The sequence below is a fragment of the Candoia aspera genome, chromosome 1 (assembly GCF_035149785.1).
Source record: "Candoia aspera isolate rCanAsp1 chromosome 1, rCanAsp1.hap2, whole genome shotgun sequence".
NCBI lineage: Eukaryota > Metazoa > Chordata > Lepidosauria > Squamata > Boidae > Candoia > Candoia aspera.
In genome coordinates, this window is record NC_086153.1 from 134,161,104 (window position 1) to 134,233,192 (window position 72,089).

Sequence of the window (72,089 nt, forward strand, 5' to 3'; positions counted from 1 at the left end):
TCATCTCTGATATTTTGAATCTAGTCAGCCAATCAGAAATTATCTACTGACTAAACTCACATCCCTATGAACTTTGGTTGAGCGAGAAAGGCGCAGTCTCATTTTCACCAGTTCTGCAATCATATAAATGGGATTACACAAGGAGAGGGGATTTGGGGGGGAGAAAAATCTGAATTTCATTTATTCATACTTCTTTTGCCCGATGCTTTAGGTGATACTGCTGGATCATGCCAAAAATTTGCCATACGTCCTAACCAAAATGACACAAGGTCCTCGGAGAAACAAATTCGAAATTATATATAATACATACTTCATATCTAGGATTCTTAGCCAGCCTGAAATCTTTGCTCTTAAAAGAAATGATAGAAATCTAAAATGCATTGTATACAGAGACCTATTTCATTTCTATGTGCTTTTAGTTTTCCTTGGGGTGGGCTGTAGTGCTGATTGTTCATTTTCAATATTCTTAAGATAGTCTGCCTACGTGGCGACCTGCTTGTTTATCTTTCTGCCCTGTATTCATTCACACCTCCAGAGATACTTGGGAATGAAACGAAAGAGTTGTCTTTGGACTGGAGGGGCTGGGTGGTGTAAGACTTCAGACCTCCCAGTGAGAAACATCTCTTAGAATATAGTACACCTTCACTTAGCTTTGTTTTGTAAACATGTAGGCCTCGATAGGTATCATGAACAGGTTGGGGAAAAATGTGTTCCAGTGTGTACTAAACAGGAGGTTGATTGTTAAAGGGTGAATGTGGGGGAAGGAATGAGTAGAAAAATAGCATGGAGACAAAAACTTCCTCATTGGCCAAAACTAGGAAAGGATCCATTTCTGGACAGCGTCATCTTTCCCTTCACAAGCTTTAGACAGGAGGCACTACAGGGAAACATATTTTAGGGCTACAGTATTGGATATTTAAGCTACTCACCTGCAAAGCAAACTGGTTCTAAACCATTCTGATGATGAAAACAAGTAGGGTAGGAGAACAACCAGCCAACCAAACAAGTGCACATATATGCAAAGAAATGCAACACAGAAAGTCACAAACAGAAATTTCAGAACCAGAAATTTGCATCTATTATGGACTGCAGCCTACAAAGGAGAAAGAGAGAAAGAGGGAGAGAGAAAGCATGAAAGCGTGAAAGAGAGAGACCTTTAAAAAGGTCCCTAGGCCATCAGTCATATGATAGGTTGCAAGACAAACAAGGAAAAACAAAAACATTGGGTAATGAGGCAACCTGCAGTGGGCACAGGGTATTGAGGAAGAGTCCATTAAAGGTTGTTCAGATATAACTGTCAGTCATTCCTATTAGATTCTGGAGGGGGGGGAAAGCAATGCCTTCTTCATGGTGTGCATCAAGGATTATGCTTGAAAGGTGTCTTTTGAGTTGAAAAATAGGTCATTCCGGGCCATTTGTAGGTGAGGGACTCTTCTCCATCCCTGATTTATCATCCCAGGGTCCTTCACAGGAAAGCTAGCAAAGACACTCTTCTTCTCTTGCTTAGTGTTGCATTACTAATGATCTCTTTAAGTTGAGTAAAATCAAAGCACTTCTAGGAAAAGAAAGGCAAAACCATCTTTTTGCTCTCCTCCCACTTCACATAGTGGGGAATACATGGAGGGGGGAAAATATTACTAGTGAAATGTACAAAATAGGAAAGAACACTTCTAAAGCCGCATTCTATTAATGGCTTTTCTTTCAAACATGATTTTGTAAGTATCACTTATATAAATGGAATGTATTGTCTTCCTTCTGGCAGGTTCTATAGTATGTAATAAGTGTGTAAACTGCAAAATGCTGGATCCCAGTATATTCCTTTTATTATATGTCAGTTAAACAAGTGGCTTTAATAAAACCATGTTTTATTTTAAGAATAGCCATAGTGAGTCTTATAATAACAGGCTACAATCCCCATTGGGCTCTACATTTCTTTCCCATCAAATGGTAGGTTTGGATTATACTTTGAGTTTTTTGTGATTACTTCTGAGTAATTTGGACAGAGCATATAGCCTCTCTGAGCTTTCTCCTTAACGGGAGATGATTAACCTCTTTTCTTCTCTGCTGATGGAAGAGGATGAATTGGGTTCAATAAAACAATTTCCCCTCCATTTGGTTCATAAACTGATTATATAGAAAAGGCTAATCTTGGGATGTTTGGAGAAGAATGCATAAATGTTTCCTGTGGTAAAAAGTCAGGTGTTTAAATTTCAAAATAAAAAATGGACTCAGCCAAATCCTGCAGACGAATTACTCACAGGTCAAGAATATCAATGAATATTAGATGGGCTGCTGCACTGAACAATGAAGCCCTAAAAGCTCAGAGGTACAAGAAGAAAGTACAGCCGTGGAGAGGGAGGGAGGAAGAGACAGGTTATTTTTTTCCCGTATACAAGAATGGAAGGCATGATCATTTGTGGCAAACAGGTGTTTTGAAGGAATTCAAACTAGTGGCAATGAAGGGGTGATGCAGCTGGAGGAGAACTGAGTATATTCATCATGAATAGTTATGACCTAATCAAGGGGGGAAAAGTCTATCAATATTATACATGTGTAATCAGCAGTAAGTCTGAATTCCATGGGCCTTACACCAAAGGAAATGGAGATAGGATTCACCCTACAAGTACTTTTAGATGGATCTAAAAGCATATAGCTATGTTGGATCAAAGCTGTAGTAATCAAAGAGCAGTGGTCAGGATTTGGGATCTGCTCAGCTCCAGTTGGCTACTGTAGGCTGCTTCAGGCACGCCCCCTTCCCTCTGGTTCCTGGGCACTTTAGGTTGTTGGCAGAGTGCTAGAAAAGCATTTGGCCCAGGAGAGATCAGAAAAGTCACACACCAGGCATTTCTATAAAAATAATTTTATTTATAGAAAACAAACATATTTGCAGGCTCTCAGTGAGAGCTGCTTAACTCTCTACATGCCTACACAGAAGGGAAACTGAAACTAAAACAAGTTCAGGCAAGTTCCTCCCTTAGGCAATGCAACCAGTAACACGTGAAAAGGGGACAATTAAATTCAACCTCTTCACCCGGCCAAAATGATAAGTTACCATAGTAACCTTAATATGTAGTAGAAAACATATTAACATAGTTCACCATTGTTTTGCTTTTTGTTTTCTGCAGAGCATGGAAACTCCCCAACCAGCTCTGCAAGAGATGATGAGTGGGCTTGTGCAGGCAGAGAGAGGAACCACTTTAGCCATCCACACTGCTGCTGTTGTTAGTTAGGGGGTTTAGTCATCTTCAAAATTGGCTTCCAGCAGCTTTTGGCAGCTCTTGGGTGAGAGAAAAGGGAAAATATCAGCATGAAAGGGGTGAGATGGAGCAAAATCTGCATCTCCCAGATTACAGGCTGGTTTAAATCAAAGGAATGGGTTCTCCTTTGAGAAACAGGTTCTACAACTTTGCTTCCTTGGGATTTTGATCTCTTCATATTGATTAAACATCCCTGTTTTTATTCTCTCAACCCATTCTTGGACAGGGCTCCTCACTGAGCCCAGGTGCTAAGGAAGCAACCATTCCCCATCTGAACTACAACACAGCCTGAAGCAGGCAGAAGTATCGGGGTACGCACTCGCTTGCCCAGGACCTCAATCACTTGGGTGTCTGTTGGATTTTTAAACACAATGGGCTTTGTTGGGTTTTCAAGCCCAATGGGTTTTTAATGCACTATAGTTGTTAACTGATAAGGTACTTGTAATCTGTTTCACATGTAACCTGGACCTGTATAACCAACCTGTCCCTCTCTTCCCCACCTCATCCCAGATCCTACATCAGTCTAGCCATTCAGTGCATCTGATGAAGTGAGCTGCAGCTCACAAAAGCTCCTGCCTTTTAATAACATTTCTTAGTTTGAAAACTCGGACTAACTCCAATTCCTCCAGATCTTTTGCCACCATAGATTAACATGGCTCTCCTCCTACAATGTCCCCACTACCAAGATTTCCTATTAACTCCCCAGGAGTTCCAGAGCCCTGGAGGCTGAGAGGTTGCAAGCACAGAAGAGGGTGAAGCAGGAGGGAGCACCCCAATGTGCTGGGGGAGGTCCATCCTGCTTTTCCCCACACTCTTCCTCTGCACCTGCAACTTGTATTTTGGGATCTGAGTGTAGCATTAGACAGATGAATGGATCGCAGGCACAGGGTATCTCTGTCCTTATGACCTGTCATTTGGGCTAAACCCTGTGTCCCAGTCATCAGTCTATATTTGCCCAACCACATGTGAAGAAGCGTAATTGGTGACTGTTTTTCCTGCTAGCAGTTGACACTTGGTGGGAGGGGAATAAAACCTGGGGACTCCACCAGCTGCTTCCATTATCTTGTCCCGCATTAAAACTTTCAGGATAGCACCTCTCAGCAGCTTCATTTTCTGAAGCAGAAGAGGGCTGTTCCATGGCCAGCATACTTTTCTTCTGGATCAAGGACCAGGGAGTAGCAGATTAACGTGGTTATGAAGAAGAGTCCCTGGGAGTGAAAATAGTTTTAGGAAGGGCTAGCAGAGGAGTAGTTCTTTCCTCTCCATCCCATTTTTATTATTCCAGCAACGTGTCACGTATTGTAATAAAGGTGCCCATAAGAATCCACGTACAGTCAGAATGTTTTATGATTATCTGACCATATCTTCATCTCCCCCACCCTCCACACACATACCTTAACTGTTTCAGAACTCCCTGTAAATAATTTGATTTGGAAACAATTTGCATCTGTGATCTCTGGCCTCTCAGTAAGTGGGTTCATATGGCCCTAAATCACCACCCATCATTGACAAAGCATAATACCTGGGTTAACAGAGACAAAGACAAATGAACCACATTAGAAATTAGCCTGATCTGTGAATGCAGATACTGTTTTTTCACACAGGAACCCTGTAAAGAAGACATTCCTAGCCATATACCTTCCAGATGTGTTGCAACTGAACCACACTGTCTGGGAATATATCTCAATGGAGCACACCATGTTGGAAAAAGCTGCTGTGAAGCACGCCCGATTATACAAATTAATATATGCTTGGGATTTTTGTTATGTAGATGGTAACTAAGCAGCATGGAGTTTTATTTTCTTTAAAAGCAACGTTTCTTGTCTGAATCCTGATTTAGTTTTTAAATAAATAAATAAGCAAGCCTGACTTGGTGTAATCAACAGGGCTTGCCATGTTATTGGTAGTTCTCAACCAATCCATTACAGGCATACTGAATGATTGATTACTTCCTTCTCTTGCACATCTCTGTAAAGTTGGTTCCTTGCCCAGGAAAGACTTGATAATTTTATAGGAAAGTAGGAGCTGTCAATGTGGAAAATAACAGGCAAGGTGCAATTCAGCTGGTTTTCTGTGAGCCTTAAATGTTTTTGTATGTTCATTTATTTATTTATTATTCAAATTTAATTACCACCCATCTCCCCCAAGAGAGGGACTCTGGGCAGTTTACAATAAAATCAAACTCAGAACATAAACATTCAAATCTCATAAAACCAGACACATCACAATTGTTACAAAATGCAATGAATAAATATAAATATAATATTTATTATTTATGTCGTAACAATATCAATTTGTGAGGTTTTTTAGGTATCACAAATTCTTTTTTGGTTGTATCAGAAGGATGAAGCTCCTTCCTTTTCTCTGCTTGTTCCCGAGCCAGGAATTAAATAGAAATAACCAGATGGTAAGTGGAGAGTCAAAACATGTTTGTTCCCCCAAAGTTGTCAAATTTCTTTGAGTGGGCAATCATGCCAGGGATTAATTTTCTCCATCCTTTTATAAGTCTTCTGGCCAAAATTTAGCCAACCAGAATGTGTCAGCCCATTACAATAGCCTTTGCTCTATCAGCATGAATATCTGCCCCTTTCATATCCTGTTCCTCCTGTCATGGACATCTGTTTTTCACATCCTGTTCAGATGTTCTCTTATCTCAAAATTATGGCAAACTTCCTTATTTATGGTTAAGCAGAAATCTCTTTATCTACAGTGAAAACACAAATGGGCACTTTACCTTTCCTATACGTGTGTTTTCGTACAAGATATATGTCTTCCTTTTCTACATAACACACTCATTGGTCTAATCAGGAACCAGCTACTGACAGCAACCAGCATCACTGTATGGTAGATCCTTCCCTTGTTGTAATCCAACATTTGAATTAACAGCATTTACCATTTCAGCCCCCTATCCTAGGACAGTTTCCCAAGAGGTAGCCATGGTAAATATTGCAGGAAAAACAACAGAACATATTTTGGTGCTATAAACTAGGGGTAATATTACTTGGACAGAGCTGCACTATTCACTTTATCTGCACTGCAAAATCCGGAAGACCAATGGTTGGCATTTTTTGCAGCCAAGAGAATGGAACCCTACCATAAGTCGCAAAAGCTTATGAGAGAATAGATATGGTATGTAAGTTTTTAAGATGCCACAAGACTCTTGTTGTTTCTGCCCTGGAAGAGATATGACTTCTGCAATTGCTTAATCTGCTGAGCAATAGGAGCGTGCAAGTTCCAAAAATGATTTGGAACAGTCACATTCTCTTTAATAAGTGGAGTATTTAAAACAGTGGTATCTTTGTTTTAGACTTCTGTAGATAAAGGTTGGTCTGCTTTAACGAAGTGCAAAGTCCAAAGCACTTCTGAATCATTCGTCAAGCACACACAGCCCTACTGAGCAACGATATGACTAAAGGTAAAGTGCTAATCACCTAGCAGTTAAGCAACTGGTAATCCATAAAAATGAGTCTGAATTAAATGAACGAGGTAATGTTCTCTTGGGCCAGCTAAGTCACTCAGGCTGCTTATGTAACTCACAATTCAAGATATTTGCCACTCCCCAAAGTTTATGCCCAGATTAGCCATTCCAGGTAAGAATATAAAAACAAAGGTCCAGGCATAGATTAATGATTAGTCAAGTTTCCATCTGCACTAATAGTCAGAAGCTAATCTCACACCACAGCACTGACAGACCATTTGGTGCTCTTTCCTTCACAATGAGCATCTGTCTTTTCATTTCAAGGTGCAGTACTGTGGTCCTTTGACTTGATTTCGTGTGACACTCAGAGGCTGATCTTCAGGAAGCAGCAAGTGCAGTTGGAAAACATGGTGAACAATGGAGGGCACACCCAGATAGCCAATTAAACTGCTGTCAACCCATCCACTAGCCAGCAGAAAAGCACACTTGCATAAACTGCTGCCATTATTGCTAATCCCTATTCTGCCTCTGCAATGAAGCAAGTTTCTGTACCCAGGTAAATGGGTATAGGATTGAATCTTTATTAGGCAGAAGGTTTCGATGAAATCAGAGAAATTATTTAGAGCAGGTAGAGAAACCAGAATTTGGGATTTTCTCCTGGGACAGGGAATGCAAAGGCAAAACTACTCAAAATAACACATTTTGAGGAAATCCTGACTTTAGCACTCTGTTGGTCATCAGCATCCAAAATGGTTGTCTTGACTGTACCCATCTGAGCAGGTAATATATGATTATTTTGAAAGGTAATATATTTATTCATTTACCTAGCAGGTAAAAAGCCTTCTTCTTGGACCAAAGAGTGGGATATTAAATACTCAGAACCAACTAAAAATATGCTTCAAAAGTGAGGAGTCTATCCACTCTGTCCAAGAAAATCTCAAATATGGGCATGTGTTTTACAAATGTATACACAAATAAATAGCAGTTTAAAAGGCACAAAGGTTGTAAGAAACAGCACATTCATCACTGCATGTATATTTTAATTTTATGTACATATATACTTGTACCCATGCTGTGAAGTTTCAGCCTGCATCTGACTCTGAAAACAAAACTTCTCCAGAGTCAGAGGGGGAAACCGAAACTGCTCAGGAGAGTCTTGAAAAAAAAGAACCAGGAAGTGACTCAGCAGAGTGGGAGAAATGGCAAATGGGGATTGGACAAGCTCCGGTGGGGGATTTGAATTCTCCAATCAGCATGCAAGACAGAGCTGAGAAGCGCATGAACCAGAAAGCAGCCCAATTGGCTGCTGGAGAGAAAAGGCATGGAAGGGATCGGCATAAAAGGCAGACGTGTGAAGAGCAAGCTGCTGGAGACAACTGATTCTTCGAGCTCATAGCCCTTGCAGAAGAGTCCTTACCTGTGTCAGAAGCCTCATCTGCAGCCAGAGTGGAACCAGCACCACCATCTTCTACCTTTGCAGAATCACCTTCTGCACAAGCTGCTCCAGAGGATCCTCCTCTTGCCATCCCTGCCAAGCCCAGCCTCGCGTCTAGCTCTGGACCTCGTCGCCACATTCCAGTGTGATCTAGGTATGCTCCCAGCCTTGCTCCCAGCTCTCAGTCTTGCCTAGAATCTCCAGTCCAGTCCAGTCTTGCTTCCAAGCCTCAGCCTTGCCTAGGAACTCCAGTCCAGTCCAATTGTGCTCCGAGCCCACAGCTTCGCCTAGAATCTCCAGTCCAGCCCAGTCATGCTTCAAATCCTCAGCCTTGTCCAGGATCTCCAGTCCAGTCCATTCTTGCTCCAAGCTCCCAGCCTTGCCTAGGATCTTCAGTCCAGTCCAATCCAGTTGTGCTTCAAGCTCTCAGCCTTGCCTAGGAATTCCAGTCCAGTCCAGTCCAGTCCAGTCTTGCTTCAAGCCTGCAGCCTTGCCTTGAGACTCCAGTCCAGTCCAGCCTGGGTTCCAGCTATCAGTCTTGCCTGGGATCTCCAGTCCAGTCCAGCCTTGCTTCCAGTTCTCAGCCTTGCCTAGAATATCCTGCTAAGCCCAGCCTAGTCTCCAGAGTCAAGCCTTGTCCTCTGGTTCCAGTTCAATCTCTCCTAGCCTCCACGTGTCAGTCCAGCCCTATCCATGTGCCAGCTCACAGATCCTTGCCTCCAGCTTCTGCTTTGCCACACACTCTAGCTCCACCAAGTCTGACAGCTTCCATCAGAGAGTTAGCCGAATTCTGCCTGCAGCCATGCCTGTTCATCCGTCATTGCCTGGGTGGTCTTGATTAGAACTTCCTTGCCTTATTATTTCACCAGGATTCTATTACTGTAAACAGGTGTTTTAAATAAAGAGTTTTGATAATAATTCTGCCTGGCCATCTCATAGTCTAAACAGGACACACGCAAATTAAATATGCAGGTTTTTAAAAAATATATTAATAGACCCATGTCAACATATTTCTAACCAGGATATGATCCATCTTTCTTCCCAGAGAAATTTGTACAAAAAATCCCAGCTTAATAATTGCCCCTGCAATATAATTTATTCCTCTTTTTGGTGGTTGAATTTAGTCCAGAAAAAAAATGTAACAGTCTTCATGTAGGGCTTATAAATGCCATTTGTATAATTAATGTTTACATTATACTTTATAGGTCATCATCTGTACACTGTACCACTATTGCAAACATCCATGTCTAGAAAAGAACAGGGTTTGGTACCTACACTTGAATACAGTTTTACCAATGTACATTGCACTTTTTCACAGCAATGAAAATATCTCCATAGAACAATAGTTGATCTACTCTAATCACCTTCTATTCTGTTTAAACAAAATTTGGGATAAATTTGTGATCCTTTAACTTTTGAATTGCATAGCATTTATGAAGAATTATATCCTAAGGGTTGGGTTCAGAAGCCTAGGACTTATAGAAGAATTTGGATTCAAATCAAATGGAGAAGATGCAGATTTTATTTTGGAACTCTTTCCTTTTGTTCCATGCAGCTGCCAGGCTGGCCCTTATCTTGGCAAGCTAGGAAAAATCCTAAAGTGAACTAGCAATGTGTAACCCTAGGCCATGTTTAAATCCTAGCCTGAATCAAGAACTGGATCTGCAGCAAAAACTGCATTAAAGAAAACCTTGGTAAGCCCAGCCAAGAATTCTCTTTTTATATTTAAATGAGCACTTCCTGGTTCGTGCTTTTCTCATCTCTCTGAGCTGTTCCGTTTTTTTACAGGATGAATGAAAAATGATTTGTAAAAAGCCTGCACTGCAATTTGTCATCTCTGTATTACCTGACTAAAGAGGGATTACTTTTATTGCAGATGATAATGCCAGAGAAAGCAGATCAATGACAGTAGAAGCCTGCAATTAACGATAAATATCTTTGTGGAAGAACTATAAAAATCAGAGTACTGATTTAGCTCTACTCTTCCCTGAGTAGAACTAAATCAACATCCCCAGTGACTACATCTGAACATTTTGTCATCAGCATCCTCTGAACTCCTCCAGAATTTTCTGTCAAAATCACTATTGCTACCAGTTCCTTGGGTCTCCTTCTTAGATTTCTTTTTTTTCTGTTTTCTGTACATTGGGGGTTATCAAAGTTTAACTTTCAAAAAAGAGACCAGTCTGGAGAGGTTGTCATATTAGCCCATGTGCTGTAGGAAATTTATGTATGTATTTATTTTGCATTTTTATTCTGCCTTTTCTCTAAGAGTTCAAGAGAATTGCTACGTTGTTTCCTCCCTAACTTTTCTCATTAGGGAAGAGATGTCATGAATCCCATGGGGCTGGAGTTTTGAGATCAGAGTGGCTCTGCAATTAATATATTCCAAATATGCCAAAAGACACAGGAAACATTGAATTTGAATGTGCATACTATATGTTTAAAATCAGTTAGGTGCACCTCACTGAGGGCATGGTCAGCAGGCATAATCCTGACTGCCATTCCATGTGTTCACTCTACATATCATTTTATGTAAAGATGTTGGATCAGAGATGGGAAGCCTGTGGCTCTCCAGATGTTGCTGAACAACACCTTCCAGCAGCCCAAGTTAGTGTGACCAAAGTTGAAAGACATCGGGCTCCCCATTCTGGTGATGAATGTGATAAACCTGGTGATAAACCTTCACTGACATCATTTCTATTTGCATGTTTATACATATACCGACAACACCCCCCACCATATCTTTCCTACACAGGGAGATAAAATGAAATGGGAAGCTACCCTTATTTCGTAAAAGAGGGGTTCTTTAACTGTGGGTCATGTTCTCCAGCAGGCCATGAATAAACTAGAGGAAGATCACAAGAATTCTTAAAATTTTGCTCAGGCATGGTGGTCAAGCTTCAACTTTGGAATACTGCTAAGTTTACAAATTGAGTATTATTTGTCAAAAATGTCTATAAAGGTGTATAATTTGCTTTTAAGTGTAATATATTTTGTGCATTGGGGTTTTTAACAAATGGACAAACCTCTGAATTCTGCATAGTATAACCACTGACACCTGTTCATGTGACAAACTATTATTGCTTATCCAAATACATGTGTCAGAGTGCTGGAAAAAGACCCAACAAAATACACTTACCTGGTTCGTTGGCTCGAAGGAAGGAAGTTTATTTTCAACTTTGCAAAGCTGGGCTCCCAGGTTTTGGCTCTACTCGCAGGTAGACCAAAGTCCCGAGAGCACCAGGTTAAGCATTTCAAGCTCTTTTATTCCCTCTCTGCCGCCCCTCCCTTAGGAGGCTTGGCGTACAATCTTGCTTAAATTTTGTTCCTGATTATACAAGCCTTTTCTCGTAACCCACCTGCCCTATTGCTGCCCCCCCCCCTTAGGAGGCTTGGCTCACAATCTTCCTCTGATTATTTGACACATAAGCATTTTAGCATCAGCAGATGAAAGCCAGTTATGGCCAGCTTCTACCACTTCCCTATTTCCATGAGTTTGAGACACGTGTACACTTTTGAACTTTTTACCTTTCCCTTTTTGAACTTTCTAACTTCCCCTTTTTCTGCAAGCAAGTTAACCATATTCTTACGAGAGCGAGAAGCACCCACCCCAGTTGCAAAGCTTCCTCAGCTGCAAACCCACTTGCCGGAGCATATGCGGTTTCTTGTGAGCAAGCATAACAGGGCACCAGAAGGTCAGTTACCCACATCCGTGTCTTCAACTTTCGTTAGTCTCTTCCTGTTTACTACTCCCTTGAATTTGAAGTACAGTTATTAAATTCCCCTCTCACACATGGATCACCATTAGCTAGGTCTGGACTCTCCTATAAATATCTGTGTATCTCGGCGTTTCTGGCAGTGAAACATATTGTAGCATATCCATAGTTTTCAACTAGTATGATAATGAAGTTAGTGAATCCATTCAGTGCTAAATTACAGCTGATATACTCCATACTACTGAGGAGAAGCAATTCATTGATGTATCGTCTGATACTTCTTTGAAAAAAAAATCCTGATGTCTCTCCTTGACTTTTGGAATCAGTGCACAACATTAGCACAAAAAACTAAGCAAGAAGGCTATGAGCATTCTTGTTGTAGCATCTGATTTGATTTGGGATTTTCTATGGATGATGATGATGAGCCATCAAGTTGGTGTCTTTGTTGCAGAGTGCTGGAAAGCGTTTTGCCCGACAGATTAGAAATAAGACACCAGGCATTTCTACAAAAATAAGTGTATTGAAAGAAAGCATAAAACATAAACAGTTTCCATATCCAGAGCTGGATGGGCTCAACAGCTTCTTACATAAACATATTTACAAGCTCACCCACATGCACTGAGCTGGGGTGGAAGAGAGGCTGCAAAACTGAAATTGAAACCTTTTGGTAGCAAGTCCAGGCAAGTTCCCCCCAGGCAATCAGCAGCTTTTCCTTATATGGTCATCCTTTTCCACATCCCAACCTGAGGACAATTAAATCTGACCTTCTCACCCTGCCAAGTGATTTGTTACCATGGTAATCTTTGAGTCTTACTTCAGCCAGTAACAAAACAAATACCATCAGTCTTCACTTAGGAAATACATAAGATTTTCTCCAGGAGGATCTGTCCCCAGCTTGGCCCTTCAGGACTTGGAGTTGCTGATATAATTTTAATGAGCAAATATTGGTGAAAATAAATATGTAACAAGCAATAAGAGTTGTCTCAAAATGAATCCCAGATTTCAAGAATTATGTGAAAGTAAGCAAGCTCATTCTTTCCTTTAAAACATATGGTTTTTAATCTGATTTGGGTTTTTGTTTTCTTGTTTGTTTCCAATGAAACAGATTTATTTTCTAAAGTTAACAGTTATATCAATTTTATTTGATAAATTTTAATTCATAAAAGTAAGTGGTATATATGTTTCTTGACCAAGCCTAGCCTCAATGAAATCATTAGTTTTATTCATGGGGCCAAAACATTTTCACACAAATTAATTCATCGTTTTAGAGAACTAGGTATCACCTTGGCTGTGGAGTTTAAAGGGGAAATGCTTCTGTCCTTTGCTTTTCACAATAATTAAATAAATAACTTAACATACTCTGGAAAGTGCAAAAACTACAGTGGATTTCCTTTTGGATCAGCATCTTTGACACATTTTACATTATAGATAAAGATATAGATACACACACACACACACACACACACACACCAGTAATAAACTTTCTTCCATGTTAGCAGCATTTTGTTTCTAACAAATCTCATTACGGTAAAAAAAAAAACAGATTTCGCAAACACTTTTCAGCAGTAACCTTAAAATACAATTACATGACATATTCTGTAGATAAGAGCGGATCTGAGAGAACTGGACGTGATGGACATGTTATGTTCATGACACATCTATTATAGCGCGCACTCACCTCTTTTAATGAGGGTTTAATATTAACATCCAAAGCAAAAATAGGCTACATTTACTAAAGGCCAAATAGCCACTTATTGTTTACCAAGCATATTTTTCATACTAATATACTCTATTAATTAGCACTTAAAGTGCTGGCTTAACTTCCTAAGATGAGAATAAATTAAAATAAGAAATATTTCACTCCTGAACCCTGCATGCATATCTACATAAACAAAGCTCTCTTACACACTGGGATCAGCAATCATTCAGTGGTGGAGGCTGAACAATATGTTATCTAAAGGACACACATTAAGAACAAGCCAACAATTTGGGGCAATGGGTGGCAGAAGAAGGAGAAAGAGAAGGAGCAGGAGAAACAGCAATGGACTGCAGCAGATGGAATTTGTAGTAATTTTTAATATATTTAATCAATTTTAAAGATAACATCTGTAGGATCAGAACAAACTCCTGTCTAAGCTACCATCCAGTTTCCTGCAATGATCAACTAATCACTTCTGGAAACCTGCAGGCAGGACATGATGGCTGGATTTTCTCGCATACTAAGCTGTGATTTGTTTTAACCATAGTTTCTTGAATACTCCATAGTGCTTAATGTTAAAATTTGCCTTTATGGCACCTAGAGCTGCCCCTCACAGTGGAGGATTCTCTTACAGTTTGGGGGGTTTTAAGGAGAAAATGAGTGCCTAATCCTCGCAGATGCTCAACTCTCCCATTTCAGCTTAAAAAACCCTGAAACCCCACCCTCCCCAAGCCCTAATGCTCAACATGCTGCACAAAGCAGCCCTCAGATGGGTGGACATTGTGCAACTGTGCCATAAACTATGGTTTATAAAGCACATTGGCTGGATTCACAATTGCAGTAAGGCACATCCAAAGCAATAACAATATGGCTTAGCACAACCCATGGTCCTCCGCAGCTGGGGACCAGGGAGAGACTGTTTCCAATCCTGCAAAACTATTGCAACTAGGAGGTTTCAGGGAAAAGAAGAAGAAAAAAAGACATTATATTGTATTGAGCAGCAATGGGAACCATCTTTTAAGAGAGATCCTTTTTTGTATTTGACCTCTGCTAACCCAAAACAGCCTCAGGAATACTGCAGGAGAATGAGAAATCCAAGACCAAACCTTATCCCACCACAGTGGAAAGATGGGTTTGCATTAGCACAAGCTGGTTTCTGACTTCTAGTCTGTGCATGCCAGCCGTAGACAAAAGGACTGCTACCATTTAAGGAATGAGGAATGTTCAGACAAGCCTCTAGTATGATCATAAGAGCTGGCCCACATTTTCCAAGGCAGAAAAATCATTTTGATTTTGACTGTAGGAAGTTTGGTTATTCAGCATAAACTCTGCTATCTATCTATCTATCTATCTATCTATCTATCTATCTATCTATCTATCTATCTATCTATCTATCATCTATCTATCTAGATAAATAGACAGACAGACAGACAGCCATGGCCAGTTCTGCTATATATAAATGCCAACGCAGGGGAAAAAGAACCTTATTTTCTGTCTTTCTGAAATAGCAGAGAAAGACATGTTTGCACTTGCTTGCTATTATAGAAATGACAGCCAGCGATTCCCAGGTGGCAAAGGAACTGGGAAACCACAATCAGAAACCATCTTCTCATAGACACTGTAACTACCCCAGACAGCTCTATGCCTGCAGGCTTGTCTAAACCAGGCATTTGCCCACACAACCTAGCTGTACCACTAAAAAAAAAAAAGCAATGCCATTTTGTAATAATGAACATTATTCTATTATTTGGGAGCAACTGTTTAGTACCATGGCACATTAAAGCTGAGTCAACAACAACTACAAGAGAAAAGTCTTACTTTGCAAACGTGAGAACTGGGGTTGGATTGCCAGTTGGTTTATATGGATGCAGCTTTCAGGGGTGACTTTTTAGGACTATGAAGTAGTGGAAGGGAAGGAAGAGTTCCAGGTCAAGCAGTTGGGCTGTAGGCAGTGCCACGAAGTCTCTTCTCTGAAATCCTGGAGTGGGTGTAATTTGCTGAAGACAGTACTGGCAGGGCTCATTCTTCATGCTTAAATCATGGTTTCTTAAATAAGCCCTTGCAGTTCGTGCATTGCACTAAGCTCCATAAACCCAGAGGTCTGAGTTTGCACAACATATTCAACACAGACAAAACCATTCTATTATGGCTTCCTGTGATGTGTCACCTCAGTTACTTCTGAGATGATAGAGATAGATAGATAGATAGATAGATAGATAGATAGATAGATAGATAGATAGATAGATAGATAGATAGATAGATAGATAGATAGATAGATAGATAGATAGATAGATAGATGATGGAAGGCAGTTTTCTATATTTAGAGAAAACCCTATCTATTCCACTGTAAACATCAACTGAGCAATTTGGACCAGAATCTTGGAGAGAATTATTTCCAAACATTTAACTTGTCCCACACATCCATCAGATGTAGTATCCTATTATAAGTACAAACCACAAAGTAGACATGTACCTTTCTCACCCTTCACACTGTGCACACAGTTTTCTTTTGCAGAAATTATGCTTTTCTCAGGAATTGTTGCAAACAATGAAATTATCTCTCAGAGACAATTAACTATAGGTTTCTGCTTTGCTATTAAAATGTACGTCAGAGGAGGTCTGTGTGTGAATCAAGATAACTCTTGCTTTCGGCTTGACCATAACGACAGTAAGGAGCATCCATTTTGATTTTTTGAGTCTGAGCTTCAGCTTTCAATTCAGCCTTTAAAGAAGCAACAAGGATTCTTCTGTTTCTAAGGTGAAGAAGTGAGACAGAAATGGTTGCTGTAAATCCATTCTCTATTGAGTTCAGTCTTCATCAAATGCTTCTATTCTAAAAAAAGAGAAAGAAGTTTTATTGAAATGCCTGCATGCTTCACACCGCCATTGAGTTAGGGTGCTTTATTCAGATGAATGCTGAGAAACATTTTTATATTCATTTCCACATATTCATTGCATTTATCACAAACCAAGGTAATTCAGGGGTCTCATTAATTCAACTGCAAACCAGAACGAGCATGGAGAATGTTATTTTATATGTAAGCTTTTCCCCTTCAGCAAAGGATCGTTACCTTGTCATGGTGCTGGAGCTTGAGCACCTCAATGATGCCATGAGCTAAACCGTGAAGGGCCACCCAAAACAGGAAGGTCATGACAGAGAGGTCAGACTAAATGCGATCCCTGGGGAAGGTAATGGCAACCCACCCCAGTATTCTTGCTGTGAAAACTAAATGGATCAGTACAACCAGAGGTATGTCAGTATACCATCAGAAGATGAGACCCCCAGGTCGGAAGATGGTCAAAATGCTACTGGGGAGGAACAGAGGATGACTTCAACTAGCCCCAGATGTGATGACGCAGCTAGCTCAAAGCCGAAAGGACGGCTAGCGGCCAACGGTGCTGGGGGTGAACGGCGAATCCGATGTTCTAAGGATCAAAACACCATTGGAACCTGGAATGTAAGATCTATGAGCCAGGGCAGATTGGATGTGGTTATTGGTGAGATGTCAAGATTAAAGATAGACATTTTGGGCGTCAGTGAACTGAAATGGACTGGAATGGGCCACTTCACATCAAATGACCACCAGATCTACTACTGTGGACAAGAGGACCACAGAAGAAATGGAGTAGCCTTCATAATTAATAGTAAAGTGGCTAAAGTAGTGCTTGGATACAATCCAAAAAACGACAGAATGATCTCAATTCAAATTCAGGGCAAGCCATCTAACATCACAGTGATCCAAATATACGCCCCAACCACAGATGCTGAAGAAGCTGAAGTAGAGCAGTTCTATGAGGATCTGCAGCAGCTACTGGACAACACACCTAAAAGAGATGTTATTTTCATCACGGGAGACTGGAATGCTAAGGTGGGCAGTCAAATGACACCTGGAATTACAGGTAAGCATGGCCTGGGAGAACAAAATGAAGCAGGACATAGGCTGATAGAATTTTTCCAAGACAACTCACTCTGCATAACAAACACTCTCTTCCAACAACCTAAGAGACGGCTTTATACATGGACTTCCCCAGATGGACAACACCGAAATCAGATTGACTACATCCTTTGCAGCCAAAGGTGGTGGACATCTATACAGTCGGTAAAAACAAGACCTGGAGCTGACTGTAGTTCAGATCACAAACTTCTTCTTGCACAATTTAGGATCAGACTAAAGAGATTAGGGAAGACCCACAGATCAGCTAGATATGAGCTCACTAATATTCCTAAGGAATATGCAGTGGAGGTGAAGAATCGATTTAAGGGACTGGACTTAGTAGATAGGGTCCCGGAAGAACTCTGGACAGAAGTTCGCAACATTGTTCAGGAGGCAGCAACAACATACATCCCAAAGAAAGAGAAAACCAAGAAGGAAAAATGGCTGACTGCTGAGACACTAGAAGTAGCCCAAGAAAGAAGGAAAGCAAAAGGCAACAGTGATAGGGGGAGATATGCCCAATTAAATGCAAAATTCCAGAGGTTAGCCAGAAGAGATAAGGAATTATTTTTAAACAAGCAATGCACGGAAGTGAAAGAAGACAATAGAATAGGAAGGACAAGAGACCTCTTCCAGAAAATTAGAAACATTGGAGGTAAATTTCAGGCAAAAATGGGCATGATCAAAAACAAAGATGGCAAGGACCTAACAGAAGAAGAAGAGATCAAGAAAAGGTGGCAAGAATATACAGAAGACCTGTATAGGAAGGATAACAATATCGGGGATAGCTTTGATGGTGTGGTCAGTGAGCTAGAGCCAGACATCCTGAAGAGTGAGGTTGAACGGGCCTTAAGAAGCATTGCTAATAACAAGGCAGCAGGAGACGACGGCATCCCGGCTGAACTGTTCAAAATCTTGCGAGATGATGCTGTCAAGGTAATGCATGCTATATGCCAGCAAATTTGGGAAACACAAGAATGGCCATCAGACTGGAAAAAATCAACTTATATCCCCATACCAAAAAAGGGAAACACTAAAGAATGTTCAAACTATCGAACAGTGGCACTCATTTCACATGCCACTAAGGTAATGCTCAAGATCCTGCAAGGTAGACTTCAGCAATTCATGGAGCGAGAATTGCCAGATGTACAAGCTGGGTTTAGAAAAGGCAGAGGAACTAGGGACCAAATTGCCAATATCCGCTGGATAATGGAAAAAGCCAGGGAGTTTCAGAAAAACATCTATTTCTGTTTTATTGACTATTCTAAAGCCTTTGACTGTGTGGACCATAACAAATTGTGGCAAGTTCTTAGTGGTATGGGGATACCAAGTCATCTTGTATGCCTCCTGAAGAATCTGTACAACGACCAAGTAGCAATGGTAAGAACAGACCACAGAACAACGGACTGGTTTAAGATTGGGAAAGGAGTACGGCAGGGTTGTATCCTCTCACCCTACCTATTCAACTTGTATGCAGAACACATCATGCGACCTGTTGGGCTTGAGGAATCCAAGGCTGGAGTTAAAATCACTGGAAGAAACATTAACAATCTCAGATATGCAGATGATACCACTTTGGTGGCTGAAAGCGAAGAGGAACTGAGGAGCCTTATGATGAAGGTGAAAGAAGAAAGTGCAAAAGCTGGCTTGCAGCTAAACCTCAAAAAAACCAAGATTATGGCAACCAGCTTGATTGATAACTGGCAAATAGAGGGAGAAAATGTAGAAGCAGTAAAAGACTTTGTATTTCTAGGTGCAAAGATTACTGCAGATGCTGACTGCAGTCAGGAAATCAGAAGACGCTTAATCCTTGGGAGAAGAGCAATGACAAATCTCGATAAAATAGTCAAGAGCAGAGAGCTCACACTGACAACAAAGGTCTGCATAGTTAAAGCAATGGTGTTCCCCGTCGTAACATGTGGCTATGAGAGCTGGACCATAAGGAAGGCTGAGAGAAGGAAGATCGATGCTTTTGAACTGTGGTGTTGGAGGAAAATTCTGAGAGTGCCTTGGACTGCAAGAAGATCAAACCAGTCCATCCTCCAGGAAATAAAGCCAGACTGCTCACTTGAGGGAATGATATTAAAGGCAAAACTGAAATACTTTGGCCACATAATGAGAAGACAGGACACCCTGGAGAAGGTGCTGATGCTAGGAAGAGTGGAGGGGAAAAGGAAGAGGGGCCGACCAAGGGCAAGATGGATGGATGATATTCTAGAGGTGATGGACTCGTCCCTGGGGGAGCTGGGGGTGTTGATGGCCAACAGGAAGCTCTGGCGTGGGCTGGTCCATGAAGTCACGAAGAGTCGGAAGGGACTAAACGAATAAACAACAAAAAACAAGCTTTTTCCAGTTCATTAGTCCATGCTATGATGACATCTCAAGAGCCTTCAGATCCTATATAAACTGGCATTCTTCCCCTACTGCACATTACAACCAACTGCTTTCTTTAATCTGATTTTCACAACACCCTAAGCCACAGCTTGATGAGCATAACTGTCATGAGTAAAGATGGCGAGCAGGGGGCTCTCACCCAGACTGTCAAGCGCATGCGTAGCACTGAGGAACTGTTCAGCCATTCAAAGAGACACAGATCGGGACCGCCTTAACCCTTGGGGTTTATATGGCTGGGTTTTCCCACGCTTCCTCAGTTTGTTAGGATTCTTGTTAAGTACTACTAATAAATATTAGAGACCAAGTCATTGTCTCAGTGTGTTTCCTGGTAATCAGGACAATAACATTGGAAGAACTAGGACCATAAGTTAAACTATAGCTAAAGAGAAGTGTTTTAGTCAAAATTTGAATCCATGATGATGATTTTCTCGTTTCACCCATGTTCCATGTGTAATCAAATCTGAATAGAAGGGTTAGTCAATGTTAAACTTTTTCTTCTGGCCTTTGAACATAGCACCAGCCACAAAAATGCCACTCTGTTGTCTCCACTGCTCCTCATTACATTAGGCAAGGGGTACAAGATTATGCTTTTGAATGAGGACAGCGAGAAATCCACATCCAATTCCTCCCTCCACATGACCCTTTTTCCTACCTTTTGATACCTGCTATAAAATGGTAACAATTAGAATTGCAGTTTTTACTATATATTCACAGAGTTCTTACTTCGAACAGTTTACATTTGTCATACTGCTTGTACTTTCTGCCATAATAATAATCAGATCAATTCACTTTAAGTCAATGACATGATCAAATAAAGGATACATCACTGCAACTCCTATGTCATGCACATGCAGTGAATGCACTTTTACGAAAAGTCTATAAAATACTTTTGCCTTGAAAACTAATAAGTGGAACAAATGCACCCTACAAATGCATTGTACTTGGGCATTGTGCAAATCATGTTAGAAGAGCTGAAGATCCACCCATTTTGCTATGAGAATCAGATGTGCCAAGTACTATCAGGAAAGTCCATATTTTCATTACACTTTTATCACAGCAGCCAAATGGTCTCCACATTTTTGAGTTGCTGGAAAAATAACTGTTTCCCAGATTTGCCAAATGCCCCCCAATTGCTCTCTTTGTTAGCATAAGGCATGATCCAGTGTTAAGGTGGTGGATTGGCACTCAGTCCAGCCTACTTCAGAGAGCTGTAGTTCTGAGGAGGAAGGGGCGGAAGAAATGCTACTCAGGCTGCCTTAAGCTCCCAAAGGAGATAAACCTAACAACTAAATAAATACACAAACATATAAGATAATGCTATGGAAAGCAACAAAATAGGTAGAGAACGCCTTTATCTTACAGTCAACCTTTTCTTATAAAATGCAGCTTTCTTTGAAACTGAAACAAAACCTGAATGCTTAATTTATGTGGACCTCTTTAATTAACATTCCTTGAACTACGCAGATTTACAGTTTTGCCAGCATCTGTTTTGATTTATTCATGCTCCAAGTCATAAGAGAGCCCCATAAAGAAATTAAGTGGTAAATATAAAAGGTTCATGACTAAGCAAGTTCTGATCCATTAAAAGCACAACATTGGAGAAGCAGCTCTTCTGTCTGGGAACTTTCGCAAACAGGAGAATATCTGCCCAGATACACACCCTGCGGAAGAACTTCCCACTCTTCTTCTTCAAAGGGGGAGCACTCAACTTTGCTCATCTTCAAGCAGTGCTAGGGAACCACAGAAACCATTTCCTTCCACACAATAAACCTACAAACTTTTACATGTCAAAGCCAGAAGAATGTAAATAAGAGTTTGCCTTTTGTTCTCAGTCTGATTGTCTCCTTTATCCCTTCAGTTTTTGAAAGAAAATGTTTAGGCAACAACACAAGAACCAGCTGAAGTGGAGTGCTGAAAAAGCAGAATGAAGTCAGACCAGAGTGGGAGAGGCCAGCATCCATTAATTCTTTGCAGGTAATTGCTGCCAGACAGAATCTAGCAGGTATTGGCAAGAAAGCTGCTTTTAACTACTAGTTGATAGCTCCCTTGCAAATAGGAGCTTAGCATCCACTGGGTGAGATGTGTCTGAATTTCAGCATTTATAGATTCCATTTCCAGCAGGTGCAACAAGGGAACTTCTCCTGGTTTAAATCACCAGGATTCCACATGCTGTACCAGCTGAATACATAACATTGATTACAAACTTTAAACAGTGCTATGTTTATAGCTCCATGAATTATTCTAATTTCAGGAGCATTCATGCAAAATTATTGCAGCACTGATCCTTATTTGCCTTCCTGATAAGTTCCTTGTTCCTCTATGAGCCCAAATTCAACCAATGTCCACTTACTTGGCACTGGATGGACCTGGAAGGAAGAAAGAAAGGTTTATTCTACTAATCACTGGATACATATACTATCCTAAGAATTATTTTAGCATAGTTTGTTGAAGAACCCACAATAGCTTCCACATAACACTAAACCATATTGGATGTTATATGCTAAGTCATAATTTAATTTAGCAAAGTTTATTGAACAAGACATATAGTATAGGATGATACCACTTGGATGGCTGAAAGCGAAGAGAAACTGAGGAGCCTTATGATGAAGGTGAAAGAAGAAAGTGCAAAAGCTGGCTTGCAGCTAAACCTCAAAAAAACCAAGATTATGGCAACCAGCTTGATTGATAACTGGCAAATAGAGGGAGAAAATGTAGAAGCAGTAAAAGACTTTGTATTTCTAGGTGCAAAGATTACTGCAGATGCTGACTGCAGTCAGGAAATCAGAAGACGCTTAATCCTTGGGAGAAGAGCAATGACAAATCTTGATAAAATAGTCAAGAGCAGAGAGCTCACACTGACAAAAAAGGTCCGCATAGTTAAAGCAATGGTGTTCCCTGTAGTAATGTATGGCTGCGAGAGCTGGACCATAAGGAAGGCTGAGTGAAGGAAGATTGATGCTTTTGAACTGTGGTGTTGGAGGAAAATTCTGAGAGTGCCTTGGACTGCAAGAAGATCAAACCAGTCCATCCTCCAGGAAATAAAGCCAGACTGCTCACTTGAGGGAATGATATTAAAGGCAAAACTGAAATACTTTGGCCACATAATGACAAGACAGGACATCCTGGAGAAGATGCTGATGCTAGGGAGAGTGGAGGCCAAAAGGAAGAGGGGCCGACCAAGGGCAAGGTGGATGGATGATATTGTAGAGGTGACAGACTCATCCCTGGGGGAGCTGGGGGTGTTGACGACTGACAGGAAGCTCTGGCGTGGGCTGGTCCATGAAGTCACGAAGAGTCGGAAGCGACTAAATGAATAAGCAACAAAAAAATATAGTATAGACTTGTAAATAATATTAAGCCACAATTGGTGGGTGCATACTTTGATAAGGCTACAGATGTGGGCAATAGTCTTCTGTTGTCTGGATTTTTGCAGGCCAAATTTGGTAGCCCTATATATCAAACAAAGCCAAAAGCAAACAGAGCACATTATGGCTTAGTGCAGGATAAATGTAACCTGAGAAGCATTAGCCAGCATGCTTGAGATAAAGCTAGGCTTTGGTTGTGCTTATGGCATATTGGCCAAAATATGCCAAAACTGACCAGAACTGTCCTTACCATTAGTAGGGAACGTTGCATGTTCCTTGGGTATGACTAAAGCTGGTAACCTGTTCCTCTATCTCATTATATGAATGCCTCAGTCAACCCAAGCCAAGATTGGCAATGGAGGTTGATCTCTATGGGTCCATTTGGATGACAACCACAGTATATGGCAGATTTGCAACTGGAAACATACGTAAGAGAAGTAAATGGAAAAGGCATGAATTAACAGATGAAATGAAGAAAATGACGTTTTTATGTTGTGTGTCTATGAAATGGGAAAGATGTAATAGATCTGAATGAAGTGGTCTGATGTAATTGGAGTTGATAAATAAATACAGGGAAGTAAAGATAAAGATTTAATAATGAATAAAATGGACAAAAGGTATGTCAGAAAGTATGAATTGGTATCTTCTAGGGTGTTGTGAATGCTAATGAAAATAGGAATCCATAGGTTGGTGACAGTTGCATATTATACTGCAGAGAATGGGGACACTGGAAGAAACAGGGAGCAGTTCTGAGGAAACTGTGTAACATTCTGGATGAATGCTACTCAGAGGTGTCTGCAGGGGAAAGCCAAGGGGTGGATATGAGGAAAGCAACACTGTGCCAAGATGATGCAACTCTGTCCCTTCTGTATGTGGGTTGCAACATCACCTGTACATATGAAAGAAATGGAGCTTATGCTGTGATGGTTTGCACTGCTAGCTTCTGTGAATGAATGGGTGGAATGGAGAGAGGAGAGAGAAGAAAAAGCAACTGGTCCATTCAGAAACCCAGGAATGAATGGAAATTGTGATTTTTATCTGTCCAGGAAAAGACCTGTTTGTCTCAGATACTTGGTTTGAGCATAAGACTACTTAAGCATACATACAGAAAAAGCATGAAATTAAAAGCATGTTTGATTTGATGGTTTACAATGAAAGATTGAGAGAATTAATGATACAAGGATGTTGTGAGGTTCTCAGTGTGAAACAGACCATTTTGGGGCAGTATCAAGAGTGGATCTTGGGGAAAAAATAGACATGGAAAAAAAGGGGGGATTTATTTATTTATTTATTTATTATTGAAATTTAATTACTGCCCATCTCCCCCAAAAGAGGGGGAGCATATGAAATCCAATATGAGCATATAAATCCAACAGCTGCAGGAACAGAAAATGTGAGTGTTACATGAAAAGGTGTTACAACATTAATTAATTTCACGACAAAATTAATGGAAAAGCAAAAGGATGTGGAAGTTGTTTGCAAAGAATGAAAAGAATAACTAAGTGCCATAGACCTACATGGAGCTATACTAACAGGAAGGGTAGATAAGGATGCTTGGTGAAATGATAAGGTGGGGTGGATGTAAGAAAAAAAAACCCAGGGTGAAAAAGAAAATTACTGCTGCAAAAAATGAGGATGTATAGAGAAAAAAGATAGTTGTAAAGAATGTAATCAAAGAGAGTAAGAAACAATTGAGATTAAAATAGGCAGGGAAATTGCATTTGGATGGAAATAAAACATTTTACTTTGGAAGGGCTAAAGAAGAACTAAAATGGCTAAACAGGGAGCCTCCAGCAAAGGGAATGGAATTAAAAGTAAATGGGATGAAATGGTTTGGGATGAAACTAGAGTGAAGGAATAATTTAGAAATGTGTATGGGAATGATAGCATTACATCCAAGATTGGCATTTAAATAAACCCTATAAATGTTAGTATCTAATAGAAAAAAATAATGAAAAAAATTATAAATGTGGTAAGAAAGTTCAAAAAGTGGTACAGCTGCAGGTGTTCATGGTGATAGTGGAGAAATGTTAAAATATGAAAGTGATTTGCTTATGGAATGGTTGTTTGACATGAGTCTGAAGAATGCATCCATACCTAATGACTAGAAGAATGCAGTTATTATCTATCAAGAGTGAAGGTCAAAACTGCAAGGGGATTGATTGGTTTGCTAAGTGTTTCTGGGAAGATGTTTAACAGAATCTTGATTGAAAGGGAACAAGAAGTGACAGAAAAATCTGGTAAGTGTGATTTTTGCTGTTCAGCATGTCAATGAGAAATGTTTGAATGTGAGAATATTTTTATATAGTTTGTTGATTTAGAAAGAGCCTATGATGAAATGAATAGGCTTAAATTATGGAACATTTTGCTTGAATATGGAATTGAAGGTTGGATGCTGAATGCAGTAAGAACAGTTGAAAGTAAAGCGTGTGTAGGAATAAATAAAATGCTCAGCAGGGAATAAGGAAGGATGTGTGATATCTTCTAGATTGTTTAATGTATTTAAGTGTATCAGGGATATTTGTGGGGATGTGTTGGTTGGGGATGTGAATGCCCATGTATTTTTGTATATAGATGATTCCAAATCATTGGTTGAGAACCAAAATGATTTACAACAAATGTTAGATAGATCATATGATGCAACAAGGATTATGGATCTGAAAATTAATGTAGCAGAGACCAAGGTGGTTATATTTTGGAGAGAAAATAGAATGAATGATTGAATGACAAAAAAACTTAGACCAAATAAATGAATTTGTGTACCTTGGTAAAATGATTATTAAAGATGAGGAAATGGAGAAATTTCAAGATATACAAATGCAGCTAGAAGGCAAATAACCAGTGGTCTGTTGTGAGAAATATTTGTTCAAGAAGTAAAGATGGCTTTATATAAGGGGGCTGTGAGTTCTAGTCCTGCCTTAGGCACAAAAGCCGGCTGGGTGACCTTGGGCCAGTCACTCTCTCTCAGCCCAGCCCACCTCACAGGGCTCTTGTTGTAGGGAAAATGGGAGGAGGAAGGAGTACTAGGTAGGTTCGCCACCTTGAGTTATTTATAAAACTAATACAGGCGGGATAAAAATTAATTAAATAAATAAATAAATATAAATATGCTTTGCTACACAGGAATTGGGTATGTCAAGATAAATACAAAAGCAAGTTGAATTCAGTGGGCATGGGGTACATGTGTGTGTGGTTAATAAGAAGAGCTAGATACAGGAATGAATAGGTGTGAATGAATGTGAACTGAATACAAGTAAGTGATCAGTATGAAAGTAATACATTGAAATGTTTGGTCACATAGAGGCAGTGAAGGAGAATCAACTTATAAAGCAAAAATGTGAGTGAAAAAGGGCTGAAAGGAAGAGAAGGCCTAAGAAAGTCATGGTTAAATGGCATTGATGAGATCCTGAAAAAAGAAAGGTGAGAAGTTGAAAGAACAAAAGGCAACATATGAATGTGGTGAAAAGAAGAATGGTCTGCAAAATTAGGAAGGTATAAAGAAGTATAGTGAATGCTGTGCAGTGATTTAGCTATACAGCAGAAACTTGATTTAGCAGATTTTGGATTCAATGGATGGAATTCCTGTTATATTTATGTCATTACAGAATATCATCTGTGAATGATGTAGTCTCCAACTTAACGGACTATTGGGAATAATAGGCAACCCCTCCCTCCAATTGGTCTGTTAACTTAAAATTTTGGGGGTATTTTCTTTTTTCCCATCTCATGTCTTCAACCCCAAATCTCATGTTTTTACTCCAAAGGGAATAGTGTGATCGATATATATGTATTTACATATCAAACTTATCAGAGAACTTATCAAAAAACAAGGGAAACGGGGCAATGGTAGTATTTTCCTCGTTGCTTGGCAAATCAACAGAAACCAATGGCTTTCCAAATGTAACTCACCATTTGATAAATAGTATTTGTAGTGCAACTCAAAAGCCAGTTGGTTGATGGAAGTATAACACTGGTGTGACATTAAGTGTAACTGAGAGATTGGGACTGCGTAGTGGCTCACTATAGTCATGTGCTGGGCCTTTCCTCATTGCTGAGTTAAAGTGCTATCCTCCCATGCCTGAGCTGGCAGAAAACCATACTGGTATGAAATCTTCTGCTATTGCCAGTCCCTCTCCTTCTATGGTCTGTGTTCTGATGCTCTGATGGCTTTTAGGGAGCCATGGGGGTGACCATGAAGGCATCCAGAAGCCATCAGGCAGCAACAGGTACTAAAGCATGTGTTGAGCCCAGGGAGGCAGGAAAGTACTAGAAAAAAACTCAGACTGGCTCCCCTCTGACTCCCTGGGGTGTACAGCAAAAGGGAGGGACGGGAAGGCAGACTATACTTCTCAGTCAAGTACAGTTCTTCTCTTTCTGTGGAGTCACTTTCTTGATCTGGTCTACCTTGTACGGCTGATATGAACGTCCTGATTCTGGATGTGCAACACATTTGGGTTCTCCTCCCGGAGCTGACTTGTGGGCTGGAATGAGATGAACTTTCATTAGGGGACCAAGGCAGCAAAAAGATGCTAGCAGAACTTGGGGGGCAAAAGTTAGGGGCAAGTGGGCATACAAACTATCTGTATGAACCATGCTTTATCTGTGGGCGTGATAGGTTTAATTGCATTCTGACTCAGCATGACTATAGATTTTTTTTCTTATTACCATTATCTTGGGATGGTAACCTGTGATCCTCCAGATCCTGTTGGTTTCTTACCCCATCCCCTCCATCACACTTGACGATTTGCTGGGCCAAAGGGAAGATGGGGCTCTAACCATATTTAGAAGGAACTACATCTCCACCTTTGTTCTACATAAAAATTGCAAACATGACTTATCATAGCATTTAATAGCATGAAAAAGTACTTTGTTCTGTTAGTTTAAAAAATTACTGCTGAAAGTTTAAATTAATGATACAGTATTATACAAGCAGCACAGATAGGAATAAAATTTGCAAAACCTCACAGGGAATGAGCATGTCAAAACCTTAAGCATGTGCAGAAATCCTACTGGGATAACTCAAGCATGTGCATTCCCTCTGTCTAGAATGAAGCCACTTATGCGTAGGCCTTGCTAACTAGGCTAAAAGAAGTCTACTGCTCCAGGAAGTTGCTTTAATCTGCACTCATTCTCTAACCACAGTGATAATCTGGTCTGTGGTTATGTTTCTTTAAAAATGAAGTAACTGAGAAAACTGTTAACAGGTACAGGCAACTCTGTTTACTCTCTGGAAAAGAGCCAATATTTGCAGGAAATCAAGGTTGTATTGTTTCATAGCAGGAAGTTCCTAGCATTACAGAACTAGGCCTGGATTACAGAATTGCAAATGTACAATTCAGGGGCCTCCTTATGGCTCATCCTCTCACTAATGAATTGTGTATTTACCATAATGATGAATTATATTATAACTGGGCACTTTGTAACCAAGGATTTGTATCTGTACTGCATTGGAGTTCTTCAAAGATCGCATGCGTTACCTTAAGAAGAGCTGCTCTGAATTGACAGACGATCAGAAATATCTCTCACCATATTTTCAAGGACAAAGGGAAATTGGCTACCAACAACATTTTCAAGACATTGCTATTTTGAGCTGTCCTGTTGCTAGTCCTGGCTCTTAGAATTATTTATAGACTGGATCCACACATTATGCTAAGCCAAAATATGGTTGGTTTGGTTTTAGCACAGTGTGAGGTGTGACCTAACCAGTGTGGATTGTAAAACATGGTGAACATCTTAGTAAATTATGGGAGCATAACCAATTGTGGCTTAATTAACAAACCATGGTTAAGTCAACAATGGATTACTACAATGCATGAATCTTTTCATTGTGGTCTGCCTTCAGAGTCTTTCAAGTGCTTGCAAGCTAAGCAGAATTCTGTAACCTGCAGGAGGCTTCTGAGAACACTACAGAATAACATGTCTATTAGCAAAAATGATATTTCCAGCCTCAAGTCTTACTGCAACTTATACCAACTGTAGAAGACAGATTCTTAACCATTTCCTCCCATCACCACCATTTTTCCTCCTTTACATCCTTCCCAAGCTGCTACCCTCAACAATGAGAAGTCAAGGCACGGGTTGGTGAAGAGTGCTTTGCCATTTCAAATATCTCAGAAAAGCTCCAAATCAGATAGATGCAGAAGCCCCAACTTTTTTGGCCAAACCAAGCAAGGTTTTATTCAATTGCTTCAACCTGGCACCCTTCACAATGTGTTTATGCTGGCTGAAAATTCTGAGAGCTGCAGGGTCAATAGATGTGGAAGATTTCACATTGGAGAAGGCTGCTTTTGATGTACATATCTCTGCGAAGGGAGATGGAGACAAATAAAAAGTTCCCTGAGCAGAAAGGTCATGTGAATGATGCCTCAGTCTTCATCAATCCTTTCCCTAGAAGACTTTTTATGTTTTGGATTAAGCAGTAAACACCCCAAGCACCACAGCACCTGCCTTCCACTAAAGGGTTTAGCAAGGTTTCAAGGCCAAGCCTGTGAAACCAGCTCTCCTGCTAATCCTATTGTCCCAGTCCCATAGACTGAACTCCTTTATTGCTTTCTCTCTTGGGATCCATCTTTCTGCAGCTAAGCTTCCTTCAGTTTAAAGGAAGGGATGGAGGTTTCATTCTGAAACTATGATCTGAACAGGCCAACTTATCTTGTCATCCCTTCTCTCATCTGTTGGTGCTGTTTCCCCAGTGTAAAAGATCCAGGTTTGGGAAAGGTTGCTCAGCCTCCTAACTCATTTATATATTTCCAAACATAAGTTAAAAAAGCAGCCATCAGTCAGGCCTCTGTTATGGATTACTATCATTTATCTTTTGTCTTGTTTTTTACTAGTAAATTCTGAACGATGCCCTGCAGATTTCCAAGTAAGGAACACTCTTCTCTTCAGGGCCATTTGGAGGCACATTGTTGCTTAAACTGGAGCCCATGTTCATTTAAACAAGTCTAGCTACATCAACCCGATAAAAAAACTCACTTTAATTTATTGAAACCTTATTGTGACATCCAATAATTTCATCCTAGAGAAGCATATTAGTTTCTCCAATACCTCTTTCACTTTTTAAGTCCCACTTGGTATCTCCAGGTTGGTTGGATTACAACTCCAATGCTGGCTGTGAATTCTTGAGAGTCGCATTTAACACTTTCCAAAAAATCATGTTTGCCTAGGCTGTTTTAATTCTCTGGTTTGTCCATACATTGCATTAAATCATAAGATGGATTCCTCATTTTGTGTAAGCATGCTGTATAAACTCAGCCATGGACTACTGTTGTGCACTCTGCATGGGACCACTTCTGCCCTTGATTGAAGTTGGTTCACAATGTGTTGGATCTTGCAGGCCTCAAATTGGCTGCCAATAGGCTTCTGGGTACAATTGGAAGTGCTGGTTTTAACCTATAAAATTCTTTTTGGCTTGGAATCTAGGTACCCTCAGGCCTGCCATCTTCAACAACAATTGACCCATCCACAATTCCTATTATGAGAGAAACTGCTTGTAGTTCCCTGTGTTCAGGAAATGAGGGAGGCTGAGGCTGGGAAGCATTGTTTTTTAGTTATGGTGACAGCTTCTCTTTGGAAGCAAGGCTGGCTCCAACAGCATTAGTCTTCCAGAATTTAGTTAAAACAGATTATTCTGGAAGCTGAGATGTCACCAAATGTTGCTGTTATTATGATATTTTTTTCATGTGTACTGTGGATGTTTTAGTGGATGTAGTTATGTTTCTAATTTTGTAACATGTTGAAATGCAGCCGTCTGTACATTTAATAAATAAATGGTTATCTGTAAGCCAGGGTTTACAGGTAAAGTTACAATAATGCTGAATAAATGGTAGTAATGACAGATCCTTGTCGTTCCAGCCGTCACAGCATCCCTGCAGTCATGTGATTGCGATGTGGGTGCTTGGCACCTGGCTTGTGATTACGACATTGCAGCAAGCCATGGTCACATGTTTGCAACTTCTGACGTTCCATGCCGGCTTCCCATGAGCAAAGTCAATGGGGAAGGCGGGAAGTCAGAAGTCGTGGTCATGTGAAGTCGTCACTTAACGACCCATGTGATCCTCACTTAATGATGGCAACCAGGACTGCTGGAATTGCCATCCCTAAGCAGTGCAGTCATGTGACATTGTACTTTACAATCACGTCACTTAGTGACAGAAATTCCAGTCCCAATTGCCATTGTAATCCAAGGACTACCTGTAGTTGTTCATAAATATACTAGATGATTGTGGCTTCTTAAACAAACCACAGTTTAACATGAGGTCTGAACCTAGGTAAGGCAGGATAGAGTTTAAAAACTCATAACAAAAGGTTATGCCATTTTTGAAACATATAGGGCAGTCAAGAGTTCCCTGTTCAGGGATACATTGTATTTTCTCAAATTATATTAATTTTTAATATCCTGTTACTCAGTAGCACCATTCCTGAAACTGTGTTTGAGTGGAAAGATGAGTAAAAAGAACGTGGAAGCCAATCTTGTTGAGCTCAATGGTGTTTTCTCACAAATAAACACATTAGAGTTTATCTGTATTATTTCTTCTAGACCAGTGTTTTTCAAACTTGGCAACTTTAAGATGTGTGGACTTCAACTACATGTTGGCTGGGGAATTCTGGGAATTGAAGTCCACAGGTCTTAAAGTTGCCATGTTTGAAGAACACTGTTTGAGACTCTTTCCTCCCCATATGCCATATGCTCTTTCCAAAGTTGTTCCCCAAGAAACACTGAAGCTTCAAAAGAGTTTTCCAGTGTGTACAGTGTGTATGAGAAAGTGGGTGCATTTATATGAGAGATGTGGGATGAGCTCATTCTTTAAGTTTTGACTTTAGTTTTGACTTTAATTCCTGTTTGTGGTGGATACAACTGTTCTGGCAGACATCTCCAGAAGGCTAGCCACAGGCTAAAAACACTTCCTGTCCCTGTGCTAGAATTTTGGATTGACATGATCTCATTCCTCATCCTGGTTTGTTCTTTGTCAGTAAGAAGTGATTACATCAGATAGTTCTTACCAACTTTATCAGTGTTTTGCAATTAGCCAACTTATTTGAAGAATTTATTTAGTAGACTTAAACCCCACCTTTCCTGCTAGGAGTGTATGATGGTATAAACGGGTTTACTCCTTCCTCCTTCATAAATCCACAACAGCCTTGATAGATGGTACCTGGATACCAATGAACTTCATGGCTGAATGAGGATTTGAGCATGAGTCCTTCAAATCTTAGCCTAACATTCTTATTACTACTGCCTGAACACTTTCAAACGTTCATATCCTCTGTATCAGAAATGGGCCAAATTGTATATTATTTTAAAGGCATAGCTAGCAGCTACATCCTTGGTTGACTCAAAAGCAAGGGCTTAATCCAAATGGGGACCCTCATGTTGGAAGACATGTAAGGGAATCTTCCCCACTCCCACCTGCCATTCCAATGTGGACTGAGCACCCTTGGCCTTCAGCTTACATTGCCAAAGGGCCACATTTTGCCAGCATGAACTGCAGATATATGGATAATGTGGCTGAATTAGATGAGAACTTATAACATCCACAGTTTTCTACTTCACTGAAGCTAAACTCCCAGTCTATCTTGGATCCCCTTTCACTTTAATTAGAATTTTAAGATAGAAAAAAAAAGGGCACAGGGAAATAATCATCTTTGTGATATTAGAAATCAGAGGACATCAGACCTGTTTTGGACAACAGCAGGCAATGCATTAACTTCTTACGTTATTGGATTGAAGGAAATTCCATAATCTGTTAGCATTCATCATGCTGGTAAGAAAAAGGGGAAGGGGAATGAACATCAGAGGCTCTGCATTGCCTACAACCTGGTGTAGATGGTACTAGTGGGCAGTTTTGGCCTTTTTTTGGCTGAAGCATAGCCAGTCAAGAAGACTGGGCCCTTGAGATTGTCTCCTTGAGACAATCATCATATACATGTATGTTGAGTTAGTGTGGGCTTATTCTTTTCTGACAGAAAAGTAGAAACATAAGTGGTAATAACAATTGTGAGTCGTTATTTTCCTGTGATGAAAGATAAAGAAATTCATGTTGTCGTGCTTTAAAAAAATCAAACCAAATCAAACCTCAGTCATTTTCCTTCTACCAATCTAAGAAAAAAGTGCTGGTGAATGGTTAAGAGCATAGCTTTCTATTTAGACGTTATCAAATCTCTTTCTTTCTTTTTTTCTTTCTTTCTCTCTCTCTCTCTCTCTCTCTTTTTAAACAAAACCCCTCCAGGTGACACAGCCAGAACTCCTCTCGAGCTATGGAGTCATTTCCTCATGAACAAACACTCCCGTATCTTAGCCAAATGTAAATTCCTTAGTACTTGAATCTCAATCTAAGATGGCTCTCAACAATGCCTACCCTATCATTAAGCAGAATGAGGTAACCTCCTCCAACAGGGTAGCACATTATTCATTATTTATTTAGTTATTGCTGTGTTTTTTCTACCAGGCATTTCTGCCTCATGCCAACATCGCTTGGTCAGTTTTCAGTGGAAATGCCATCTGAGACTTGCTTCAGGTACAGGAGCATGATATCTTGCAATGATCTTGATAAAGACAGTTGCCCTTCCAAAGATTTATGTAGGATTTTGTTCCTTACAATGTACAGTACACTTATCTCACCTATTTTACATGAATCTCTTATTTTTGCTTCTATTGTATTTTATGATATGTCTGGCATCAGAACAGATTATTCTGGCTAGATTAGCTGTTGCTCAAAGGCGCATCAACTGGTTGGTCTCTCTCGGCCAAAAGATGCTTACTGATGTCTCTTGCTTTCCAAGTTTATTTGGTAAAGTGATTTATTTAATCTCAGTATGCTTAACCTGAAACATGGCTGCTGAAGTGTGGAGTATCGACATTTGGTGACTGCCACTTGGGACAGCCAGTCAGCAGTCTGTGTTTCCAGTAAATACCAGTTATGCAAGCAACAGCACATCCCTAGCTGTTGAAGAGTAGGGCAGTCACAGCCCATGCAAAATGGCTTATGTACAATTGCACACCAGAATTCCTCCATGGAGCCAAAGGGTGTAAACCTGTCACTATGAATTTTTAATTTCCATTTATTTCAACTGCACAATGGATTCTACCTGATACTTATGTGTGATCATTGACTTGTAGCAACTGATTAAAACAGCTTGATTCTTTGCCTTGATGTACCAATTGTTAAATTCTGGGTCAGTGCTTAGAGTTCAGTGAATGATGGGAAAACTGCCAAGTATGCATAAAGATGTCAAGCAATTTCTGTATTTCTCCATAATTTTCAAAATACTGTGATCATTGGAATCATGTATGTATATATGTATGTATGTATGTATGTATGTATGTAGTTTGGGTAACAGCAATGTTTCCCTATAGAAATTAGGGCTATGCACGCAGCTGAGAAACAAACAAACAAAACCCATAGTGCTCCATTGTAGAAGAGGATCGGGTGGTTTAACCCCCTTGGTCACAGATAGGCAACTTAGTATTTTCTACAAATTTTGAGTTCCAACTACCATAATCCCTAAGTGTTGACTTGTTGGTGAGGTTTATCTGGAAGAAACCAGCTTGCCTTAACTTATCTTACGTGATCAGTATAAGTAGAGGTCCAAGATGGTGAATGGACCTTCTAAATCCTACACAGCTTTTCAGAAAGGGTTCTTTTTAAAATGTCCAGTTACAAAGCCATTGCAAAGTCCTAATGCTAACTATATTTGCTTAGAAGTAAATACCATGAGGCAGTGTATCCTACTTCCCAGGAAAGTGTGCCCAGGACTGCATTCTATCATGCCATCCATTCCCTGTTTGATTGGGAACCAGTCCTTCTAGATTTATTGGGACACAAGCTGAAGCAACAGCCCTGAAGAATGTTTGTAGCCCTGCACAGGTGCAGTCATGTCATCCAACTTCAGCCAGTTGAGGTAAAAAGTGATAAACGCAATGAAGCAGCAAGAGATATCCCACTCCTCAACAGATTGGAAAATGAGAAATGCCAGGAAATGGCTGCACAGCCTGTTATGTTGTGAAGTGAGAGGAAGGCTTATCCCTCGTTATATTGAATGAAATGAAGTGGGGAAGGAAAAAGAGAGGCCCACAAATGTTTCCTTCACCACAGCTTAAAGGGGGATAGATTAGAAAAAGGAAAACAGTGGGATGATAAAGCTGGCAGCTCCCACGCTGCAAAGGAACAAAATTTGTGCCAGTTTATCTTAATTAGATAACATTAAGGCTTGAGCAAATGGCTAGGCTTTCTGTGAACATAGCCCAACCTGCTGTAAATAAGCTACTTGCCAATCAGAGGGCAGACATGATGTGTAAATATTGACTTTAACTTTCTTTGGTGGTTTTCCTTTCTCCTTAACAAAGTCCATGACTTTCTAAAGGTCAGCTCAAACAGTGGGATCCTTCATAACAAGAAACAATAACCAGATGTAACCTTCTGGAGACATTTATCATTATAAAATTATGGAACGCCCAAATGCAACCATTACCAAAACTGGCACTGTATGTTATGCCCACCATGCTCTAGATATTAAAGACAAATTGTATGTTTCCCCATCCCTTACTGGTGTGCTGTTGGAGAGATAAAGAGGACAGAACCTTACTCTATATAATCATAGCTATCTGTGGTAATATCAAATGTGCATGGTTACACTTTGCACATGCATTAGCGTTATACTGACCTGGGTGTCTGTGAAGTAAGCAGTCTTTATGGAAAGTCCTGCATCATCACATTTGCCTCTTTGGCTTTCTTGCACATGTACAGCCACTTGATTATCCGAGCATTGCGTTCAATCACAGAGGTTCCACTAGGCGCCTGTTCTGTGACCTCTTCTTCCAGGAGTCCATCTTCACCACTGTGCCTTGTGAAATTGCTTTCTGACGTCGCCCCGCTGATGCTGTGGATATGGAATGAGAAGTTGTCTGAAGCCACAGAAAAGTTCTCTTGGCCTAGATCTTCTATTACTTCAGGTGTGAGGCCACAGTTCTTAAAAAAAGTGTCAAATTCAGAGAAAGGTTTTGAATATCGGGAACTGATATCCGATTGAGATCTTTGAAGACCTTTCCGCCTCATTTCCTTTACGTCATAAGGTGCTGAAGTCACATTTAGGGCATTTTTGCATCTGCTGGCAAGAATGGGCACTGGGTTTGCCTTTGTGGGTGAATTCTGTCCTTCTAGATCATAGTTATGACTTGTGTCTTTGCCCAAGACAGTCCCTTCCATTTCAGGAATGGTTTCTTCCTTGAGTACAACTCTGGACACCTCAGAAACCCGCTGCTTTTCCTTGAAGGAGCCCTGGAACAACCTCCGGACCAAATTCCCACGAGTATTCTCCTGGCTTTGGCCTCTGACGAATTCACACTTCTGACGATAGATCACCAAGGAATCTGGCCTGATCTGCCTTTTAGCACTGTTGCGCCTCACAATGGGAGGACCACCCTGCAGGGCTGCTGGGCTCAGCTCTGCAGCCCTGGGAACCTTGGCTGTTGTGTCTTTCTCCTCACCCAAGTGCTCAATCTTCTTGCTTTCCACTGAGCAATTCTCGCTGCTGCTTTCAGAAGTTGAGCTGAGGGTGATGGCTGGCAGCTGCTTCCTGCCGATGACTTGCTGGCTTTTCACATATTTGGCCTTATCTGCTGCCAGCCTTTCCACAGCGCTCTTCCTACTAGGGTTGCCTGCCTCCATCTGCTTGCGAAGGTACTCTGGACCCTTGTGGAGAAGCCGTGCTGTCAGGGAGGAGGGCAGGTCAGAGATGGCATGCATTCTCACCAGGTGAGGGAGTTCAGTTGGCATAGCAGGTTCAGGTGTCCCAAGCTTATTTGCACTTCAGGGAAAAGAAAGCAAATTTCAAAGCCTCTTTTCCCCTCCTCCTCTTCCTCCCTTCCGCTCTGATTCTTCCGGGATAAGCAATCCGGGGGACTTCTCAGAAACAGCCAACCCGTTGCTGTCTCCTTTTCCCTGATTTCTGAACAAAGCAAAACACCACTGCTGTAGCCAAGCCCTACTGTCTGTGCCTGCTGCAGACACTCTAACTGCACACACATATGCACACACACCCCCTCCACAGCTGCTTCTTTGCACATTCACCTTTTCACTGAGCCAACCCCTATGAGCCGGGCACAGCCAATCCTTGTGAAGCACAGAGGCCTCTCTGACACCAGTTGGGAGGGAGATGACTCATTGACGTTAGAGGAGTGTCTCAAACCATCAACACTCCATTGCCTTCAGCAAGGACGAGCCCTCATGAAAAGGGCTTTTTTTAAAAACAAAACAAAACTTGGGCTTCCTTCTGCCTCCTCCTACCACAACAGTGAAAGCCTGGTGTGAAGGAAAGTGCTGGCGGAGCTTTCTTCGGCAGAGACTGAGGGAGAGCTGCAATGAAGAAAAAAAATTCCCCAAGATCCGGCTCTTTTCCCAGAGCAACTTGAAAGCCACATTGGTGGGACGGGGGAAGCCCACTGAACTTTGATTTGAGTACCGATGTGATATGGTGATGAATGAACTGAGCTATGAATCAGGAAGTCCCCAGTTCACAGTTTGCCTCGGCCAATAAACTCACTAGGCAGATAATAGGCTCAGCCCCACACCCCACAATGTGTTACTTGGGGAACAATAACAATTACTTGATTTACAGGTTTCTTGTAAGGAGAGTGCATCTAATGCACTTCGAACACATTTGCTATTCAAATGCTAAATATTATTTAGATAGCAGACAGTGACAGGGAATCTATCTCCATTTTACCACTTCCACGTTGTACTACGATATATAAGAGATTTTTTTTTTTAAAGAAGTACTAAATTCTCGTTCCATGACATGGTAGGAGGAGAGTCATGTTAGTCTACGGTGGTAAAAAAAATCAGAAGGGGTTTGGTGACACTTTTTCTGACTAATGATTTTATTAAAAGGCAAAAGCTTTTGTCTGATGATGAAGTGAGCTGCAGCTCACAAAATCTTACGCTTTTTAATAAAATGTGTTAGTCGGCAAAGGTGCTACCAGTCCTTAGTTATAGTCCTCAGGGAATTGTGTCTGTACAAGAGCCGATCTACAGGTTATTTAAAAACAAACTGCAGCACTCTAATCATTCAGCAACATACAGGCTCTGGCAGAGTGTTTGCTTTCCATTTTGAATCCTACTTAGGATACTCAAGTCACAGCCTGGCAAATTGGCCTGCCTCCAGCGTTCTAGTACTCATCCCTTTCCTCTGACAACTCATCCTCTCTTCCTGTTGCTCACTCTCCTCTCCCAGCAGCTAGCGCAAATAAAATGCTTACGCTCCATATTGCATGTAGGGCAGTACAGGATGGGTGGGTGGGTGGAATTCTAAGGTTGTTTAAAAGCCTATCTTCACACAACGCCACTGTTGAAACGTAGGAGGCCAGGCTTCAGATCTCCTTCCTTCAGTATCTGCAAGGTGCAAGGAAGTATAAAGACCTCTACCCAACCAGAAAACATGACTGCATGCCCTGAACAGGTGCTTGCGTGTTGGAATTCCTTAACAAAGATCATGTGCAATGCGGAGATGTCAGAAGAAGGGGATCTGACATTGGAGATAGAGCCCAGAGTGTAACACCACTTTTGCTTTTGCCTGGGAATGGCATTCCCCCAATTCATTCGTTGGATTTTTGTGGTCCAGCACAGTCTTTGGTTGTCATGTTATAATTTGACCCTTGGCTTTTATCTCATATCTGGTCTTGTATGGACATTGTATACGAGGTAGGCCAGACCAAGAAACAGACTCCATGTAGGCCTAAGACTATTTTTATTACGATTGGCTATAGCAACAGAATCTTGCAAGTCTAAATGGGCTTTCCCTCCTCCTCCTTTTATATTCATGTGAATTAGCGGGGTGCCTGTCTGAGATGTTTTCGTAACCCTCCCTCCTCCTTTGGGCTTAAGCAGTGTTTATCTTCTTGTTGCCTTGGTACGGGGTCAAGACCATCCTTTTCACTCTCCACATTAAGAGCACTTTATACAGAGAATAGCATAATATTGTATTGTGACCTTTCCCCTCCAAAAGGAAACCCACTAATCTCCTAAGAAAATAAATAATGTTCAGTTATCTCACACAGTAAACCTTACTGATTAACTAGGGAAACATTTAATTAAGGCAACGGGCTAGAAAGCAGGAGACTGAAAGCTGGCTGGGTGACTTTGGGCCAGTCACTCTCTCTTAGCCCAACTCACCTCACAGAGCGGTTGTTGTGGGGAAAAAGAGGAGGAGGAAGGAGTATTTGGAAGGAGTATTTCCCCACCTTATTTATAAAATGAATAAAGGCAAGATAGAAAATAAATAAATAAAAATAAAAGTAGTTCCTTTTTAAAAGACCTGCTCAGTTGGGAGAGCAAACTAAATTCATAACAGCAGAGCAGTAAACAGTAAGAAGTTGAAACACACCTGTCCAACCTAAAGGGGCTGAAGCGTCACTGCCTCCCTGTTAGTAAGGGGGGTGGGGTACAGCCCTCCCAGCCTGACTGCTGCTCTAGGCCTGACTGCTGCTCGGAGGTTTGCTCTGGACCCTTCTTGAGTTGAGTCTGTGGGTTAAATCACAGGATCTTGGCACCTGGAGGTTCCCATCCCTGAGAAAGTGGCAAATGAAGAAACTGGCAGACAAATCTGACATTAGCACCTAACAATGCCAGGAACCCTTGGGGGTTGATCTACTCCTGTAGTATCCTTTCTTGCTGTTTATTTTAAAGTTTATTTACAGAAAGGGTAGGGCTTTGAGTACAGTCATTTAATTGCTTTTACTTTCTGTTAATCCTTTTCTACCACAAAAAGATACATATGCCCAAGCATACAGTCAGCAGAAGGAAATTCCATTTCCTCCTTATGGTCAGGAGGCTGGTATTACTGTTTAAATGAACTTAAAATGTGATGGTTTTCGCGTGTGTGTTTGTGTGTGAGTGTGTGTGTGTGTCCAAAACAATGATGATTTATCAATCTGGAAGATTTGGAAATCATGGGATGGCATCAGGGTGGTAGAAGGGACAAGAAAATCTCTGTTGTGGGCTTTACAGTTACTACTGAAGTCATATAAAATGTTCATCCTAAGTGGGGCATATAGAAGTTTTAAGGCCAGGAATTAGCTGCACCACAGCTGGTAATAATGGTAAAGTCTTTTTACTTGGCAGCATTACAGAAGTGGTTTGCCATTGTTGACTTTAGGAATATTTGTTTGCCTTACAGCTGTGGGGTTTCCTGGTGGTCTCTTATCCAAGTACTAATCAGGGCCAATCCTGCTTAGCTTTTTCAAATCAGCTAAGGCCACTTAAAAGCTACCATTTAAACAACTCTGCTCCCTTTTTACTATTGCATCAATCCTATGCTGTGGAAAAAACAGTTGTCACTTTTGTCAGGATCCAATTTTATAGCATATCTAGTATAATAATGCATCTAGCTCTCTTCTGGGTTGGAAGATAGGAGGTGAAATAGAGCATGCCCTTATCTATGTATATAAACAGCACCAAGGCAATCAATACACCTAAATCAGCGCTACAGATAGTGGTCTGCTTTTTGGTGGGTGGCTCCTCTGCTGCTAATTGCTCCGCTGTTATTTCCAGAATCAGCAGTGGGAAAACACAGGGAGATTACGGCTGGAAACTCACCAACTGAATTCTCCTTATAACTCTAAGAAGCATAAACCAAATCACTTTGCATAACTGGAGAAAGAAGGTCACCTTGCATAACGTGAGAAGGAGAGAGCTGAGGGAGAAAAACGGTTAAGGCAAATTCTGGGAAGGTGATACCTGCACCTAAAGGACGTCAGTATAGACTTCAATCACCAGGAGGAGTATCATCATGATACCATGATCTAATGAAGGAGGAGGCAATCTATGGCCCATGGGATGCATGTAGTGAAATTCAGTAGTTTGATGCCGATTTTCAATGGTGTAATTTCCTTTTATTAGCTTCTTTTAACAATTAAAACACAAAGGCTTAACATGCCTACTTTCTCGTGAAGTCCACATAAATCTGCCAAGGCCCACCATTCCAGTGACATCACTGAATGGGTATGGAACTATTGTATTTCTTTTTTAAAAAAGATTTTTACTGATATAATGCAAACGGAAGAAAGATCTTGCCCATTATGGAATTTCTCAGTATTTGGAATTCTTGATACTGTTTGCTCACAGTCAAATGACAGATGATTCATTGCACACTCTTTGACCAATTGTCCATTGTTTCTTCCACTCAATTGCTATAGTAACAATTTGTACAGTGCTGACTCTTTAAGCACTTGACATGTATTAATGAATTGACCTGGCAGCAACTCTGATTTAAGATAAGAAATTTATAGACAGAAATCACTTTAGCTACATGATATGTCAGAGGAGATGTTTAGTTGCTTGATGATTCACTCAAAGAACAACATTCATTTGTGGGCACAGCATATGATATTTATGAAGAACGTCACCTGTTCAGCCCTCTGTATCCCTCTTTATGAAACTTGCAGGAATGTTGGCTGAGGAAAATTCTTCCTGAGATCCTGGGGAATCACTGCCAGTTCAGTCAAGCCGTCAGGAAACATGTGGCCCTTCGGATACTGACAGACTGCGTATTCATTCAGCGCAATTGATGGACTGCAGGGGCTTATGAGAATTCCTCCCTCCTGAAATAGATAGTATTTTTTATAGTCCAGTGATCTGACTCAACTAAAAAGCAGTGTCTTCCTGTAAGTTAAAGTGTGATCTTGAAATATAGGTAGCAAAGTTGGAATTGGATGATAGTGGCATTTTGAAACATCTCTGTTAAAAATACTTCTATAGATATTTGATCACTGCCCAGGAAAGGGGAGAAGGAGGCTTTCAGTATCTCTCTCTCTCTCTCTCTCTCCCCTTCCCTCCCCAAATATCTCCGGGTAGCACTAGGAATGAGCCTTCCTTAAATTCTGGAGATCCACTACTAGTTATCATAGACTGGGCTTCTCCAATCTGATGTTCATTAGATGTATGGGATTCCCATAGTTCTCAATGAGCATGGGTGAGCACATTAGTTGGGCTTCAGGTCAGGGAAAACATTCATAGACATTACTGAATTAAATAGCCAATTTCTGGCATACAGAAATGCTTCTGTTCTTACATTATACTATGGATTGATTCCAAAGCAGGACATAAGTTCATGTAAAAAATATTAAATGATTACAATGTAAAAGGTATCCACCAAGATGCAAAACAGGGATTGAACTATAAGGAAAAAGTTAGTGTGGTTTAATTAAATCTCTTAGCCCTGAACCTCCTCAATTTTGGCTTTGCACGGTCTTCAAAAGCAACAACTCCCTGCTGTGGTTAATATTACTAATTACTGTGGCTCAATTATTGTGTTTAATATTCACTCTCTCTTGTGCCTTGTGGTATTTTAATTTTTATATTTTAATAATGATTGTTTTATGTTTCTGTTGTTTTAATTAATTGTTGTACGCCGCCCAGAGTCACTTTTTGTGAGATGGGTGGCCATATAAATGTGATAAACAAACAAACAAGAGGCTGGAGGGACAGCTATCCACTCCTAATTTGAGGCCTGAAATAAAACATATTAGATGATAATGCAGTTTTATGCTACAGAACAAGTCCTGTTGTGCAATGCAATTTTAAAATGGTGTTTTAAAAATGTCTCAGTAAGTTGTTAGCAGCTGAATGAGTAAAGTTTTCAGGAATAAACAAATAAGTCTATTGTACCATGCACATCTGCACACACACACTGAAACAATAGTTAAGTTTTACCTTGGGATTGGAGAGATCCAGGTTCCAGTCCATGCCCCACCATGGAGGCTCACTGGGTGATTTGAGCTAGTCACTATCTCTCATCCCAACCTCTCATAGAGGGTGGCTTTTATGTGGGCATTTAGAGGAAGGATCCTAAGTTATGTTGCAGTATATAAATCTAACAAATGAATAATTTAAAACAAGTTTTGGAATGTGGATCATTCTAATTTGCTTAAATAAGAGCAGGATAACCTAAATTTATTACTCACCTCTACTTATAAACTTTCGTATTTGTAATCTAAATTCCCTTCTCCAGTGCAATCCTATTCAAACCCAATTTTTCTGTCCTGATCTATTTATTTATTTATTAGATTTATATTACCGCCCCTCTCCCCCAGTGGGATGCAGATGCTACAGAATGGCTCATTAGCATTTAGGCAAGCTCAAGACACTTGCTGCCTGATGTGACACATGAAAGGATTCTTCCCTGCTCCTTTCAATATACTTAGTATTCCAAACTGGTTCAAGTTATTGTGCCATAAAACAGAAACTCCTGCAAACTTCTCTCATCAACCCTGCCCCCAACAGTTAAAATACAACCATCATCATTGATTTGCTGTTCTTTCTTGATACCAGCCATTTTCAGCCTTGCTTTATCTAACAGTAGATAAATAAATAAATATAAATGCTCTGCCCCCAACACACCCATGATAAAAATCAGAAGAGAACTCGATTATGACATTTTCCCCTTGCTTTGGGAAGTTGCAGGTTTGGGTCCTTTCTGCACTGCAACACTTGATCTACCACGTGATAACAAGCTTCCACTAACTGAATTAACTCTAGAGATTAAATAATGTTGCAGATAACAAGGGTAAAACGGCTCAGCTTTTCCCTATAATTATATCAATTCCGAAACTATTAGAAACAATTTAAACCTCTGTGCTCACGTTTTGTTAGGTTTGCTTTGCAAAAGCCACACTAAACAAAAACCACATGTACAGGCTTGGCTGAAATCCAGTCAAATGTTTTGAGCGGGATCTCAAAATGGTTTTTTACTGAAGTGTGAAATTTTCAAAGACCATATGGTTTATAACTTTACTAAAAAAACCATAAATAATTATTGAGCAAGTATCTGTGCCTCAGGAATCTGCTGGGATTTTCAGCTTACACTGAAGAGATGTTCAGATCCCTGACAAAAATGATTAGTAGGAAGCCCTCTACATGATGTCACATAATATTCAAACCAGTTGAATTACTACTCGCTGAAAATCTGCTGCTGAAGAAGGAGGGAATGAAGCATTAGCTAAAGATTATTAAAAGTGAAAAGTGTGATGCAGCCAGCTGGGACCTGCCTGTATAATCATGGGTCAATCTATTAAATTTTCAGGTTTTTCATACAGATGTCATTCCCTCAATCAAAATAAAGACAACAGTTCTGGTCAGGAAAACAGCCAGACTACAAATCTGAAAATTTTAATATGTCATTATTGTTTATTTGTCAATGAACTATAGCTGAGCTGGGCCAGTGTGATGACATGCATCTTCCTCGTTCAGCAGCTGAGCTTGAAATCACAAAACTTCCAGATTCTTGCCTGACCCTGCCACCCAGCCTCTAGGTGCAAGGAGGCATTACTCTCCCTAACCTTCCCCCAGGATAGCTGCAGCTGATGGGAAAACCACCTGCCTTCCAAGCTTTCCGTAGGAATTTTATATGCAGGAGGAATGATGTCTTGATGAGAAGATAGCTTTCCTCTTGATCCACAGCTCGTTTTTGGCAAAATCAGCAGGCAAATGCACACAGTATTTGTGTGTGTTTGGGGGGTGCATTTTCTCCTTTCTATATGGAATGGGACATACAGGATTTTTGTTACTCCAACAGCTTGCAGGACAACTTACTGACGGAGTGACCTATCTTTTTTTCCCCCATTCTTCTATTTTTTACTGGAAGGAGCACGGAATAGGTTTATCATGGTCCCTACTTGTTTTCAGCACTCCAAAGTCAGAAGTGAAGATGATTGACAGCTGGCTTCAAAATGCTTGGGAGGGATTGGGGAGTGGAACTGATGTGTGGAAGTGGCTGTAGCTTCATTGTAATGTAAATATTCAACAACTTGTGCATTGGCTTGTTGGTCACCTCCAATTTGGCAAAACCACTGGGAATGTGTATTTGAAAATGTGCTTTTGCTATGATTATAATAAAAAGAAGTTGTAGTTGTTAGAATTAGAGGCTTTAATGTAACTGAACAAAGTGCTAAATAAAATGCCAACTTGACTCCGCAGCAGTTAATAACATGGTGTAACTGGATCTAAAGGAACAGAAGAGAAGGTGACCTTTGGGAAGCTGAATCTCTGCTGTTTCCTTAAGCCAACTGTGATCAAGGGGAGCCTTCAAAGGGTTTTGAATCTGTGTGCACAGATTTGATGACTTCACTGGAAACCTGAAAAGGTCTTGCAAGAACAATCTGAGAACTGAGAGGGCAAACTGGAGATGCTATCAAGCGATGAGGATTGGATTTAAAAAACAGGCCTGACAAGAAGGTGAAATGAAGTGTGTGTGATACAGTGAATGATCAACATGTTATTCTTTACAAACTGGCTTTTACCTATGTTAAACCTGTACAACTCAAGCCAGGATTAGGTTAAGGTCTGCATATGTATAACACAGGCCCACTTATATATGACACTCCAGAGTAGCATTCTCCACCCCATATCATAGCTTCCCACAACTTGGTGCCCTTGCTTTGTGTTGGACTTCAGTGTTCATAATTGTCCAGCCAGTATGGGTTGTCATTCAGGGTTGCATAAATGATATAATGTTCTGTTCCCAAAGACTTTACGGTCTATAACAGTATGGAAACAATCAAAGGCAGGTGAAAGAGATTAGGAATAGGTACTCAGGCTTGATTACAGTTGAGAAGGAAAATTAAGATAAACACAAAGACAAAAAGAGAAGATTGAGTGTGTATTTAAAGAAGAGATAGAGGAAATTGTTATTGTTTTCCACTAAAATGTTTAACTCTAATCATTTTCAGGTGCCCTCTACTTGCTCTTTCCCATAGAACTGCATTCTTTACCCTTACTTGTTATGTCATGTCCTTAGCCCATACACTATTACCTAACTCTGTTCTTTCCTCAGTAGATAACATGGTCTAAAAATGACTGCCCAGGGGCTACAGCTAACAAAAAATAACCCAGCATGTTATTATGACTACTAAACTACCATTCATCATTTCATCAGAAAGATATAGAGGAAGTTAGAATTGCTTGGGAGAGATCTTAAAGGTCACCTAGCCCAACCAGCTGCTGAAGTTGGATACCCAAGAGCTACCATAGATATTAGTTCTGCTTTGTATGTCAGATGAGTAACTCAGAAAGGCTAACTTGATAAAGACTTACCTCCTCTAAGGTCCTCATCTGTGATCCTTCTCCAGGTGCCCCCATCAAATGAGTCAAAACAGGGAATTATAAGAAAAAGACTTTTGGGGCTGTGATACCATGTTTGAGAAATGGGCTCTTTCATGCATTAGGGTTACAAGATTACTGTGAATTTAAAACAAGGATAAAGGCACTGCACATATCTTGAACACCTGGGAGGAAGTCCTTATTTAGGTACACTCAGTATTTGAGAAGGGGGGTGCCCTCCTTATTTGTGGCAACCAGTGGAGCAGTGAAAATGTCAACATAATGTTAGATCATCACACGTATTCATAGGAGAGAGACTGATTGTGGGGATATTGATTATGGCAGTATTCTTGCAGGGAGTCTAACTTTTTCTCCACACTTAAGTTATTTGGTAGGAAGGACTAAGGGAGGGATCATCTATTAAGTGACCAGAGGAGTGCAATTATGTCAGGACCTGCACTTTACTGGATGTCCCTCAAGTATATGATTGGCTGAGCTCCCAACTAAGGATCCTGTGGGCCAAAAGCCTCAAGTTTCAGGGAGTTTGCAGTGAATCATTAAATATATTTTCCCCCAAGGGCTAACACCAAAAGGTATTTTCTCTTCTGATTTTCTGTTAATGTTGGCATTTGCCAAGCCATCTGTGACTCCTCTGATACTTGCCAAAGATCAAAGTGTTCCATGACAGTGACTGTGAGACTGGGCGACATGAGTGTGACTTATATTATGCATTTCATCTTCTCTTGAGAGCTTCTCTTTTGCAACTCAGATTTGAATATCCCATGATGCAGTTTTCAACAGACATAGGGAATAAGCATTTTGAACACAAAAAGACTTCACAACTGGGTTGTGGCATAAGGGGCATCATGTCTTTAAGGGGAGCTGTAAATCAGCAAATGCCAGTTAAGCAGCTCTCCTTAATATGCCTAATTTATGTTATATATTGACTGTATTTGTTTTTTTTGTAGAGCTGACTATTATTTTATGTGTGCTGGCTTGCTGTGTGTGGCTGGCTGTCTTCCTGAAAATAAAAGAACTTGTTTACCATAGGAAAAGATTTAACTGTGGACCTTAGACTTCAGGTAGATCCACAGGGCGATGGCAGGGCAGCAAATGCTACGTGGTGTCAGAAGTGAGTGAACTCTAAAGGGCTTCACTTCCAACCCCTGGAGTCCTGGGAACAGTAGAAAATGTTGCAGAAAATTAGCATAAATAGCTTCAGGCATTTCTCTTGTATCTGACTGCTAGGGGTCTGAGTGGAAGGAAGGACTTCAGCATGTCTTGTTTTTGCATTTTGTTGGCAAAAAGGCACAGGAGATTTGTGACATTTCAGTTTACACAGGAGGCAGATAAGCAAAAACTGCAGACAATAATAGAAAAAATTGCTGTACATTTTGTCAGTAGGAGGAACATTACTTCTGAGACACATACAGTATTTTTTTGCCAGAACTCAAATCGTAAAAGAAAGTGTTGACTTGTATGCTATGGAATTTAAAAGATTATCTCAAACATATAAATTCAGATAACTTTCAGAGCTGCTTATAAAGGACAGGACTGTGTGCAACACATACTCAACTACTCTGAAAGAGACAATGTTGAGAGAGCATGATTTGGCCCTGCATAAAGCAGTAGATTCTGTAAGAGCAGAAGACGACTTCATGTCTCAAATGTAAATTTGGGGTGCCTTTGGGAGTAAGATAGGGACATGGTGGCTCAGTGGTTAAGACGCCAGGCTTGTTGACCAGAAGGTTGCAAGTTTGGCGGTTTGAGACCCAAGTGCCGCGTGATGGAGTGAGCTCCCGCACTTGGCCCAGCTCTTGCCAACCTAGCAATTTGAAAGCATCCAAATGCGAATAGATAAATAGGTACCACTTCGGCAGGAAGGTAACAGCATTCCGTGACTGTCATGCTGGCCACATGACCATGGAAGTGTCTTCCGACAGCGCTGGCTCTTCGGCCATGAAACGGAGATGAGCACTGGCCCCTAGTGTCAGACACAACTGAACAGGAATCTTTACCTTTACCTTTTGGGGGTAAGATACATATTTTATAAGTTAACTCAGCTTTGGAGCAGACTCCTTACAGGCCCCCTTCTGTTACCATTTTCGATGAGAAAGGTGGGTATTGGCAAGCGTGGCTTGACAACAGATCTGCAGAGTTGTGGACATTCAGTTCCTCATGGATTGGGTTTCACTTGAATCATTTGTCCTTTGGTATAAAGTCAGCTGGTGAGGTATTTCAACAAAATAACTGCACATGTTTGGTTACATCCAAGGAATTTGTACTATTGCTGGCAATATGATGAAAGGCACATAGGAAGAACATTAGCTGATCTTGAGACAGGGGTTAGAAAGGGCTATTGAGAAGGGAGTCAGGTTTAATAGTTGGTAAGGTTCAGTTCTGGTAGACGGTGTATGGTATATGGGACACATCATCTCTAAAGATGGGGTCAGTCCAGGTGGCACTTAAGAGCAAGCTATTAGGGAAATGCCAGCCCCCATGGACAAGAAGGGCATTCAGTGCATTTTAGGATGGTGCAGTATTTAGCACAGTACATATCCAGTGAATTAGTGCTAACAACACCTCTTAGAAATCTTCTCAAAAAGGATGCAGCTTGATATTAGCATACCCCGCAGCAAGAGACATTAGATTGGTTAATTAGCCAGTTTTACATTATTTTGATCCTTTTTTACAGTTAGAAATTGAAACTGACATCTCAAGACGGGGATTTGGCACATGTCAGGTTCAGGCTAAAAGATCTTTTGCTTGTGTGTCTAGAGTGCTGCGGGAAAGAACTATGCTCAGATTGCAAAAGAGCTTCTAGCTATTGTTTTTGCCTTTAAGCAATTTCATCAATATGCACTTATTAGGGTGGTGATAGTTTATTTTGTACAAAGCCATTGCGGCAGACCCCTGCTTGCTTGCGAAGAATGTTGCCATAGTTTAGAAATATGAATTTAAGGTTGGCGTAGATTGTGTAAATTAGTTAAACCTGAGGTCTGGCCATTGTGGCTGGTTAAAGTTCAGTTGTGCATAGATAATGAGCTAGTATTATGGGGGTCTAAGATATTAGTCCCTTTAGGTGCCAGGAAGGAAATGGTTTATCCACCTGACACATCACAGTAGCCAGAGGTCAAAGACACAGGCCACATCCATTATACAGGGGCCAGGCAGAAACAAGCAGATTGAGCAAGTCACTGCAAGTTGTCCACAGCGTCAGCTGCTTCAGCACAGCAATGCAAGAGAACCTCTGTTTCGTCATGAGGTTCCTGAGTCCCCTCGGATGAAAGTGGCTGCAGAGATCTTTGAGATAAGATGTTCCGTTCTGCTAGTGGTTGATTATTAGAATACCGGAATATACCGGATGCCAAGTTAAAACCTTTATTTGCAAGACAGGATTCCAGCTGAGTTTGTTTGTGACCACGTCTCTTTTTCAAGTCAAATAATGCTGGAATTTGCACTCAAGTGGGGCATAAAGATAATCCATTCTAGCCCTACTTTGCTGCAGGCCAAAGGGTAAGCACAGAGGACAGCGTAGACAGTGAAATTGATGCTGAAAAGGCTAGTCTAAATGGTAGACAAGACAATCTGCATCTTGTACCACTTTGCTGGAGGAATACACCAGGGCCTGGGCTCCAAAGCTGTTGAGAATTATTTGCTGGGCCAGCAAATGCTTCTTGGGTAAATGAGGATAGGATCACACCATAAAAAGGCAGTGATTTCCTTATCTCAGTTGTCCCTTCACAGAGATCAAACTAACAGGGAAATATGTTAATTAAGTGGAGGCTTGAAACTATCAAGTCCTGTAATAAAAGCAATCGTTCTCATAAGCTGGTAGAAAAGAAAACATTGTCTTCCTACTTACTAGCTAACTATCACCATACAGAAGAGGGGGGAACATACTTGCAGCATGCCCTCCCCCATCCCTAGCATAGCTGAGAAAAAGGGACAGTCTCATTAATCCGGTGCAGCTTCTGTAAAACCACACTTTTGTGCGGCAGTCAGCAAAAAGAGAAGTAAAGACTAGGTGTTAATTTTCCAGAGCTCACCATAGGCTGCCACCTCAACTGCTAGTACAGAACTAGCTACGAAGTTGAACAACCACCTCCCTGCCCAGTGCTCCCTGTAGCTTGCGGCAGAGAACTTCCTTGATTTAGGCCACCTTTCTAATGCGCTGGAATTTAGCCCAGGTTGTTCAGCCACAATCTAAACTCTCCAAGAAAGAAAATACAAAATTAACATCTTATAAACTTCACAGTCTTAGTTCCAGGAGACTTGGGCCTTCCAGGAGAGTTGGACCTTGAGCAACACCCCCCCCCCCCGCTTCTGTCTTGGTGGGTCTCAGGCTCCATGATAATAGTTGTGGCCAATTATTTTAATTTCTCATCACTGAACTTCCCCACCATCATATGAACCTTTAATGTTCTGGATCATTAAAGGTGATAAGTAACTGAGCTTATCAGATTTTACATCAGGGGAACTCGGAATGGTTCATTAAATCAGTTAAAGTTCCTCTGGTCTCTCTAACAATAGCAAAGTGGATCTGAAACAGTGCTTCAAAATCAAAGTCTCTGCCATTTAAATCTGGGCTTGTTGTATGAAATCAAGTCTGAGAAACTGTTTTAGTGTAGTGATGAAGGTCCTGGATGAGGAATGGAGGGAACCAGGGCTCAGTTCCTCAGCCACAGGTGCTCCCCAGGTGGCTTTGGGCCAGTTTCTCTCTCTCAGCCCAGCCCACCTCACAAGGTTGCTGTTGTGGGGAAATTAGGAAGAGGGAGTGTTATGTATTCTGCCGTGTGCTCCTGAACGAAAGTGTGTGTGTGTGTGTGTGTGTGTTATAAATCTAACAAATAAAAAATTAAGATTTCTGATCCTTGGAGCATCATAAGGCTGTCGGTTAAATCTGTGTTTTTGGTATGAAATCACAAAACTTTGCCATTCAACCTTGATGTTTGCTGCACAAAATCAAAAGTCTCTGAAAGCTAAACCAAAATTTTGTGGCACAATATCAGAATCCTCTGACAGCTAGTTTGGTATATGCTTAATATAATCAAAGTCTCTACAGTTTGAGACCTGAAATGAGTAACCTGAAATCACAACTCTCTGCCACTTTCTGCTATGGCTTCTTTCCAAAATCTTTAGGATTAGATGTTCCAATCACAAAGATTTGGGGGTAATTATTCTTCCTAGCTGGATGGAGCTAAAGAAGATGCCACATCCAGGGACGTATGGTGACTGTAGGACGAACTCTTTGTTGCCTCAGGCCCACCACAGAAACTGACCGGAATCACACTTGAATCTTACTGCAAAATGGGCAGAAGTTGATCCTGAGGGTGTGTAATGGTTGCCTAATCCCAAATACGCAGTCTCACAAGCCCGGGCTTAAAGATAACTGATTTATTAAAGAAATAGTATGCAAATACAGAGAAAGCTGAGAATGAGCTAAAGCGCGCGAAATACAAACTAAATACCCTCGCTTCAAACCCAATCCCGCCCCTCACCCCACCATAGTAACCACCCCCTCCCAGGTGTTGGCAACCGTCACACATCGGCCTGGGAAAGCAACCTTGAATACATGTCATAACCCAAACATACATTCCTGCAGAACAGCAAGGAGATTACAGCCTGGCACGGCTGAAATTCCCCTCCCCGCAAATGACAGACACGGAACAGGAAAGTGACATGTGAAACGTTACAATGTATTCAAACCATTGGAACGATGAACATGACATATCACCCCCCTTAAAGAAACTAAACTAAGCAGCAGGTTCATGCGGCTAGGCAGAATAAAGACGGGCGAAGTGATTTTACAGTGTGGGACACGCATCAGCAACTATACATAGGAAGACGCACATCAAAGAATTCACATGTGAAACGCTCCAATTCATCTCTACATAAAATCTAAGCATTGGCATGAAACTATTTGCGATGCATATATTAGCATTGAAAATTGCGATCATGACAAAACGCAAGGAACAGGTTACAGAGGTTAAACAGCATATAAATGCAAAAGGCTAAACAGCATGATAATGCTAAAGCAAACCACAGAGCCCCGCTCCTCCACTCAGTCCGGAGGGACATGGTTCCAGCAAACAAAGCCCTGAAGCCCACCCCTATCTCGCCCGAAATCCAGGATTTCTCGCTGGTCGCCAGCCTCGCCCGGTGGGTCCACCTCCTCCGCCCTCAGTGCGATGAATGCGTCGCCTTCTTCCTCGGGCCCCAAGGCGGGCTGTCTCACCTTGGCCTCTCCGCTGCATCCCGCCTGGCCGCCGCCGCTCTCCACGCAGCCCAGGCCCCTCGGGGCCGCACCCTTCTTGGCGCTGACGCAGGCGGGAACGATGGCTCTCTCCCGCCGTGCTTGCATCCTGTGGAGCAGCGCCATCTCCAGCCACAGGAAGTTCCTCATCCAGTCCCGCTGCGCCTCTGAGCGCTCACACCGCCTCTCGGCTTCGGTCAGCAGGAACACCCACCACTCCGACGAAAATGCCGACGTGCCGCCCTCCTTCTCCGGAACCATGCAGCCACGCCGCGTCCCAGCCTGGGCTATCAAGGATGCCAGCCACTCCGGGGACCACACCGGGGTGCCGCTCTCCATCTCCAAACCCATCCCCGACTCCAGAACATCGCTACCGGCCACCGCGCTGAGGTCGCTCCCCCGCGACTCTGCCCGTTGCGGCCCGACCTGCCGATCAGCGAATTCCACCTCCGGAAACGTGGGGTATTGGGGTCTCCAGGTGGCATGAGCTAGCCCCGACCGAGCTTCCACCACGCCGTCCCCGCTGGAGCGCTGTTGGGCCCCGATTCCTCCATCCATTGTTAAAGTCATCGCTAGCTCTCCCCTTCCCCAAAGGCTTGGATGGGGGCTAGCGGAAAATTTCATTATGATTCTCAGCTTTATGTAATGGTTGCCTAATCCCAAATACTCAGTCTCACAAGCCCGGGCTTAAAGATAACTGATTTATTAAAGGAATAGTATGCAAATACAGAGAAAGCTGAGAATGAGCCAAAGCGCGTGAAATACAAACTAAATACCCTCGCTTCAAACCCAATCCCGCCCCTCACCCCACCATAGTAACCACCCCCTCCCAGGTGTTGGCAACCGTCACACATCGGCCTGGGAAAGCAACCTTGAATACATGTCATAACCCAAACATACATTCCTGCAGAACAGCAAGGAGATTACAGCCTGGCACGGCTGAAATTCCCCTCCCCGCAAATGACAGACACGGAACAGGAAAGTGACATGTGAAACGTTACAATGTATTCAAACCATTGGAACGATGAACATGACAGGGTGGCACTGTTGAAGTGGAAATGGTGCTGGTGTGGAAGAGCCCTTTGAGCAAAGCACCCTTGCAGAGGAACCAGCCTTAGTAAGTAGAGGTGCTAAATGTTGGGGTGCTAAGGCTTGAGCCACCAGTTTCTAAATTTAAATGGGAGAGGTGTGACAACTGAGTGCAATGTAAGTGCATCATTACCACTTCATATGTTTACCCAAGGCACAGGAAATTTCCTCCATTCTCCTTTTCTTCCCTCCCTTCCATTCTTTATCTTTGCCCTTGATTCCTCTATCTTTTATGCATGTTTACTTCTCAGTAAATTCTATTAAACATAACAGGTCTTAGTTCTTAATAAATAATGAACTATCGGTTGTTGTTTTTTTAAGACCATTCTGTATCAATGGCATATTGTTCCAGGGAAGGCAATAAGGCATGCTTGCCATGCCAAATGGCATCTCAAAGTAGGCCTGGGAGAAATTCCTGTTTGGAACCCTGGAGGACTGGTGCTGGTCTGTACAGACCAAGGTGTAATGAGGGCTTGACTTGGCCTACAATACGACAGGGGACACATTCCAAAACAGGTGTTCCCTTGAATACATTCTCCAAGGGAACCACTTGGACAGAACTTGTTTTTTGTTTTGTTTTGTTTTGTTTTTTGGTGCCTTCGAGTCAGTTTTTGACTGCCAGGACAAGCCCCTGCAGTTTTCTTGGCAAGGTTGGTTTGGAAGTAGTTTGCTCATCCCTTCTTCCTAGGGCTGAGAGAGAGTGACTGGCCCAAGGTCACCCAGCTGACTTCATGCCTAAAGCGGGACTAGAACTCCCGGTCTCCCGGTTTCTAGTCTGGTTCCTTAACTACTACACCAAACTCGCTCTACTTCCCACATATGTAATTCTTTTCTCCTACTTTCAAAATGTAGGGTAGGTTGTGAGATAGTCTAGACAACAGAGATCTCAAGGGGAAATAAGCATCTAGCTTGATATGCAAATATTCTTTTGTAACACTGTTTAAACAGATCATGGCCACTGAGAACCATTAGATGCAACATCTTCTAGTCATCAGGTTAATTATTTCCAGATAGGATTCTTCTGGCACCTTCAGTGCTGCTGATATGTTTATAAGGGGAGCAGATGGCAGTGGCATTCACCTACTGAGTACAGCTGGTAGCTGTCACTGCTGCAAAATACAGTCATATTTAATAATGAATTTCCCAAATAATTTATTTCCTTTCAGAAGACCTAACACTGCCTTCTGGCCATATGAACAAATTTTATTTTTATTTATTCATTTCATTTCCTACATTTTATTTGCAACCATTCGTTTTAGCAAAAATTATTTATTTATTTATTCATCAAATTTGTCCCCGCCCATCTCCTCCTACCAATTTTCCTCAGTTATTTGACCTGTGGAAAAACATAATTCCATATTTTCCCTTTATTTTTTCTTAATGGTAACTGTTACATTAAACTGTTCCCCTCCCCCACCCCCACATTATTTGATAAGCCAAGGTAAATACAGACTTTTTTTTTATAAAAAAAGCATAGACTTGGAAAATTGCACAGTAGAGAAGAAACAACTAGATATTCTGTTTCATTTTTAAAAGCTATTGTAATACACATGGTAGTTGGGAAAATAGGAGAAGGAAGGAGTATTAGGTATGTTCCCCCCCCTTGAGTTATTTATAAAAATAATAAAGGCAGGATAAAAATAAATAAATAATAAATGAGTAATAAATGTGTAATAAATGTAATAAATGTTGAATTCTGGGAGTTGAAGTCTACACCTCTTAAAGTTGCCAAGTTTCAAAAACACTGATATCAAGTGCCTTGCAGGAGGCAGGAATTAGAGGGCAGATGTAATGGTATGTGGGAGTGACCTTGGGAGACAGGGTGTAATGGTTGCCTAATCCCAAATACTCAGTCTCACAAGCTCGGGCTTAAAGATAACTGATTTATTAAAGGAATAGTATGCAAATACAGAGAAAGCTGAGAATGAGCAAAAGCGCTCCAAATACAAACTTAAAAGCTTTGCCTGTGAGCTAGTCCCGCCCCAATCACCCGTCAGTGCGCACCCCCTCCCAGGTGCTAGGAACCGTTACACACGCCTGGGAAAGTAACCTTGAACAGGAGCGCAAACCCAAACACACATTCCAAGGCTCCAAAACAACAGAGGGCGGAGGAATGGAAAAAGCCTGAAGGGCCGAATGAACACGGGAAAGAAGTTGACATGTGAAACGTTACAATGTTAACAGAACATTGAAATGGGAAACATGACATATCGCCCCCTCCCCAAAGGAATGCTATGGAGCTGGTTTTTCGGGGTACGCAGAGTGAAAGCGTGCCACTAGATGAGGCGAGTGTACATCAGGGGCAGCCACCCATTCAGGATGAGGGAAATGTTTCCAACGAACGAGGTACTGTAAAGTGGAGCGCTGGTGGCGAGAGTCCAGGACGTCTGTCACCTCGAAGTGTTGCTGGTTATCAATCATGAGAGGAGGTGGTGGAATGGGTTGGGGATGCCAGCGGTCCGACGGTAGGTAGGGCTTGAGTAAACTACAATGGAAAACAGGATGTAAACGTTTGAGGTTGTGGGGTAAATCAAGTTTAAAGGTAACAGGGTTAATTTGTGCCACAATAGGAAAAGGACCCACAAACTTAGGGCCAAGTTTCTTGGAAGGTTGTGGTGACCTGATAAATTTGGTTGATAAGTAGACTTTGTCCCCTACAGTAAAAGCAGGTTCAGGTGAGCGCTTTGCATCAGCATGGCGTTTGTAAGTGGTTTGGGCATGGAGCAGAGCTTGCTGAATGTTTAGCCATGATTCTTTGAGAGAGTCAGCCCAGTCAGTGAGTGAGGCTGGTAGGGGTTGTGGATGAGGGAGTTCAGGAATTGGAACAAAGTCCCGACCGAAGACAGTTTTAAAGGGAACCTGGCCAGTGCTCTGATGTACAGCATTATTATAAGCGACTTCTGCAAAAGGGAGAAGGTCGACCCAGTTGTCCTGTTGGTAATTGACAAAGGCTCGCAAATATTGTTCAAGGGTAGAATTAACCACCTCTGTAGAGCCGTCCGTCTCCGGATGCCACGCGGTGGAGAGGGCTTGCTTGGTGCCCAGTAGTTTTAAAAATGCCCGCCAAAATTGTGACGCAAATTGTGTGCCTCTGTCACTCACCAAACGGGCGGGGATACCGTGAAGGCGGTACACGTGAACGAGGAAGAGGCATGCCAGCTGTTGCGCGGTGGGGATAGAAGCGCATGGAATGAAATGGGCTTGTTTCGAGAAAAAATCCTTGACCACCCAAATGACGGTCTTTCGTTGACTGGGGGGTAGGTCAACGATAAAGTCCATGGATATGTCTTGCCAGGGGACTGATGGGGTGGCGACAGGTTGAAGGAGACCCTGAGGTTTGCCTGTTTTGCGCTTAGTTGCTGCACAAACAGGGCATGCTGTGACATAGGCTTTAAGGTCTTTAAGCAACGTTGGCCACCAGAATTGCCGCCGAACGAGGTGGAGTGTTTTTAAATAACCGAAATGCCCAGCCAGCTTGTCATCGTGGCAGCGCTGGAGGATTGTCTTTCGCAAAGCATCAGGCACATAGAGACGATCGTTGCGCCAGGCAAAATCGTCGGTGAAAGTTACAATGTTTTGATTCGTTTGTAACCAAGTGTCAGTTTTAAGGTGGAGGAGCAACTGTTGTTGCAAATCCGATGGAACTGGCAAGCGCGGTGAGCGGCTGGGAGGCGGGGCGGCTGGAGTTTGCGTTTGATGCGCTCGCGCCTGACTGCGCGTCACCGCTGCCAAACTCAGTTGCTTTTCGGTCCAGACCGTACCTTGGACTGTTGGCCCTGGGCCAGCATCTTGGGGTCGGCGGGAGAGCGCATCAGCTAAAAAGTTTTTCTTGCCTGGTATGAATTTAAGGGTGAAGTCAAAGCGGCTGAAAAACTCAGCCCAGCGAAGCTGTTTGGGGCTGAGTTTACGACTGGTGCTTAGAGCCTCCAGGTTCTTATGGTCAGTCCAGACTTCAAAAGGGTTGGAAGTACCTTCCAATAAGTGTCGCCAAGTCTCTAAAGCCGTTTTTACAGCAAAAGCCTCTTTTTCCCAAACATGCCACCGCCTCTCTGTTTCGGTGAATTTGCGCGAGAGGTAAGCACAGGGTTTTAAGGCGCCAGAGCGGTCAGATTGCAGCAGGAGTGCTCCGATTGAGAAATCCGAAGCATCCACTTGTACCACGAATGGTTTGGTAGGGTCTGGATGCTGTAAAATAGGTTCAGTGGTGAAGATTTGTTTGAGCGCTTCGAACGCCTGTTGACAGGTCGGAGTCCATTTAAGGAGCACTCCTGGGTTTTTTGAACGCCGCGTATCCCCCTGCACTTTAGTTTTCAATAGTTCAGTGAGGGGGAGGGCGATTTCAGCAAAATTTTGGGCAAATGCCTGATAGAAATTGGCGAATCCAAGGAAACTTTGTAATTGTCTCCTGGTACGGGGAGGTTCCCATGCTACAATAGCTTCCACTTTAGCAGGGTCCATTTCAATGCCCTTAGCGGAAATTCTATATCCTAGATAATCAATTTGTGATTGATGGAAGGCACATTTAGATAGCTTAGCATACAACTCTGCTTTTTTCAATTTGGCCAGCACCTGACACACCAAGTGAATATGTTCTGACATGGTTTCAGTATAAATCAATACATCATCCAAATACACCAGTACTCCCTTAAATAGGTGGTCATGCAAGACCTCATTGATTAGTTGCATAAAAACCCCAGGCGCCCCCGACAAACCAAAGGGTAAGACTTTGTATTGAAAAGCCCCGAGAGGACAGTTAAATGCCATTTTCCACTCATCCCCTTCCCTTATGCGAATACGAAAATAGGCTTCTCTCAAATCCAGTTTTGAGAAGATTTTGCCTCTGGCCAGATGTGATAACATATCTTTGATCAGGGGCAAAGGATATTTATTTAATATTGAGACCGCATTGAGCCCGCGAAAATCGGTACAAAGCCTCAATGAACCATCCTTTTTTGGTCTAAAGAGGACAGGAGCCCCTACCGGGGAGTTAGCAGGTTCAATGAAACCCCTAGCCAGGTTTTTGTCAATGAACTCCCTTAGCGTGGCGAGCTCTTTGGGAGACATGGGGTAAATTTTTGGGTGAGGTAACTTTACATTAGGTAAGAATTCAATGGCACAGTCTGTTTTTCGGTGAGGTGGCAAGCGATCTGCTTCCTTTTCCCCAAACACATCAGCTAGATCCTGATATTGACTGGGTAGTCCCTCAAGAGGTTGAAGTGTTTGTACAGTGGTGTGTGCTACCCCTCCACCCTCCATGTCATCTAGAAGATCCTTTTCGGGTACTTTGTAAAATCCATCCGCAAAGGTGACAGTTCTATGTAGCCAGTTGATGAAAGGATTTTGTTGTACGAACCAGGGCATACCTAAAATAACCAGAGGGCCCCCCACTGGAGCTACAACAAATGGTAACTTTTCCCGATGGGAACCCATTTGTAAGGCAACCAGTCCTGTGGAATGAGTGACTGCTTTTCCCCCCGCCATAGTTCCATCCAATTGGGTGAAGATCATAGGTCTTGGCAAAGGGAACGTGGGCAGTTCCAGAGCCGCTACGACATCAGGGTGCATAAGGGAACGGGAGCAGCCCGAGTCGAGTATGGCCCAAACCTCCACAGTTTTGGTTTTTGATCCTAGTTTAACTTTTACAGTCAGTGTAGGGAAATTCCCACTTACCGAATCGTGGTCACTCCCGGTCTCTTCCACCTGCCCTAGGGCGCCCTTCAGGGCAGGTGGTAGCCTTTTCCCGCCGGCTGTTCGAATTGCAATTCCTCTTCCTCTTCCCCGAATGGTAGTTCTGGTGGGTCTAGTTCCGCGATGGCAGCTTTCATTTTCCGCGGTAGGGCAGGCGACTTCACTGAAGGTTTCGCCTGCCGTTCTTCTGGACGGCGTCTGGGGCACGAAGTGGCGCGATGCCCTTCTTTTCCACATCTCAGGCATTGCCCTTTGGAGAACCGTCATTCCCTTTCCTCTTCCCAGGTTTTTGGTTTGGGGCGGGTGGCAAGTCCAGTCGTACGCGCTCCTCTGGCAATTCGGGATTGTCTAAGTTCTTTGGTATGGGCATAGGTCTGCAGGGCGTTTTCCGCGCTGCCCGCTAACTGAATCCACCCGTATAGCGTTTTAGGGTCGTCTCTTCCTAGCGCCCAACGGAGGATTTCTGGTTCTAGCCCTTGCTTGAACATTTCGATTAAGGTTGGTTCGGACCAATCTTCCACCTTCCCTGATAAGGCTTTAAATTCAAGCGCGTAATTGGCAACGGAGAGGGACCCTTGATAGAGTTTCCTCAGGGCATTTTTTGCTGTCTCTTGGGCTAAAGGGTCTTCGAAGTGCTGTTTAAGTGCCCACAAAAATTCATCAAAGTCCTCTAACTCTGTTGCCTCGGTTTGGCACAGTTGCACATACCAATCAGCTGCCCTCCCTCTCAGTTTGTTGGCAATAAAATTGATTTTGCCATGTTCCGAACGAAAGCTTCGGCCCCAATCCTCCATATAATGCTTAGCATTGGTAATAAAGAAGGAGAGTGTAGTGGGATCCCCATCAAACTTCACCCCAAACGGTGGGAAGTTTCTTACCGGCTCAGCTGGCTGTGGCGGCTCCGTAAACGTCAACGTACGCCGAGCCCCCAGGGGTGGTCGATCTCTGGGCAGTCTTGCCTCTCGCCCCCCCAACTGGCAGGACGCTCGAGTCTTGCTCCTTCCCTGGGGTGGTAGGGTGCTGTGTCTTGGGTAAGCCAGCTGTGATGGCTCTTCCTCCCAATCTTCCTGAGTTGGCTCTGCACCCTTGGGGAGATCCTTAAGGATTGTCACTATCAGATTGATTTTGTCCTCGATTGCTTTTATACGAGCAGGAGTGACCGGCTCTTCCATAGGTTGGTTGGTTACCACCACCCTCGGTGACGAAGGGATTTCGGGCTCCCAGGATAGTTGTGGGGACCCCCTCCCCGTGGCTCTTTCCACTATGGTTTTGTGTTCACTCCTGAGGCTCTCCTGCATGGATAGCAGCAACTCATCTAATTGAACTTCCCGCATCTCTCGACGTGCTGCTCTTTGCGCTCTCGAAGTTAGAGCTGGCCGGGTCCTTGTCGAATCCTGCTCTTCCTCGCTCCCTTCACTCACGCGAAGCTGTTGGTCGGTCATCGCTAGCGCTCCCTCTTATCCAACGTTTGGATGGGGCTAGCGGAAGATGATTGGAATGATTCTCAGCTTTATGTAATGGTTGCCTAATCCCAAATACTCAGTCTCACAAGCTCGGGCTTAAAGATAACTGATTTATTAAAGGAATAGTATGCAAATACAGAGAAAGCTGAGAATGAGCAAAAGCGCTCCAAATACAAACTTAAAAGCTTTGCCTGTGAGCCAGTCCCGCCCCAATCACCCGTCAGTGCGCACCCCCTCCCAGGTGCTAGGAACCGTTACACACGCCTGGGAAAGTAACCTTGAACAGGAGCGCAAACCCAAACACACATTCCAAGGCTCCAAAACAACAGAGGGCGGAGGAATGGAAAAAGCCTGAAGGGCCGAATGAACACGGGAAAGAAGTTGACATGTGAAACGTTACAATGTTAACAGAACATTGAAATGGGAAACATGACACAGGGTGAATAGACACAGCCAAGGGAGTGGTCAGATAAAAGGCAACTTAGCCCACAGCAGGGCAAGTGGCTCAGAAGAGACCCTCCTTAGTTTCTTGGGCTGTGAAAGAGACAGGGGGAGAAATGTACTCTCAGACTTGCAAAATTCTGTTAATGTGACCTTTCAATAAAATAGAATTAGCTCATCTGGCCATGTTTCCTATCTGGTCTACCTCGCAAGGCTGACAGCAGAGCAATTTGCCTTTTGATAAATGGGTGCTTTGTCTCCCATGGAAGCCCTTTAGTGAGCTTTAGCGAATAACCCCCTGCCCCTTGTAGCCACACCTCTCAGCCTTTTCAGTGGTTGCCAAGTTGGGAATGCCATCCCCAGTGAGGTACACCTGGTGCCATCTTTATTATCTTTCTGGCCCAAGGCAACCACATTTCTATTCCCCCAAGCCTTGTAAAAATTACTCAGCTGTGTTTTTTAACCTACTTTTGGTGGTTATTCTTTCTTATTGATTTATTATTCCTGGTATGTTTTATATTTTAATGTATGTTTTCATTGGTGTAAATTGTTTTATTAATTGCTAGTCTTATGGTAAACTGCTTTGAGATATATTTAAGAAGCAGTATATAAATCTTTAAAATAAATAAATAAATTCTGATAGTCCAAATGTCTCTACCAGCCCCCCAAAATTGGGGACTCTGGTTAAAGGCACCATTTTATCAAAGTAGTGTATATATAGAAAATATCATCACAAAGATTTTAGAAGTGCAATCCTCTATATGTCGGCTCTAAAGTAACAGGCCCATTCAGTTGGCCTTGGTTCTAGATAAGATAAACACATCTAAGGTTGCAGCACTGCATATTGGTGTACAAATCTGTATCTCAGAAACAGATGAATCTCTGGCATTATTGGGCTGCAATTCCCATAAGCCCCAGTCAGTGTGGCCAGTGGCTAGGGATTATGGAATTTATAATGTTGTTGGGTTGTGGAAGAGAAGAAAGAATTCTCGTAGTTATCACAGCCGTTTCACTCACCAAATAGCCTCTGGTGACCATCCTCAACTAGGGCCTATCCTAGCAGCTTATATTTTCCACCAGCATTCATTTCCCCAGCCTTTGCCACTGAATCCAAATAAAGCCTTGAAAGTCACGGCACTTACTGAAGGTAGGTGACAGCTATGGGGATTTCTTGGCAATGGGGATTCTAAGATTGGACTGAAGCAAACACACAAAGCCATGGTTTTAATCATGGCTTGTTGAACATTCCATGGTTTTATAGCATGCTATGAGATAGCCATGATTTACAAAGCATAGCATTGAGGTCATATCTGGGTGCAGAAGTTAAGCAAATTAGTAGTTGGATGGGAGAGTTCCATGATATCCTAGGGCTGAAGGTGAGACTGGGAAGTCAAAAAACATCTCAGCAATGGTAAACCACTTCTACCCCCTTACAAAGGAAAGCCTTTTGTGATGTGTAAATCCAGAAATTGAATAAGGAGTTCAAATAGTCAGCACCTGCAATGTGCCAGTAATAGCTACCAGCCTTGTTGTCCTTAGGGATGAGTACTTACTTACAAGTATAAAATAAATGAAAACCTGTGGCTCATAGGTTGCTTGAAAATTTTGTTAACATCACTATGGAAAGTGAAAGTATCTGAGGATGAAAACAGACCTTATACAATAATTGTGGTGGAAATACTGTAAATATGGTTTCTATCTCTGTTCCATAACACTTTGGAGCTGCAGTTTATGTTTTAGAGTCACTAGAGGGACTTGGAGGTTCAACTTTAAAAAAAAAACAGCCCACAACCCTATAGGAAGATAACTTCCTATCATGGTCTTGTTAATAATTACAACTGTTATCTCCAGAGGATGAGGTAGTTGCTGATATAAGAGCACAGCAATTCAGCTTAAATTGAGAAATAGAAAGCTAGCAGGAAAGAAATGGGGTGGAAAAATTAAGGATCCACTCCCTGGGCATACTTCTATGGAGTAAATACCAGTGAACCCTTTGGGGCTTACTTATCAATAGAGATAGATAGGGGAAAGTTCCTGGGCTGGGCATTTTCCCTCTGTGGAAAGACAGGGTTGTATAGTTCAGACAGCTTGTGCCCCATAAGTTAGTGTGCTGCCTTCAGAGGTAGTGAATGATGTTGCCCCTTCCCAATATCAAAGATTAATCTGCCACCTGATAGGCTTTTGTAGGTAGAAAGGTGTGATGTAAGTGCCCTAACTTGTTCTTTGCCTCAGGCAAAACAAGATCTTCAGCTGGTCCTGAAATTCTGATCATGGCTGGCTGGGGAATCCTGGGAGTTGAAGTCCACATATCTTAAAGTTCCCAAAGTTGAGAAACACTGCAGTTGGATCAATATGCAAGAAGTGGAGCAGTTCCGGGATGACCAACTAGACGATAATGTACTCAAAATATCATTGTATTGATCCAGTTGAAGTGACACATTTTTATAGAATTAATCCTTTGGGGATGTGATGTGGTTTGGAATGAGATCAGAAGGAAAGAACAGAGAAGACTTCACTGTAAGTTAAGGTTTTATTTTTATTGAAAGTGTGTCAGATTCATTCATTCAATTACTTAGGCCATTTCACAGAACAACAAATAACTGTTAGCTGTTCTTGGCACATTGCAGATCCTGAACTTGAACTCCTTGCTCAATTTTTGGGTTTTCATGTCATAAAAGGTAGTTTTCTTTGCAAAAGGAGAGAAGTGGTTAACTATGGCTGAGATGGTTTTTTTTTGTTTGACTTCCCAGTCTACCCCAATTCAGGGTTGTCCTAAATTGTTCAGGATTAGCTTGCCGAAATCTATCAACAAGCTTAGCACAACTATGAGTTCATGTCAAAACAAAAACAAAAATGACCACTTAAAAATATCATGTCATCAAGCAAAAACTGCTTGTAATTCTAAACAAGAGTTACGTTTCATAGGGTTATGCAAAGCATTCCAAAGAGATGCTTGGCACTGTATGTTAGTGCAAATGAAGCAGCTTTCTTCAAAGCATTAAAGCAGCTGCATCCTTGCAAAACTTGTATGGCTGGTCCAAAAGCCCAACTGTCTACCCGTACAGTACCAGTGCAGGCACAGGGAGTACTTCTAGCACAGTGAAGGGAGAGACTTAAGTTAGCTAGATGATTGCTAGCATTAGATATGTTGTATCCCTCAAGGAGTGGTAAAAATGTGTTTGGCCAAAGCATGGCAAGTTCAATCAAGAGGCTTTCACTGAATCGTGTGGGGGTTAGAGGTAAAAACTCTGACATACGAATCTCAAAGAAGGACAGGTACATCTGTAAAAGAATGTAGGAATGTTGTTGTAGTGGGACATACTAAATCACTTAATGAAAAGTGTATACAGAGAGAGAGTTCTTAATATTCTTAGATTTAATTTTCTATATGCTAAAGTTCAGAAAATTAAACAGTGCGCCACCCACAGATGAGCCAATTGTTATCCACAAGTGGTGCATTTTTCATGGTGTTTTGGTTAAAAATTTGAGGGTCGTCTTATCCAAAGATGGGCTTATTCACAAGTATATACGGTGATTAGAAGCTAATAAGATATGGAATTCAAGATAGGTGGGAGTTCCTAAAAACATCCAATTTCCAACAGAAAACAACAAAGGAGAATGGAAGAAGCCATTCATAAAAAACATTAGTAATGAACAGAAAACTAACACATAGAGGAGGTAGAGATTGGAATAGGTCACCAAGAAAGAGTATATAAATGTTCACTAGAACTCTAGAGGTGGCATCAGAAAAGATAAAGCTTAGGTTGGTGTGAAGGGTGCTAGTAACCACAATAAAGCTTTTTTAGTTATGTTCAAAATAAAAGGAGAAGGAAAATCAGTATACCCATGTCAGCCTTGCGAGGTAGACCAGATAGGAAACATGAACAGATGAACTAATTCAACTTTATTGTAAGGTTATATTAACAGAATCTTGCAAGTCTAAAGTACATTTCTCTCCCCACTTCCCCTTTACAGCCAATGAAACTAGGGAAGGTCCCTTCTGAGCATCTTGCCCCACCCACATTCCTGCTGTGGGCCCAGCTGCCTCTTATCTGACTGTTCCCTTGGCTGTGTCTGTTTGCCCTGTCTCCCAAGGTCATTCCCAAATACCATTACAACCCAGCCATTCGGTAAAGATGGAAAAGTGCTAACAAGTAACAAAGAAGTAGCAGCACTTTAGCAGCCTTGGCTGACCTTGAGAAAGCTACCTAGGATTGGAACTCATTACTACTTGGATAGAAAACCACTAGGAAACCCCAGATCTGTAGGCTACACTGGAAAGTTGAACAAGCATTCAGGAAGAAGGCAGTAGCAGACTACTTCCATATTGTTGCCAAGAAAACAACATGGACATGCCCCTGTAGTCACCGAGAGTTGAGCTCAGTTTGAAGGAAACTTTATTTTTTCACAATGAGCACACAGAGCTATTCAAATCATTTTTTGTGTTGGTATTCTACCACAAGATCGTGTTTGTTCCACTAGACAACTGTGGAAAGCAAGATGGAAGCTTGAGACTGATAGAATATCTATTTCGAATGTGTTTTAATTTCAGGGGCAGATGAATTGCATTCTGGATACTGAAGGAACTCACTAATGGACTGACTGGGGTGAACTGGAGAACAATTGTTTTGCCTATCTTCAGAAAGGGGGTGAAAGAAGACTTGAGAAACTTCAGACCAATCACCCTGACAGGATTCCTTGGAATAGTCTAGAGAAGCTCATAAAAATATCAGTCTATAAGTGCATTGGAAACAATATGGTAATTACCAGACGTCAGTATGGATGTAACAAGAACAAATCTTTGCCAGATGCAATTTTCATCTGGTAACTTGCTTGTCATGAGTGCCGTTGAGCTGAAGACATCAGCACAACGGCACAAATGACAATAACGAGGTAACAGAGGAAGGGGCTCAAGATAAGCTTAGCACGCACAACAAAAACCACAGACCCTAGCTGGAGCATGCAGCCATCAAAACACAAAAGAGAGAGAAGGAAGGACAAAGGATAAGCAGATCGCGAGGCGCACCCAAGCTGTTAGCACAAGCGCAACGGAGATCGCCCAGCTGACAGCAATCACCGGCTGAATGAGGAAACTGATGATGGGCGATCCCGGGGCACCCGCTGGGGCCTCGCAACCCTTCACCTACCGGCAAGACAGCATGCAGGACAAAGGGGGGATGACGTAACCCAGGGTGAGGGGGCGCTGACCGGCGCGGGGTATTTAAACCCCGCACCGGCGCGCGCTCCTCACTCTCAGCTTTTTTCCGCAACTGTTTCTATGCAAAGAAATAAACCTGAACCTGCTCTTGCACGAATCAGCGTCAGTGTTTTACTCTGCGGTAGGCAGTGCATGACATTGCTTAATAAATTGTGGCAATGCTATGGAAATAATATTTTGACTTTAGCAAAGCAATTCCCCCATAATTAATTATTAATTAATTATTAAGTGATTAACTCAAGGGCTCGTCCTTGCTTTCCACTTCATTAATTGCCTGTGACCTGTTAGCTGGGCTATTAGAGCGCTAGATTTATGTTCAGAAATCACCCTGATGTCAGCCCTTCAAGATAGTCCAGACCAGGAAACGAAAGTTATGAATGCTAATACAGGTAGTCCTCGAGTTACGCACTTAGGACCAGGATTGCTGTCGCTAAGCAGTGCAGTTGTAAAACGTGATGTCACTTCACCACATTGCTTAGCAATGGCAATCCAAGCAGTCCCAGTTGCTGTCATAACCCTGAGATGTGTAGGTTGTTAAGCAGGAAGTGGCGGGAGTCCCAGGTAAGACACGTGGGGGTGCTGCAGAGGGGTGGGGGATGCCTTGGGAGGCCCGGTGCAGGCTGCATGTGAGTTAGGGAGAGGGTTGCTGGGGTGTGCATGAGCGCAGGGACACCCAGGAAGAGGGTATGGGGTGCATGTGAGTGTGAGTTTAGGGAGACTGGGAAGGAGGGCACTGGTGAGGGCATGCATGTATGCGAGCACAGGGAGACCCAGGGAAGGAGGATGCAGGTGTCTGCAAGTGTAGGGAGGCCTGGGAAGGAAGGCTCTGGTGGGTACGTGCAGGGCAGCAACTGGGGGGGGGCAACTGGGGCATGTGTGCTGGGGAGCACCAAAATGGGCATGGAATCCATGTTTGCCCCAGGTGACACAGACCCTAGTTACGGCCCTGGGTGCATGCATGTGTGTGAGTGAAGGGGGGAACAGTATGTGCAAGCAAAAGGGGGAAGGAGGGTGCAGTATATGCATGTGAGTGAAGGGGGAAGGAGGGCGGGATCCGTGTGAGTGAAGAAAGGCTGGGGTGAGATTTACCTGAGCAACTTGCGACTATCATGAGTACTGATGGTGAGCAGGAGGGGGCCCCTATCCAGGGGGGAAAACACATGCGTAGTAGTGAGAATTTGAGCAGTCATTCAAAGAGGCACAGAACAGACCCGCCTTGACTCTTGGGGTTTATCTTTCTGGGTTTTTCCCACGCTTCTTCAGTTTGTTAGGATTTTCTGTCTAATGTAGCAGTAATAAACACTAGAGACCTATTCCTTGTCTCAGCGTGGTTCCTGACTGTTAGGACAGCGACCTTCCCTGCCGGCTTCCCCATTGACTTTGGTTGTGAGAAGCCGGCAGGGAAGTTTGCAATAGTGATCACATGACCGCAGGACACTGCAACCAGTCATAAGTGCGAGCTGGTTGCCAAGTGCCTGAATTTTGTTCGTGTGATCATGGGGATGCTGCATTAGCCGGAACTTTGAGGACCAGCCGTAAGTCCTTTCATTCAGCACTGTCGTAACTTTGAACGGTCACTGAATGAATGGTTGTAACTCAAGGACTACCTGTACTACTTTTATTATACAGTTACAGTAACAGAATCTTGCAACTCTGAACGTGCCTCTCCCCTCCCTGCCTTTAAGTTCAAGAGAACTAGGGAGGGTCAAATCTGAGATGTTTTCTCAAATTACATTTGTGCTTTGGACTTAGATTCTCTTATCTGACTGTGGTCTTGGTTGCGGCTCTTCCTTCTGTTCAAGGTTGTTCTCATAGCCCATTACACCAGCTGACTGATCACAGGCCCAGAGCACCATTGCAGCTGGATGTGCATCAGACAACTTAGAGGTGGCTAAAAATGTGATTCCAAGCACACACCTACCTCCCATAAAGGAGAATGATCAGAGATTATTTTCCCATTGCTTGTTGGTAGGGGAGGTAAGGCTGGGGGAATCCACTGATTGTTTTCCTTATCCAACATTAAAACAATAAGGACTGCACCAGTCCCTGGCCTCCTTACTCCCCACTCTGCCAAATGGGGCTTGGCAGTCAGGGCAGCATATTTTATGCTAGCATACTTTTCTGCAGTTTCAAAGACTGGAATGCATTTTAAATGTGGCTGTACCATATAACTGGGCTGGATGGCATGATCATTAATTGTATGCATAGCTGGCTTGAAAATTGTTACTCAAAGCGTGTTCATCCATGGTTCCTCATCAAACTGAAGTTACATATTGGGTGGGGTAGCACAAGAATCCCGGGCCTTCTTTTCTAACATTTTATTAATAATTTGGACTAAGGTAGAGAAAATGTTTATCAGACCTTCAGAAAACTAACAATTAAGTGGGATAACTAATACTCTTAAAATTCAAAACAATACTTAGAGGTTAAATAAATGGCCTGAAAATGTAATAGACATGAAAACTAAGTTTTTTGCTTAGCAAACAGATATAAGATGCACAATATAGGATCAGGGTAGCTGGCTAGGGAATAGTAGTTGTGAAAAAGATCTTGGAATAGTATAGCAGTTGATTGCAATCTGAGGATGAGTCACCAGTACAATGCGGCTGCAAAAATCATAAATACATAAATAAATAAAAAGGCTGCACCAACGGAAGTATAGATTTCTTGAGAAATAGCAGTTCCACTTTGGGCTATTTAGTGAGATCCCACTTTTCCTACTACAGTGTGTCCAGTTCTGGGAACCAGCCTTTAAGAAGGATTCAGAGAACCTGGAACAGCTTCAGAGAAATCAAATGAGGATGCTTAGGAGTCTGGAAATGAAGGCCGGTGTAAGTAGAAGGAAATGGCCCTGCTCAGCCCTGAGAAAAGATGATAGTTCTTTTCAAATACCTGAAAGGATATCCCACAGAAGGTCAACACTGGTTCTCTTTCATTCCAGGGCAGAAGATACAGAATAATGGATTTAAGTTACAGGAAAGCAGTTCCTGACTGTTAGGGGAAAAAAAAACCCTTAACAATAAGAGCAGTTTGACAGCGGAACCAATTACTGGGGATTTGATGGACTCCTTCACCAAATGTGTTCAAGGAGGCTTGACAGCTCTTTTCAGGGTGCTTTAATTTGGAGTCCTGAACGGACCAGGTGGTTGAATGCAACCTAAATGACCCCTTTCAACTCTTTGACTCTATAATTCCATACTGTAGCTTTAAACAAACTATAGGAATCTCTCTCTCTCTCTCCCCCCCCATCCATAGGTACATACCTGTGTGTGTACCTAATTCAATATTTCCTACTCCCCCTGCCTTGAAAAAATAATTTAAAATATTAACTGTTTGCATCCAGGCAATTTTAAATTTGATGCCGATACATTGAATCTTTATACTGACACAGGTGTTAATTTGTTACCTCATTTTCCCCAATTTTGCATACTTTATTTCATAACTTATTCTCTTTCTTTATTCTGCTTCTTATTCTGCTTTTGCTGGTTAGAAAAAAAAGTTATACATACAACATAATATATTAATAGTATCTCTGACACATATCAGCAGGCAGTACTTCACATTTGTGATGTGAATTCTTATGTTTTATTGATGTTTAAGCTGCCTAATTGCAAAATAATTCTGATACATGTGTTTTAAAATAGAATGTGTTTGTTATCCAGTAACAGGTCAAGCTTGTGAAAGAGGGATGTAAGAGAAGGAAGGAGGGAGGGAGGGAGGAACATTCAGCAACTATGGCTGGTGCTATGGTGATGTTCTTATCTTACAAAGGACTGGTGGACTGTCTGAAGATAATATTTTTCTTTTAATTGTTACCCCAATCCATATCTCTTCTAAAACCATATGAAGGACAAGCAATTACCCAGAACTAGTTAGAATTTGGACAGCAAACTGGTCAGATGCATAGACCACCTGGCACAGATGTCTCTTCACACCATAGTGATGTCCATATAATGACAAGTGTGTCATGATGACACTGTGCAAATGATGTGATGCCATTTGTGTCAGTTGGTTCATGACATTTGACACAAGTATATATGTTGTATCATTTGCATGATGACATCATACTGCATATGTTATTTCCCCCCCTAGACTTAACAATGCTTGGTCACTATGGTGAATCAGGTTCTTGGGAGGAAGCTAAGGTTTAAATATGTTAATATTTTGTTAAGTTATATCCCCAAAATATGGAATTTGTCGATTTATGAGATCGGCAAATAAAAAAATGAAAAACAGGTTATGGACACCTGGAACATTCTACAAGTTAGATAAATGACATTTTTTAACTTTAAAAGCTCTTCACCCAGGCCTTTGATGAGAGAGAGTGAGTCCCCTCATTTCATCTCAATGGCTATCTTTTATCTTTATCTTTTATTGAATTTATTGTAATTTGATTGTTGTGAGCTGCCCAGAATCAATGGGAGTCAGGTGGCATGCAAATTTAATAAATTATTATTATTATCCTTTTGAATTAGTTTTATATTAATGGAAAGATTGAACAATATTATTCTGTGTTGTCTAGATTTAACTTGTTTAAAAATTTAATTGTATTATTTTGCATTAAGTTATTATTAGGAATTTTGTAGTATAGCAATATAGAACTAATTTTCCTTTTTCCTTTTTATGTCTTTTAATGGGTGTGTGTGTGTTATGGTATCTATAATATTAGAAGCTAGTCTATATGGTTTAGGTTTTTTTCTTCAGTAAGACATAGTTTTGGTTGAACTGTTTGAATTATATTTTTGTTTTTGTTGTACTTTATCGGTCCTTTTAAAGTAAATCAATAAAATTGTATTATTAAAAATCATCTTTCTTCTTACAGTACATGAAATGTTAGGTTACTTTTTTCTCCAACTGCTACTTTACTTTTTAGAGAACACGTATTTGCCAATGGGAAAACAATGTGGACTGGAATTTTGATCAGGAATATGATCAATCAAGGAAGTATAATGTGAAAAGCTTTCCCCAGTAGTCTAATCGAAGTTACATTTAAGGACTACAGATTAAGAAAACCAGTCATTCACAAAAATTCTCTGCATCTCCAGCCTTTTACCTCATTTGACCCATATTGTGTCAGGTTTCTGTGTAGCCATTAAATCAGTGCACTAACAAAGCTGTTTGTATTGTCTCAGTCATCTTTGTAAGCAATTAATTACATCAGTGCTGTCTTTATTCTTTTCCCCTCTATGTAATGCAAGTTACTGGAAAATCACAGTCCCCTTCTTTGTGGTTCTGTATGCATTTAGGAGAACCTTTCAGGAAGGTAAGTCAAGTTACGGAAAGCCTATTGACTTTTGTTTTGTTTTGAAAAACATAAAATGAATGAATCTATTCCTATAAAAAAACATTTTCTTAATAGAGCTGATATCAAGAAAACAACATTTATGAAAGTTTGAAAGGCTTTCAGTTACTGCTTTCTTTTTATCTCTGCAAACAATGGTTCTACAAAAAAAGAATAGGTATAAAGTATCAGCCAAAATTAATTAGCTGTTTTGTAGATGAAAGGCATAATAGACAGCAAAGAAATCTCAATGTGTATGTATAGATTTCTACTGATACTTTCCATCTACATCAAGAAGAAGGCACAGCTGATAGCAACATTTTTAAAGATCCGTAGTGAAATGG

General features: G+C 41.7%; 1 protein-coding gene across 1 annotated transcript; it reads right to left on the bottom strand.

Annotated features, from left to right (window-relative positions):
- Window positions 1–13,026: 13,026 nt before the first annotated feature.
- FAM110C (family with sequence similarity 110 member C) lies at window positions 13,027–37,269 on the bottom strand. The gene is made up of 2 exons (XM_063313921.1): window positions 35,883–37,269; window positions 13,027–16,358 (listed from the first exon to the last, which is right to left on the bottom strand). The coding sequence occupies exon 1, from the start codon at window positions 36,992–36,994 to the stop codon at window positions 35,909–35,911; it is 1,086 nt and encodes a 361-aa protein (XP_063169991.1). The 5' UTR covers window positions 36,995–37,269; the 3' UTR covers window positions 13,027–16,358; window positions 35,883–35,908.
- Between the last annotated feature and the right edge of the window lie 34,820 nt (window positions 37,270–72,089).

Excerpts from the sequence above, each read along its gene's own strand:
- FAM110C (XM_063313921.1), bottom strand. The coding sequence starts at position 36,994 with ATGCCAACTGAACTCCCTCACCTGGTGAGAATGCATGCCATCTCTGAC.